The 72,089-nt window shown below is 37.3% G+C and overlaps 3 protein-coding genes across 6 annotated transcripts; 2 read left to right on the forward strand and 1 right to left on the reverse strand.

The window, feature by feature from the left end:
* The first annotated feature begins 23,526 nt into the window (after positions 1-23,526).
* On the forward strand, positions 23,527-27,172 carry LOC105059594 (WEB family protein At3g02930, chloroplastic). Its single transcript, XM_010942941.4, has 3 exons — positions 23,527-23,719; positions 24,311-24,500; positions 24,611-27,172. Exons 1-3 carry the CDS (start codon positions 23,700-23,702, stop codon positions 26,837-26,839), a joined length of 2,439 nt encoding a protein of 812 aa, XP_010941243.1. The 5' UTR covers positions 23,527-23,699; the 3' UTR covers positions 26,840-27,172.
* A 4,118-nt stretch (positions 27,173-31,290) lies between these two features.
* LOC105059595 (lon protease homolog 2, peroxisomal) lies at positions 31,291-52,501 on the reverse strand. 4 transcript variants are annotated; one of them, XM_010942946.4, is made up of 18 exons: positions 52,259-52,501; positions 51,792-51,901; positions 51,597-51,705; positions 50,492-50,661; positions 48,417-48,508; positions 47,501-47,680; positions 47,232-47,315; positions 44,821-44,948; positions 43,536-43,737; positions 43,233-43,439; positions 41,548-41,678; positions 40,746-40,959; positions 39,276-39,578; positions 38,967-39,161; positions 36,822-37,067; positions 36,553-36,654; positions 31,895-31,964; positions 31,590-31,754 (listed from the first exon to the last, which is right to left on the reverse strand). In XM_010942946.4, exons 1-17 carry the CDS (start codon positions 52,384-52,386, stop codon positions 31,923-31,925), a joined length of 2,643 nt encoding a protein of 880 aa, XP_010941248.1. In that variant the 5' UTR covers positions 52,387-52,501; the 3' UTR covers positions 31,590-31,754; positions 31,895-31,922. The 4 variants fall into 4 exon arrangements, with proteins under 4 accessions (XP_010941244.1, XP_010941248.1, XP_010941245.1 ...); XM_010942943.4 differs by having other exon boundaries at positions 31,895-31,997; XM_010942942.4 differs by lacking the exon at positions 31,895-31,964 and having other exon boundaries at positions 31,291-31,754; positions 52,259-52,467.
* Positions 52,502-68,753: 16,252 nt separating this feature from the next.
* Positions 68,754-69,857, forward strand: LOC105059596 (germin-like protein 5-1). Its single transcript, XM_010942947.4, has 2 exons — positions 68,754-68,990; positions 69,081-69,857. The coding sequence occupies exons 1-2, from the start codon at positions 68,867-68,869 to the stop codon at positions 69,620-69,622; spliced, it is 666 nt and encodes a 221-aa protein (XP_010941249.2). The 5' UTR covers positions 68,754-68,866; the 3' UTR covers positions 69,623-69,857.
* The last annotated feature ends 2,232 nt before the right edge of the window (positions 69,858-72,089 follow it).

Genomic DNA, 72,089 nt, shown 5'->3' on the forward strand with positions numbered 1-72,089 from the left:
ATGCACATGCTGAGATGAACTGTCTTAACTATACTCATTCTGATATGAGTTATCCTTAGCCATATGCATGCAGAGCTGAGGTATACTTAACCAACCCACATGATGCAAAAAAGTCCAAAAGCAATAATTGTCCCCACATGGAGAGCATATGAAGGCTAAAATCCCCCATACTCTTAGCTTCTGATTGACAGCCTATGCAATTAAGAGGTGAGATCCTTATGTACCATGAGATGACACCACTTATCCAATTTAAGAAGACCAACAGGTCAAGTATGATCCTCGAGGATATTTAAATCTCCCACTCAATATATTGCCAATAACGGCCTCCTCACTCCACAGAAGCGATTAAGGATTAGATTATCTCGTCCACAATAGCATGTGCAACAGCCCTACAATCTTGAGATCGTACGATCATACAACTGTTTGACCAGCTGTCTACCAGCATTCTATATAAACAACCAAAGCTCCGAGGATCAGTAAGTAATTCATCTCAGAGAACTCATTGCTGCTTCTTTATTCTCTGAATTTGACTTGAGCATCGGAAGATTCTCATCGGAGTAAAAATCTCTGGTTTGGACTTATTTTGCAGGTCATCCAGCTTCAGTATCCTTGCACGAGGCTCAATCACCCTCTCTCCGACCTGGACCGAATCGAGCAGCAACAGATAGAGAAAGAGTATACTTTTGCATCATGCCACTAAAGAAAACTATCATCAGGCAATCGGGATGATCTGCAGCCTTTCGAATCACCGCCGGTGCCGGAGAAAATCATGCGCTGGCATCACAATAACCAGCCCCTCCAATGGAGGAGGGCTCAAGTTCATTTTTCGGAAAGTCAAATGAACATGTGATGAGACCACGCAAAATTTCTTTATGGTGTTCCAACAATGCTTTTTTCAGAAACGAGGGAGTCTGTGCCGGTAGCAAGGCCTTCGTGTCGCCATCACCACCAGCACCGCCACCTCTGTCGGCCTCCAAGATAAGTGCGGATCAATTCAATGCTCCGATCAGACGAGTATACGCCTAACCATTATGATCCAAACAATGTGGCGGAACAACGATGTATGATAGGAGACACGTCTTGCTCCCATCCCCATGTCAATCCCGATCTCTATGACGCAGTGTCTGCCACCTATTTGCAATGAAAGCAGAGAAGTCAATAAGATGAGGAAGAAAATACAAAAAATTTTCGATCTTTAAATTATTTTATTTTTTATATATATTTTTAAAATTTTTGAGCAGGCTCAAATAAGAAATGAGATCATGATGTTCAAATAAAAGTGAGACAATAAAATTTTTTTAATTTTTAAATCTAAAAATTAAAATTTTGAAAACATTCAAATAAAAAAAAGATATTACAATATTTAGAATTACAGCAGATTGAAATTCAGATAAAAAAAAAAAAAAGAGACACCTTTAAATTTTCGTAACTTAAAACCCTCATGATAAGAGATTTTCGAATTGCCATTCGATTTTTTTTTTTTTTTTTTCTAGCTGGCAGGGCTACAGGAGCACGAGCATTCGAGCCAAGGATCACGTCCGAGCCAAAGAGAAGGGAAAAGAAAAAACAAAAAAAAGAAGGGGGAGGAGAGCTCAAAGCCTCTCTGACAGAGCTCGGCACGCAACAATGCTCGTCCCATCACTCTACAGTACGATATAACCCAAAAAAAAAAAAAAAAAAAGGTGAGAAAGAAAGCAAGGGGGGGCTGTCTTCCCCCCACGGGTTAGGAAAGCCACCGAAACGGGGGACTGCTGCCCGAGGCCAGCACCGCCTCCTCCTCCGTGTCCAACGTTCGGCAACACCGGCTCTGCCAAAAGCTACGGCTCCGTCAGAGAAGACGGCCACAAAGCCCCCCATGCCATCGCACGCATCGTCGGCGAGATTGGCGGTCCCGATTTCTCCCGCGCACCTCCGACGCCAAGCCCAACCAAGTCGGCGATGGCCTCTTCGGCCAGTGCCAAGGCCAGCATCGGTGGCCTCACGACTCTCCCACGCGTGCCTTGCCTTCATTGAGCAAGTTGGAGCCTTCATGCACGGTTGTAGTCTCCAGATCCACTGCCCTAAGATCTTCTCCACGTGCGTTGGGCTTTCGACGGCACCGAGCTCACCGGATCCATGCTCCGAGCTCACTGGATTCGAGCTCTCGAGGTGGTAAGAGGCGCTGAGCTCGTCGGATCCAAGCTCTCGAGGGGCCGCGCTCGTCGGATCCGAACTCCCGAGGTGCTCCCCTGCTCGTGTCTCCCCTATCGGCCTCGAGCTCGCCAGTGCCACGCCTCCAATCTCCCCTCTGTCGGTGCCCAGCTCACTGGTTCCATGGTTCCAACCTTTCCCCACTCATCTCACCCACGACGCCGGGGAGTTCGCCCACGAATGAGTCCGAGCTCACTCGGGTTGAGGTGAAGGCCCCTGCACTTAAGCAAGGGTGTTAACTTCATGCCAACCTGGTCTTTATCAGGTGAAGACCCTTGCTTTTAAGCACGGGTATCAACTGCATGCCGTCCTGCTTTTCATCGGGTGAAGGCTCCTATTCTTAAACACACGTGTCAGTTTCAAACCGAACCTCATTCTTAAATGAGGTTGAAACCCTCGTTCCTAAATGGGGGTGGCAAAGCTGAGCTCAATCTTGTTTTTAAATGAAGATGAAGATAAAGATCCTATTCCTAAACAGGGTGTTAGTCAACGCCGAGCTTAATCTCATCTAAAACGAGATTGATGTCCCACTGCTCCTAAGCATGGGGGACAATTATTAAGTTTCTTGTCCTTATGCAGGATCGGAGCTCCTTCCACAAGCAAAGATGCAACCGAACTACCCCATATTCTTAAACAATGGGAGATAGAGCTGCTCAAGATCGGCTGGAAGCAACGTTAAGAACACAGCAGACCAAAGAAGAAGATTTAAAAATGAGATATGTAAAGTGCATGAAAGCGATGGAACATGGCCAATTAGATCAAGGCCGATCCAACCCATCCGAGCTAAAAACATCCGAGCTAAAAACATGTAGATCCAAGATAAATCCAAGGTCAAAGCATGCAGATCCAAGATAAATCATACAAATCTGAGGTCAAAGCATGCAGATCCGAGGTCTTCAAGACCTCCAAGAAACTAGCCTCAAAAGATTATCGAAAGATCAATCTGAGCAAATTAATGACAAACCGAGGTGGAGAGTGTGCTGAACCAAGGCAAATAAAAAGCTAAGTAAAATCAGAGGACTCTCAAATGGAATCTCTTATGGTAAAAGGCTCTCAAATCTTTCATCTGTTATTTTGTTCTCCTCTTTTTACAGGACTTGTGGTCCTTAAGCCAAAATTGAACCAAAGCAAAGGTCGGATCAAGCAAGGGCTAACCTTCAGGACTCCCAAAGCCTGTCGATCCTTATTCGGGCCAAACCTCGGTGATGCACGAAAAGCGAAGGGAGACCTTAAGGGACCTCTGAAGGACTAACTTATAAGACCCTCGATCTACAATTTGGTGAGCAAATCTCGACGACTTAAAGATGGGACTAATTTACAAGATCCCATCATATTCTGTTCGTGCAGGAAGTGGAGGGAGATCCTAAGGGACCTCCGAAGGGCTAACTGATAAGGATCCTCAACCTATGATATGAGGATGAGAAGTACACACACTATCGCTCACAAGATGAGCTGAGCACACGCTGCCTCTCGCATTACAAAAAGTGCACATGTTGCCGCTCACAAGATGAGCTGAGCACATGCTGTCTCTCAAGTTACGAGAAGTACACTTACTGCCACTCACAAGATGAGGTGAGCACACGCTGCCTCTCACATTACAAAAAGTGTGCATGCTGTCTCTCGCATTATGAGAAGTGCACACGCTGCCACTCATAAGATGAGCTGAGCACATGCTGTCTCTTGCATTACGAGCCGCACAAAAATGCCGCTTGTATGAAGAGCAGAGCAAAGCTGCTTCCGCTAGCTACATTAAATGAGAAACAGATGCTTTAATAGGATACATGGATGAACGTCCATAGATCTGAGGCATCCTTTCAATAGTACTCTTTTCGTCTGATTCTCAGACTCAAGAGTAGGGGGTAGTATTACGGTGGTATTAGAGATGCCTCAGATTTATATCCAGGATGTAGATTCTGGAGTGGCTGAGCCATATATATGCTGAGAAGAGGTATCCACAGCCATACACATATTGAGATGAGCTATCTTAGCTATACTCATTCTCATATGAGTTACCCTTAGCCATATATATGCAGAGTTGAGATACTTGACCAACTCACATCACACAGAAAAGTCCAAAAGCAATAAATGTCCCTACATGGAGAGCATATGAAGGTGACACCACTCATCCAATTTAAAAAAACTAATAGATCAAATACGATCATCAAGGATATTCAAATTTTCCACTCAATATATTGCCAGTAACGACCTTCTCACTCCATGAAAGCGATTTAAGAGTTGGATTATCTCGCCCACAATAGCATGTGCAACGGTCCTCCAAACTCGGGATCACACGATCATACAACTGTTTGACCAACTATCTAATAGTATTCTATATAAATGATCAAAGCTCCAAGGATCAGATAAGTAATGCCTCTCAGAGAACTCGTTGCTGCTTCTTTGTTTTCTGAATCTGACTTTAACGTCGGAAGATTCTTGTCAGAACGAAAACCTTCAGTTTGGATTTGTTTTGCAGATCACTCCAGCATCAGCATTCTGCATGAGACTGAATCGTCCTTTCTTCGACCTCAACTGAATCGAGCAGCAACAACATAAATTCAGTTTTATTCAAGGAACTTCTTTCAACTTTTTCGAAACTTCTCCTTCATTATCCTATTTGAATATTTTTTTCAACTTCTTTGATCTTTTTCCTCCGTGACCCGTGTGTGTAGGATTGGCCTAAAATGTAACTAATCATGAGCCAGACCTTAAACCTAAATTATATTTATATTTGGTTGGACTTTAGATCGGGTCTATTTAAAATCCAATATCTTTTTGTGCTCGGGTCCGGCCCATGATCAGCTCTCATCTGAATGGATAAGATTTTGGATGCGAGATTATTTTCTACTTATCACTTGAAAAAAAAAAAAAAAAAAAAAGAGAGAGAGAGGAAGAAAAAAGCTAAGCTGGAGGGGTTCCAGATTCCTCTCTTAAAAAAATTTTATATTTTTCACATGTACATGGCTAAACATGGGGAGGGTAAGTGATGCTCCTACTCGCTCCCAGATAATTAGGCTGCTTTGTTGATAGGTGATTGGGGGCCATATAATCCTATATTAAATTTTATAAGTTTCTAGAATGATGAAGCAACACGTTAGGGCGGGGGGCGCAGTTGGCTAGCGCGTAGGTCTCATAGCTTTTTGAGTTGTCCTGGGGACGCTCGCGACCTCTCTCAACCCACAATAATTTTTATATTCTAAATATTATATATTTTATGAATCTCTGTGACGGTTTTAGTTCTGGAGCATGGAAATTTGTTAGCTTTTTGAGTTGTGCTCTTTTTTTTTTTTTTTGCTAAATCTCAAAACGGGTTTCTGTAATCTTTAAAACAATTCAAGTCATTTTTCAGAAAATAATATCTTTTCAAATGTTAGATATTTTATGAATTTATGATAACAAAAAGTTTAAGTTCTTCAAATATATAAATTATTTTCATGATTTTACTCTATCCTTTTCAAGTTTAAGTAATTTTTTCCGTTCCAGAAAAGTTTTAAGTATTCTGTTTAGAAACATATGTTTAGGACTTTATCGGGACATGTTTTATTTAGAGTTTAATTTTGAACCAAGATGAATATAAGCATTTTTTTCGAAGTTTAGAACATAGGCCTAACTGATTTGCTTGATAATTTTAAATCAATCTGAACAAATTTGTGTTTGATTTTAATCTTAATTCAAGCTTAATTTCAAATTTGACTCAAAACTTGTCCAACCATTTTAGTATTTAATTAATTCAAAAAATAAACTAATTAAAACTTTTTTTTTTTGACTCAATCCAATGTTCTTACAATATACATAGTATATTAAATAATATAAATAGATTCAAGCTTTATCAAGCTGAGCTTAGTTAGGCCCGATTAATATTTGGTTCCGCTTGATACTAATTTGGAGACTACTGTGTTGATTTGAGCTACTCAATTTATTCAATATCCATGTGTGTTCCTCCATCATAATTTATTAAAAAATAATTAAATGGAGGATAGAGGCTGTTGCTTCAAGTCTCCGATATGGGATGGATGCGGCCGAGATTAGACATCGATCTGGAGATGGAGCACCAGAAGAAAATCTATAAAAGAAGTCCATACTTGTCAGAGGTTTTTCGATAAGGGATCCTCCAATAGTTAAGTTAGCTGGAGCTTGAGAACAATAGAGGAAAGAAAAAAAAATAATAGGAGTGAGAGTGGGAGAGAGAGATATCATTTTTACCTTCGAAATTGGGCTTACCTCAGGATCCCCTTGGTATATCTTTTATATTGAGATGGAGCTATAGATCATTAGCCAAAATTAGTAGGTTGTTAGGTTGGATCCCGTAGGCTATTAGACCATATTTTGACGGTTTGTTAAGATAGAAAATCCTCCCACTAACTTGTGAATCAAAGTTATTAGATACTTGTGGATTTTGCCCATGTGGACAAATGATCTAGCAATTCGAAGTTGGTATTGAGCTGAGGCCTCATGCTAAAGACTGCATCCATGGTTATGGTGTGCTGTACTTATTAACTGTCGGGTTTTGGTCTTCGTCCTTGGTGAGGTCCGACCATAGGGTCGGTAATATTCCAACCATAAGCTCGGTTAGTGTCCAGGCCAAAGGTCAATTAGAGGTCGATAACAGGAGTTGGTCTATCTTGGTTTCTTGGCTCTCCTCGATGCACGAGATGGTCTTGTTGAGTCGTTAGTGAATGCTCTGTTACTTTTCGAGGAGCAGAAAGTTATCTCAAGCAACGGATTACTTCCATAATACTTTCTCTCCACTTCCAAGTTCAAAGGGGTTTCACCACTTCGAATGAAGGAAGTAGCCAATTTTCAAATCGGTCTTCATCTGTCGACCTAGTCTTTTTCTCGAGGCATTTATTTTGGCAATATTTGGTGGAGGAATCTCGAAGTCCCATTAATACGTCACTTCGTAATCCACTCCACAATTATGAGGGATGGGAGCTCGAGGTGCCGTAGAGTAATGATTTGGAGAAAAGGAGATCTGGAGATTATTCTTAGATGCATTGGGCCTTGCCACATGTCGGACGTGGGTAGGCCCTACAATATGGCTTGTGGATCACCTTACGTGGCTTTATCTGAGAGGGGTGCATCAAAAAATCATGAGTTCCATTGCTCCTGACGTTAGCCAAATGGCAAGATCTAGTGATTCAATGGTTAAATCCATGCTATTGATGATTTGTATAAATGGGCTATTGCATGTTAGCCTTCTCTTATTTTATTCTACTAGATTTCCTACCATTCTGCTGTCGATCATCCCTTTGCCATCGTGGTTGCTAGAGAAGGACCTTTTCCTTGCAACATCATCCACCAGTGGTTGCCCTATTGTCCGATTGGTTCTCCATTCCTCTCTATTTTTTTATTGCTTCTCACTTCTCTGGTTTGGCCGCCTCCAATGTTTTTCGAGTCTTGCTTGTATCTTCACCCCTCTTTCTCTTTTTTGATGCTCTGATTTTTCTTCCTTCATCTGCCCATGTCTTTTGACTGTGATAAGATTCAGGTTGAAACCCTATGATGGCCATAGCCACTAGCCCTCGCCTCCCCGAATCGGATCTGAGAGTGATTTTTGGGCCATTGTCATGGTAGGACCCCTTATTGCTATGTTGTGATGTAGAAGGGAGGGCATCATTAGTCTCACATTGGTTATGAGCCAAGAAAGACTCTGACTTATATAGAAAAGAACCATCCCTCCCATGTGAGGCACCTTTTGGATCGGAATCTAGATGGACAAAACCATGAGACCCATTGTTGCCCAGATATGGAGCTTAAGAGGGAGAGTAAATTAGATCTTTTTGAAATTTTAAAGATTGAACTACTTAAGCAATATGTCAAGGTGAAAAATGAAGTGTATCAACTAACAATAGAAACAAAATCAAATACAAATAAGAAATAAGCAAGTAATGAGCACAAAGAACAAGAAAAGAGAGGCAAGCACAATAAATACAAAGGATTTATAGTGGTTCGGTGCTAACCTTGCACCTACATCCACTCTCCAAGTTTTTACTTGAGAATTCAATCCACTAAATGGATAACAATAGATTACACCATGTCGGACACCTCCGACCCTTACCTTCCAAGCAAGAGCACTTATTTTTTGGGTACAAACCAACCCTCACACTCTGATTCAGAGTTCGGATCAACCCAAATGAGTTTTGGAACCTTCAAAAACTCAAACACCCAAAAACTATTTGAGAAAAATAGAGTATACAAATTTCGGCACACAAATCCCTTAAATACATATATTAAAAGCAATAGAAATACAATACTTAAGGGGTGGAAGTATTTATTGTACATTCTTAATAAATTTCACACTTGATTGCTGTTAGAGAGTGGTTGGTGAGATGCTTAAATGCTTCAATCTCTCTCTTAAGGCTGAAAATGATTTTTCTCGGATTTAATCTTTGAGCTTACAAAAATCTTATAATTTTTCACTTGAATAGAGCATTTATAGTTGCCATTCACCCTTGAGAATATTTTAGAGTTGATTTTGAGCCGTTGGAGTACGTTTAATGCACATTAAATGCATAAAAAATAGGCTAAAAATTAGCCGTTACGCGTGTTCACAGAAATGGGACATCCCACTGGCATTGGGACATCCCAATTGATCAGACAAAAAATTCTGCTTTCTGTTTTGATCTCAAGTCTCAGGGGGGTATCCCATAGGATGTTCCAATTACATAGGATGTCCTAGATGGATCATCCCACAGCGTGGCATGACCCAAAACACTATATGCCAGCTGCCTAACAGAAGAGGATGACCCAGATGGGTCATCCCGTCATGTTCTAACCTAATTTTTCATGTATTTAAGATTCAAAACTTATCAGAACTCATCCAAATGCTCTCAAATGAATTCAAATCAGTTTGGACACTCTCAAAAGCCTTCAAAACTTCATCAACTTGCTAAAACTTTAACTTTTGGCATATTTGATGAAACTTTTCAAACTCAATCTCTTGGACTATCTGAAACATCATAAAAATAATCTTCAAACATAGAAAATTCATTAGTAATCTCCTAAAATAGTTTGTGATCATCAAAATCAATTTTTGGAGCAACAATCTTTTTCTTTTTGATGATGATAAAATATTTGAGTGTTCATAAAAAATATCTTTAAAACTTAAGTAATTTAGGTTTGTGAAGCACTAGAAGAACTATGCCAAGAGTTCAATCATAGAGGGTCATGATATACAAACTTTAATGAATTAACTCATTTAACTCAAATAATTTATGAATGAATTAGAGAATTTCTAAAGATTGTCCTTATTCAATCAAAATCCTCTTCTTTCTTGTATGGATTAGATTATTTTGATTATTTGAAAATAAATCTCCTCCTTTCTTATATAAAGAATGTATATAAAAAAAATTGATTCTAGTATCAGAGTAATAGATATGAGTAGGTATATGTATTTTCTTTTTCTTATCTTGATGTTAAAGTAAGAGTGAGATAATTAGAGCAAGAATCAAAAATAAATGTATTGAATCAATTTGGTATCAGTGCAAAAGTAAAATTAGTAGAGCATTTAAAATAAATAGATTGATTAGAGTAATTTTTTAAATAGTATCAAAATGAATGTAAAAATAGATGCATCAGAATTTTTTTTAAAAAAAATTATAAATCAGTATCAGAGCTGTTTTTAAAAAAATGGATGAAATAGTATCAAAGCTTTTACTATTTAGTATAGAATACTGTATCAGAGTAAAAATTATTAAAAAATATAAAAAGAGTAAAAGATTTTTAAAAAATTTTAAGAACTACATCATTTTCACACTTTATCATTATTTCTCCCTTAAATGCATTATTTTCTCTATTTACCTTTATTTTTCTCTTTTTATTATTATTATTATATATTTTTATGTTCCATTATTTCTCTCCATTTTTGACATCATCAAAAAGAATAAACTAGAAGAGTAAGATGTTTATGGTGTTAAGTCAAGTATCAAGAAAATAGAGCATGATACCATATTCATCCATCCAACAAGAAATGATACTAAGCATTCATTCATCCAAAGAGACATAATAATAAACATTCATACAAACAAAGGGATATGATAATAAACATTCATCCAAAGAGACATGAGTAGAAAGGAAACAACCCCATTCATATAGACCAAAATAGAGGTTACAAGAGTCATAAAGAGCATAAAGCTCTCATACATCCAATCTATAAAATATAACTAAGTAATCTAATACAAAATAAAGTTAGAAAGTTAGGGCATCGAGCACAAGATCCAAATAGGTGAAGACATGATCAGCCTCATCCACGATCAAAGGGTCTGGTCTGAAAAGAGGATGCAGGAGGATGAAAAGCAATGGGCTATACGAACGCAGGCTCAGTAGATGTAGAGAACCTAGACTGAAGCTAAGTCCTAATACCATCTAACTAGGACAGGATACCCCTCACAGTAAGTCTAAGTCCATCCAGATCGACTGTCATAAAATTTCTGGAGTCTCTGATATCTGTCCTAATCACCTCGAGAAAAAAGCCAAGCTGTGAGTGAAGTCTGTCTATATCTCGAACCAGATCATCCATCTATAGTGCAGAAGAAGTCGATGTGCCCACTCCAGCAGAGAGAGAGACTACAATCCGTTTGACCTCCCTCTCTATATCAAAAATTCTGCCACTGAATCTAAGAAGGGAGCTCTCCACACTCTCCAATCTAGCACTCAAGTCAGACAAGAGCTCCATCAAAGAAAAAATATGTGGCACAATAGAAGAGTCTAAGGAAGGATCAGAGAAGGCACTCGATGGAGCTGGATGAAACTGCTGTGGCTGCTACTGTCCCTGCTACTGGAGAACCTACTGTAGAATCTACTGCTGAAACTGGTGAGACTGCTGAAGAAGCTGATCCTGAAATCACTGCAGCTGAACAGATAAAATTTCTGTCACTCTCTCAGCTAGCTATCCCATATCAACATCCCCCAAGCTGAAAGTAGGTATAGTACGACTCAATGGAGGTACTCTGATCGAGGATCCTGCCTCAGGCTCTGAAACATGGTGATCTGCTGGGCTCGACCTAGGCACAGGAGAAGAAGGACCCTCCCCCTCAGCATGCTCCTCATCCTCATTACTATCCTCTTCTGCAGCACGACTTTTGACCCACCAGCCATCCACTCTCACAAATCTCATCCTCCTAAGAGAGTGGTTGTTGTAGGTGTCAGTGTATGACAGCCTACAAACAGCCTCTCCATCAAAACTGACTCCATTCTCTCTAAAGATAACTGTGAGGGCCATACCATAGGGTAAGGGAGCCTTGGACCTATTTAAGGCTTCCCTCGTAGCATCAATCATCAAAAATGGAAGGTTCAGGGGAGACTCTGAAACAACATGGTGCATGAGACATATGTCTCTCTCCATCATCAGATCATATCTTTCCTCTCTATGGAAGAAAATTTTGAAAATCATATGGTGGAGCAGTCTCATCTCCACACTCAAATTCTTAGCGTCAATTTTTAGAAAACCTTCCACATCATCCTTTCCAAGTATGATCCTAAGTCCAACTTCTTTCTTAGGCAGTTCATCCAAGCAATTACCTTCACAGGGCATTTGAAGTAATCTACCTAGTCTTGGAGTATTTAAAATGATCTAAACACCCTTAACAGTAAATTTTAAGACTCCTTTAGAGAAAAACAGATCAAAATAAAATTTCTTCACCAAGTCTATGTAAACTGATTCGGACAAGCTCAAAAAGAATTTCCAACCTTGCCTCATCATTTTCTCCCCAATAGAAAATCCATCTTGCCTTAAAAACTTGAAATCTACATTCCTACCCAATACAACTTTTCTAGCAGACAAGGGGATCTTACTTGGTGTCACAGGAGGTGAAGCATGGGGCAGCTCTTGAGCAAACTTCTTCCTTCCCTCCTCAGCCTCCAAGGATCTCACAGATTTTCTCCTTTGTGGCATCCTCATCTTGGGGGCCATGATGCAAAAAGATGATGAAAAGTGGTCTAGAGAGTGGAGAAGGATTGGATTGAACCGAAATCAAAAAGGAGAAAAGGATTTTTAAGTGATTTCCCACAGATTTGATGGCTAGGGCTTGAAGATTTGGAGAAAACTGAAAATGACTCGTGAGAAAGATGGATTTGGGAAGAATGAGTTTTGGTTTGGAGGGATTTTGAGGTTTCTGGGAGAGCAAGGATGTGGATTCTTGATTGGGATGAGAGGGAAAGGAGAAGGCTTGGGATTTGAGGCACCTCAACTCCCTGTTCTATTGAAAAATAATCAGGTGGGCTCACTTATAAGTGACCTACCCACATGAATGGGATGTCCCATGGGACGCCCCATTCCGAGCTCTTTTAGGCGATGAAAAAAATGATTTAAATAGAAAAAAAATCAAAAAAATGATCACATCAAGTTAAGAAGGTCATGGAGGGTCTATGTAAATTTTGATATGATTTTTGACAAAAAATTTCAACAGATAAAAATTTAAGAAGGTACCTGAATAGTATTGAAGAATTTTAAATGATTTAAAAAATTTTTAAAAAATGATAGATGGCTCCCAAAATTAGGATAATGAAATTAAAAATTTTTAGAACAATTTTGGGAGTGAAATTATGATAGAAATTCAAATAGAAGAATCTAAGATGTCAAATTCTCTTCTAATTTCATAAAATTTATTTTCATTAAGGACTTTAGTAAAAATATCAGCTAATTAATTTTTAAAATTTATGTATTCAAATATTATATCATTATTTTGAATATATTCTCTTATAAAATGATGTCTAATTTCAATATATTTTGACCTAGAGTGTTGAATTAGATTTTTGGTTAAATTGATGGCACTAGTGTTATCACATTTTATGGAAATGTTTTTAAGTTCAATGCCAAAATTCATGAGCTGTTGCTTAATCCACAAGATTTAAGCATAGCAACTTTCAGCTGCAATGTATTCGACCTCGATCATAGACAAGATCACTGAATTTTGCTTCTTGCTAAACTAGGAGATTAAGTTTACTCCTACAAATTGGCAAGTTCTACTAGTACTTTTTCTATCAAGTTTACATCTAACAAAGTCAGCATCTGAAAAACCTATTAAGTCCATAGATGATTATTTTAAAAATCAAAGACTTAGATTTTGTATTCTTTTTAAGTATCTAAAAATTTTTTTAACAGCATTTAAGTGTGATTCTTTAGGATTTGATTGATATCTAGCACACATACATTCACTGAACATTATATCAGATCTACTTGCAGTCAGATATAATAAAGATTCTATCATACCTCTATAAAGTTTTATATCAATACTTTTACCATGCTCATCCTTTTCTAATTTACAGGAAGGGGTCATAGGGATACTTATAATTTTTGAGCTCTCCATTCTAAATTTCTTTAATAGCTCTCTTGTGTACTTACTTTGAGTGATGGAGATCCCTTCCTTCATTTGTTTGATCTGGAGTCCGAGGAAGAATGTGAGTTCTTCCATCATGCTCATCTCGAACACCCTCTGCATAAGCTTGGTAAATTCTTAGCACAAATTTTTATTAGTAGACCCAAATATAATGTCATCAACATATATTTGTATGACTAAAATTTTTTTATTTTTTTATAAAAAAGTAGTATCAATTTTTTTTAAAAAAATTTATTTTCTAATAAAAACTTACTTAATCTTTCATACAAACTCTAGGAGCTTTTTTTAATCCATATAATGCTTTATTTAATTTAAATACATGATCTAAAAATTTATGATTTTTAAAATCAGAGAGTTGTTCAATATAAACTTCTTCAGCAATATAACCATTTAGAAAAACACTCTTAATATCCATTTGAAACAAATTAAAATTCATAAAGCAAGCAAAAGCAAGTAGCATTCTTATAGCTTCTAGTCTAGGATTAAAAGTTTCATCAAAATCAATTTCTTCTTGTTGATTTTATCTTTTAGCAACTAATCTTGCTTTATGTCTTATAGCATTTTCATCTTCATCTAATTTATTTTTATATACCTATTTGGTTCCTATTATTGGGTGATTTTTAGGTCTTGTAACTAGTATTCATACATTATATCTTTCAAATTGATTTAATTCTTCTTGCATGGCAATTATCCAATTATTATATTTTTCAGTTTCATCTATTATTTTAGGTTCTAAGTAAGAAACAAAAGCTATATAATTGCACACATGTCTAAGTAAAGATTTAGTTCTTACACCTTGTGTCAGATCATCAATTATTAATTCTTTAGGATGATTGTGGACATACCTCCATTCCCTTGGAAGATTACCTATGTCTTTAGGTTGCTCTTGAATGTTCTGATTATTGATATTTTCATCCTCATATTTTTCATCCATCTGATCCTTGTTTTGTTGATCCAAGTCATTTAGGATGAGCTTCTTCATTCCATCTTCTATGATACCTGCATCATTAGCACCCTCTCTCTTCCTTGATGGAAGGTCATTTGTTTCATCAAAAATAATATGAATTGACTCTTCCACTACTAGTGATCATTTATTAAATACTCTAAAAATTTTACTAGAAGTAGAATAGCAAAGAAAGATAGCTTCATCAGATTTAGCATCAAATTTATCTAAGCTATTTTTGTCATTATTCAAAATAAAACACCGGCAACTAAAAACATAAAAATAACTTATATTAGGTTTTCTATCCTTCCATAGTTCATAAGGTATTTTTTTTTAAAATTGGTCTTATTAAGGCACGGTTTAAAATGTAATATGCTGTGTTAATTGCTTCTGTCCAAAAGTACTTCGGGAGCTTGCTTTCACATAGCATGGTACGACTCATTTTTTCTAGTGTTCTATTTTTTTTTTCAACTACTCCATTTTATTGTGGTATTATAGGTGCTGAAAAATTATGATCTATACCTTTTTCATCACAAAATTTTTCAAAGTCTTTATTTTCAAATTCAGTTCTATAATCACTTCGAATAGAAACAATTGGTAAGCTTTTTTTCATTTGAAACTTTTCGATAAAATCTAGAGAATGCAGAAAATGCTTCGTCCTTAGAAGCTAAAAATAAAACTCAAGTAAAACATGAAAAATTATCAATGATTACAAAATCATATCTTTTTTCTCCTAGACTAGTTGTCCTTATAGGACCAAATAAATCTATATGCAAGAGTTCTAGAGGTTTAAAAGTTGAAACAATATTTTTAGAATTAAAGAAAACTCTTATTTATTTACCTAATTGACATGCATCACATATTTTGTCTTTATCAAAACTAATTTTTGACAAACCAAAAATCAAATCCTTTTTAATGATTTTAGAAAGTGTGTGCATACTAATATATGCAAGTCTATGGTACCAAAGCCAACTAGTCTCATTAATTTTAGCATTCATGGCCATAAGACATTGCATGCTTTGTAAAGAGAGATTATCCAAATCAATAATGTAAACATTGCCATGTCTATATCCAATGAATCTAGTGCTAGCATCAGTGGGACTAGTTACAATGCACATAAATAATTCAAAAACTACTTTATAGCCTCTATCACATAATTGACTAATACTTAATAAGTTATGTTTAAGACCATCTACAAGTAAAATATTTTCAATAGAAGTGAAGGGAGTGATATCAATATTACCGATAGCGATGATTTTTCCTTTGTCATTGTCTCCAAAGATGACCATACATCCATTCTTGGCTTCCAATGTGATGAATTGTGATTCATCATCTGTCATGTGTCTTGAGCATCCACTATCAAGATACCATTTTTTTTTTCATTGCTTGGGATGCAAAACACACTTGCACACATGAGATCAAATTTTAACCTTAGGTACCCAAGCTAACTTGAGTCCTTTGGGGTTAGTCACAATGGTTCCTTTTGGAACCCATATTTTCTTAACCTTTCTATCATTAAATTTATTTGATGAACATGTATATGCTTTATGCCCTACCATACCACATTTAAAACAAGTAACATTTGGCAAATTTTTTGTGGATTCATTGACAAAAATATTTTTGAAGAACTTTTATTTTCTTAGAGTATTGTAGCCAAGTCCTGCTTTATCATATACAGCTTTTTGACTGTCAATAATCATCTGAAGTTTGTTTGAACTTAAAGTAAATTTGTCAACTATAGGTTTTAACTTTGATATCTTTTTCTTTAGTTTTTTATTTTCTTTTATAAGAGTTTCATTTTGACTAGAGAGTTCATCTTTTTTTTTTATTAGTGATTGATTCTTTAGATCTAATTCTTCATTTTTCTTATCAATTTTTTCTTTTTCCTTAATTCATAATTTTTTGATTTTAGATTTTTATTTTTAATTCTTAATTCTTTTAGGTCATTTAAGAGTTCATAAAAAACTTCTAATAATTCATCATAAATAAATTCAGATTGAGTTTCAGATGATACCTCATTTTCGTGTACCATAAGGCATAGGTTGGCTTCTTCCTGGATTTCTTCATTAGTGGTGGAGTAATCACTGTCACTCCACGTAGCCATCATGGCCTTCTTCTTCTTGAACTTCTTTTGGCTTTTCTTGAGCTAAGGGCATTCTAATCTAAAGTGGCTAGGTTTTTTGCACTCATAGCAAATTATGGGCTATTCCTTTTCTTTCTCTTTACTTGGCTCTCCTTTAGCTGGTGGCCTTCTCTTGGTCCCTTATCTTTTTCTTCTCATGAACCGTCTGAATTTTTTAGTGATCAGGGCCAAGTCCTCATCTTCTTCGCTGTTATCTGATTTTTCTGAGTCATCTTCTTCTTGAGCTGTTGACTTGAGGACTATGATCTTCTTTCTTCTAATTTTCTCCTCAGTGTGCTGCTTCATGGTCAGTTTATGGGTCATGAGGGATCCAAGCAGTTCCTCCAATTGTAGAACATTCAAGTCCTTAGCCTCTTGGATTGCAGTGATTTTTGCTTCCCATGATCTTGGTAATGACCTGAACACTTTTCTCACAAGATCACTGTTAGAGTAACATTTGTCAAGATTTTTTAAGCCATTTATGATATCAGTGAATCGAGTGAACATTTAAGTTATTGATTCTTCAAGTTTCATTTTAAACAGTTCATAGTTATGTACAAACATATTGATTTTAGATTCTTTTATTTGGTTTGTGCCTTCGTGTGTGACTTCTAGTCTATCCCAAATTTTTTTAGCATACATGTATGTGGAAATGCGATTAAATTTATTAGCATCCAAAGTACAATATAAAACATTCATCGCTTTAGCATTGAGCTGAGCTATTTTCTTATCAAAATTATCTCATTCACCTTCCGACTTAGGGATAAACATACCATCAATCAATTTGGTGGGTGTGTGTGATCCATTTACTATGACACTCTACATGTTATAGTAAAGTGCTTAAATGAATATTCTCATCCGAGCTTTCCAATATGTGTAGTTTAATCTATTGAAAAGTGGAGGTCGGTTTGTGAATTGCCCCTCGGATATGAATATGCCAAATTGGACTGTTATGGATCTTTAGCTCTTGATGGTTAAATCAAGCAAGAACTAGAGCATCGAGCTCTGATACCACTTGTTGCTCAGATATGAAGCTCAAGAGGAGGGGTGAATTAGGTCTTTTTAAAATTTTAAAGATTGAACTACTTAAGTAATATACCAAGGTGAAGAGTGAAGTATATCAACTTGCAATAGAAACAAAATCAAACACAAATAAAAAATAAGCAAGTAATGAGCACAAAGAATACGAAAAAAGAGGCAAGCACAACAAACATAAAGGATTTATAGTGGTTCGGTGCCAATCTTGCACCTACATTCACTCCCTAAGTCCCTACTTAAAAATTCAATCCACTAAATGGATAACAATGGATTACATCATGTCGGACACCTCCAATCCTTGCCTTCCAAGTAAGAACACTTATTTTTCGGATACAAGTCAATCCTCAACACTCTGATTCAGGGATCAGATCAATCCAAATGAGTTTTGGAACCTCCCAAAACTCAAACACGCAAAAACTATTTGAGAAAAATAGAGTATACAAATTTCAGCACACAAACCCCTTAAATACACACAATAAAAGCAATAGAAATACAATACTTAAGGGGTGGAAGTCTTTGCTGTACACTCTCAATGAATTCCACACTTGATTGCTGCTGGAGAGTGTTGGTGATGTACTTAAATGCTTCAATCTCTTTCTTAAGGCTGAAAATGGTTTTTCTCAGATTTAATCTTTGAGCTTACAAAAATCTTATGATTTTCCACTTGAATAGAGTATTTATAGTTGCCATTCACTCTTGAGAATATCTTAGAGTTGGTTTTGAGCCATTGGAGTGCATTTAATGCACATTAAATGCATCAAAAATAGATTGAAAACTAACCGTTACGCGTGCTCGCAGAAATGGAACGTCCCACTAGCATTGGGGCATCCCATAGAGCGTCCCAATTGGCCAAACAGAAAGTCCTGCTTTCTGTTTTGGTCTCAGATCTCAGAGGGGCGTCCTATGGGACGTCCTAAGTGGGTCGTCCCATAATGTACCATGACCCAAAACACCGCGTGCCGACTGCCTAACAGAAGGGGATGACCCAAGTGGGTCGTTCCATCATGTTTTAATCTATTTTTTCATGCATTTAAGGTTCAAAACTTACTAGAACTCATCTAAACGCTCTCAAATAAATTCAAATCAGTTTGGACACTCTCAAAAGCCTTCAAAACTTCACCAACTTACTAAAACTTCAATTTTTGGTATATTTGATGAAGCTTTTCAAATCCAATCTCTTAGACTACCTGAAACATCATAAAATAATCTTCAAACATAGAAAACTTATTAGTAGTCCCCTAAAATGGTTTGTGATCATCAAAATCAATTCTTGAAGCAACACCCATGGACCAAAATAAACAATATCTCATGTGCTGAGTTATAAGTCCTTAGCCACAATAGTGGTATGCTAGATAGGGAACTACCTCTGCAACTGTGGGACTCCTTCATTCGTACACTAGTCAGTGATAAAAATAAGGAGTGCATCTCCCATCCGTATACAGACTCTTCGTTGACTGAAAGACTATATTATGGTATAGAAAGAAAGACATTATTAGTCCCACATTAGTTGTGAGTCAAGAAAGACTGACTTATATACGAAGGGACAATCCTTTCCATATGAGGTACTTTTTGGATCGGAATTTAGAGGGATAAAATCGTGAGATCCATGAGTCAAGCGGATAATACCTCATGTGCCGAGCTACAAGTCCTTGGCTACAATAGAAGTCAATATTAGATTAGCACGAAAAAAATAATTTAGCTCCTGATGACTTCATCCCCTGCCCGATTCCAACCATTACCCTATCTCTAATTTGTTACAAATTTAGCTGCTATTCAGGGATTAAACATTAGATCAGAAATCTATCGGATAACAAGGCAGGTCGAGCATACAATTAGGTGGTCCATGCACCAAACAAAGCCAAGCGTACCGATGACAGCTATCCATCTATCACACTTGGCTGTTTGGTGGAGCCCAATAACATCAAGTTGGACAAATATTACTTGTTTATTGCCGTGGGAGACTCAGCAGGCTCTCCATTGTTTTAAGTGTTTATGCTAATGGCACGACTTGTCGAGGGTCGCATAGATGTCAGTGGGTTAAAAGTTATTGGCCAGCTCGTTCATTCTGTGCCCCTCGGTTATGTAAATGCCGAGTAGAGTAATAAGAACATTCCTACGAGGGCAAAACCATCCATCCCTATGAATGCATGAGGTCTAAAATATTTAGAAAAAATTATATAGATATATCTTCAACTTTTCTTGATTTGTATTTGTACATCAAATATTTCAAAATTTTCAATTAGACTCCGAAAATTATGAATTGATTGCAATATGACCTAGATATCCATCTGGGCTCTAACACCATTAATTGCCAATACAAAATGATTAATGTATCATTATTGTTTTTTTGATCTAGTTGACGAAGATATTGATGGGATACTATATCTAAAGTTATATCATGTGATAATCACATATTTTTAGATCCTCATGGATATGGACAATTGGGTCATATCACAGTTAAAACCTAAGTTTTGGGATTTAACTTAAAAAAATAAAAAACTTTAGGGTGTAACTATAAATCATGAAAAGTTAAAGAGATGCCACTATAATTTCTCCAAATATTTATGTGCATGATTTTTCATAGGATATTTGTTGGAAGATATTTGTTAATGTACGACATCTGGCCTTTGTTTTTATTTCCTATTTCATTGGTAATCAAAGGGCCGGGTCGAAACTACTGCAAAGTGTAATTATTATACTAAAAGTGGAGTCTGTTTAGGGGCTGCATTGGCACGATGAAATTTTTGTGGGTGATGTTTTTAGGTTTAAAATTATATTGTAGATGCTTCATGTTTAAAATTGAGGTGGGACAGAGATGTTTCAAAAAGTAATCTTAACTTTATAAAAAAAAATTTACGGGCTCATTTTTTTGTGGATAAAAATTTTATCCGATAATCTATATTTTTTTAGATAAATATTTTTCAAACAAAATTTAGATGAAAAAATAATTTATCTATATTTTTTTATATATTGAAAAGTAGCTTCAAAGTCTGTTATCCATATTTTTTTGTATTACTACTTTTCTGCATAAGTTACTAAAATTTATCCATATTTTTTATTATATTCTTTATGCTTTTCAAGTTTGAAGAAAGTGGATCACTGAATTATTAAGCATTAAATGACAAAAGTATAGAAAATCAGTAAGGAGTATTTTAGGAATAAAATTAAATATCTGCTTTACTGGCTGATGGAGAAATGATTTAGCCAATTCTTAAGTGGACATAATTTACCCCACATTTGATGGATAAGTGCTATTTATGGAAAGTAATTTATCTATTTTGAAAAATGTGAAAATATGGATAAGTTGGTTAATAGGAAAGTTGATCAATTTTTTTATAATATTTGTCCACAAAAAAAAGAGCCCTTATAGTTTGTAGAGTTGGTCTACCTCACCCCTATTTTTTTAGGTTAGCTGTTAGCACCCATGCATTTAGCTAGCATGACATTGGAACAGAAGCTTTGCTCATAAACTTGCTGGTAAAGCCTCATCGCACTGATAAGATATTCCAAACTTCAAAAAGAGCCTTCGATCAACTCGTCAGAACATAGAATTTGATCTTACTGAATATGATATCCTTATTGAATATGATGTTCTTATTGAATTCATAGTAATGCTTCTCTTTTGTGCAAATGATCAGACTCGGAGGATTTGTCCCTTTATTCAGTTAATCTGAGTCGAACAAATGGGACATGAAGTCTTCTGATGGTTGCAGCAGAGGCTTGGGATTGAAGTCACATTCATTTGAAGTTGGAACGGTAGAGGGAAAATGGGGAGAAGGCTTGTTCATAAAATGCTCATCTATTCCCAATCTACATGCATGCAAGAATCAAAAAAAAAAAAGAAGATAAGATAAGAAAAAGAAAAAGAAAAAGAAAACAAAAAGAGGTCTCATTCTTTAAATGATCAAGGTGAAACAAAAGATGAAGCAAATGACTTTCTTAAAATTTTTGGATGTTTGTGAAATGCATCCATAGGTAGTCTCTGATTCCATTTACTTGCTATTGATACATAAGTTTAGCTTAAAAATAACATTTTTTATGGAAAGCCCACAGCATGACCTTGCACTAGTACGAGTGCTACTTGAATAATTCAGTAGTCAGGAGACTTGACCACCAAACTACTAATGGCCATCAAGGAAACAAATGGGTCAGAAAGGTTGGTTTCTATGAATTGTATTTGAATTCTAAAGGTAACATGAATTAAAACTAATGAGCATCATCTTGTGTCCCAAGCAAGCTCACCAATCAGGTTCCTAGCTTTGTTAACAAGTTCAAAAGCAAACCTTTTGATGGATATAGCCATAGCTATCAACCCTTGTCCCAACTATTTAATATGAAGTTATGTTTGCTTACCATCCAATCCAAGTTTAGTAGGACCTGACATCAGGCACTAATTTGAGAAACCTAAAGTGATAGAAACATTTCAACTAATTTGAGAGATTTCTTTGGTTTAAAAAGACACATCTTCCTCTCAATTTTTAGTTGTTCACCTTTTTATCCTCCTTCAAACTCAAACCAATTGACTTGAAAGGTGGGTTCTGCATACTTGGAGAAGAGATGGGGTAATAGTTACAAAAGCTTGGTAACTGGCCAATTCCCTCTTAGAAACTAGTTCAAAGTGTATAATTATCAGTTGGCTTTTGTCTAATTAGCCTATTAGTCTTTACGTCTTTATTCTTCACCATGTGCTTGGAGATTCGAGTAGATTGTAATTTCAATTATTTAAATTATCCATCTTGAAACATAAATAATTTTTTATATATAGATAGTTCGGACATAATACATTGTAATATAAATCAAGTTACTTTAAAATAAAATTATACAATGAATTCGTCTGATACAAAGTCTTGATAATTTTTTATTTATAAGCAGTTCAAACTTGGTAGATTGTATCGGCGGTATAGGTTTTTGGTCTTATCTAATTGAATTTGAGATAAAAATTTATCGGCCCACCATAATCTAGTTATCCATGCCTGTTTACACATTATAATGTGAAACTCTTATTCTATCTCGGTGTTGTAGCTGTGTCTTTATCTTACTCTTAGGTTTGCACAAGACTTGATTTTGATCAATAAGATTTTGCCTAGCTACATATAGTGTAGCCTAAGAGATGCATGCATGATAGATTACTGCCAATAAAAGCTCTTCAAAGCATCCTATCATTTTATCTCAAAGCCTCAGTGTCTAAAACGTCCAAAAGGGCAGAAGGAGGTTTCCTCGTGCGGCTGCCGCCAATCATTTGGACTGCTGCACGTGAAGACAGGCGCACTACAATAATGCAGGCCGAGTTACTTGCTAAAAAATGATCACCATCCAAAAAGAAAGAAAGTTAAGCAATTTTCTGGTGATATTAATTATTTTATTATTACAAAAATTAGATAATAAATTAATTATTTTTAGTAAAATAGATAAATAAAATTATTTAAATATATATTTATTCATAAAATATTATAAAAATAAAATATTTAAAAATTTATTAAAGATGATATAGTTCTAGCTTAGTTTACCATGTATGGTGGTATTCAATTGGCTACGCTAATCTCAATAAAGAGCAATATACACATCATTCGCTATCAATTTTATGAAAGGAGGGTAGAGTTTAGCATTACTCAAAGCCAATAATATTATTGGTCCAACTTTGATATCAAAAATCTTTGTTACATCATTGGCATAACTCATTGCATGCGAGAATTGCTTCACGCTATAAGATTCGCACCATCATCAACATGTTTTCCCATGTAATAATTCTCAATTAAAAATTAGATACTGGTCGTGGGGGAGAAGGAAAACAAAGTTTTCTTCAACCATCCACCAGCCATTTTCTTCATAAAAATTTTAAAGAAAAAAAACCACCAGCAATATGGATTTGATGTATTGACTCCATTCATCCAAAGGTGAGTTCTTGGAACCAAATGGGGGTCCGATTTTACCCCTTTTGTCCAGACGCCAACTGAAACAATAATTCGCTTCTCTCTCTACTGTCGCGTGATAAACCCCAGCATTTCCATTCTCTTGTGGGCATTTCTCCTCTCTCTCTCTTTTTCTCTGATCTGCTCTTCTCTTTGTGGTGACAATGCTTCCATCCAAATCTAAGTGAGTAGCAGATCCACCCAAATAATCTTTATGTCCTTCTTCGGTTCTTGTTCAAGCTGCTACTTTTCTGGGTTTTTCGAAGTCTTTATGTTCTGTTAGCTTCTGGGTTTCGTCTCATCTTGGATATCTTCAAAGTTTGTTATTTTTTTTCCTTTTGTTTTTATGGATTGACCTGTTTGTGGGATTTGGGACGTTTTCTTGTAGATTTGGTTGTCAAGATGCTTCTTTCATCGTTCGAGTTTCGGGTTATGCGTCAATGGCGCATGGATTCATGCTCATTTGGATCTCCCTGGTTCATTGAGCTTGATCTGGTTGTGGAAATTCCAAACTGGGATCTTGGGTTTGCCGGAACATAGATTGATTCCCAATTTGAGCTCTTGGATTCAGTGGATCTCAAATTGAGTCATGTCTGTGATCCTAGCTTTTTCTTCTTCTCTCTCATGGATTTTGGTTGGGATTGGATGTTGTGATTTGCTTTTACTTGCTATGCAGTGGAATCTCTGTTTTGGGATCTCTTGTAGTATTGTTACATTATGTCATGGATTAGGAATCTGGATCTCTAAAATCTCCGATTTTGGGATTTTGTAACAGATCTGGCTTATCTGACACTCCAAATAACAAAACCAGACCAGCTACCCCAAGAGTGAGCAAACATGGCAGGGCCGGATCCACCAGGTCGGACTCTGCGTTGCCATCCCCTGTGCAGAAGCTGCGCTTATCAGTTGATCGGTCACCGAAATCGGTAGAGTCGAAGCCTGCCACTAAGACCAAAAGGACTGATGTAAGAAAATTGAAATCTTTTACATTTGCTTCCAGACCTTTTAATTGCCTAGCTTAGTTGCTTTACTCTATGCCTTTCCTAATTGTTGGCAATTTGGTTTTCGATCATAGAAACAACCGCGTACATTGAAGGGATCAGAGCTTCATGCACAGTTGGATGTTGCTCAGGAAGACCTGAAGAAGGCAAAGGAGCAGTTGGCTTCAGTAGAGCAAGAGAAGATCCGGGTTCTTGAGGAATTGAAGGATGCAAAGAGATTGGCTGATGATGCAAATGAGAAGCGCAAGGAAGCTATTGTTGCTCAGAAGAGAGCTGAGGAGAGCTTTGAGATTGAGAAGTTCCGGGCAGATGAATTGGAACAAGTGGGCATTCAAGCTGCACAGAGAAAGGAGGAAGAATGGAAGAAGGTGCTCGAGAACATCCGGAACCAACATGCTGTGGATGTCTCGGCATTGCTTTCCGTAACTCAGGAAATCCAGAGAGTGAAACAAGAACTAGAAATGGCCACCGAAGCAAAGAACAGTGCCCTCAGCCATGCTGATGATGCTATGAAAATTGCCGAAATCAATGCAGAGAAGGTGGAGCTTTTGTCTGGGGAAGTTAACCGTTTACAATCCTTGCTGGATTCCAAGCTGGAGGCTGTGAATAATGAAGCAGCAGAAATGGTGAAGAAGTTGGATTCTGAAGTTGATGCTTTAAAGCAAGAACTTGAAAGAACAAAGGCAGCCGAGGAGAAGTTGATTGAGATGGAATCATTTTCTGAAGGGCTTCGGATTGAGCTAGCTGATGCCAAGAAGGCTGAATCAGATTCAACTACGCTCGCTGAGGAGTGGAAGAAGAAGGCAGACTTGTTAGACGTTCGGGTAGAGGAATTGAAGCAGTCTGAAAAATCCTTATCAGATTCCTTGGCACCTGCAATGAAACAGCTAGAGGAAAGCAATGCCTTGTTGGAAGATGCCGAATCTGAGATCGCTACTCTTAAAGGAAAGATGGAATCCTTGGAGACTGAGGTTGCTAGGCACAAAACTGATCTCGATGAATCACATAGATGTCTCTATTTAGCCCAGCAAGAGGCATTGGACATAGTGAAGACAGTTGAAGCATTAAGATCCAAACTTCAGATGTTGGAGGAGGAAAAGTTGCAGGCACTGAACAATGAGAAGGATGCGGCATCAAACATTGAAAGCCTGACAGAGGAAAGGAACAAACTGATTGATGAGGTTAATATTGCTAGAGATGAAGGGGAAAAGGTCAAGAAAGCAATGGAAGGTTTAGCTTCAGCTTTGCATGAGGTGTCCACTGAAGCTAGGGAAACACAAGAAAGACTTCTAACAAAGCAAGCTGAAATTGAAGATGCCCATGCTCAGATAGAGCGACTGAAATCCGCTCTCAAGAACACCAAAGAGAGGTATGAGGTCATGCTTGATGAAGCAAGATATGAGATTGTTTGCCTCAAGAAAACTGTGGAAAGACTTGAAACAGAAGCCAAAAGCTTGACTGGTGAGTGGGAAGATAAAGAGCTTAATTTTATGACTGCTATTAAAAAGTCAGATGAAGAACTTGCTTCTCTCAAGGTTGAAATGGCAAAGATGGTGGATGCACTCACAGGAGCAGAGCGTGAAGCAAAAGCTGCAAAGGAGGATGCAGCCCGGATGATAACTAAGCTAAGAGAAGCTGAATCTACAGTAATTGCTGCCAATGAAGCAGCAGAAGAAGCAAAAGCTGAGAGCTTGCGGTTGAAGGAAAGTTTATTGGACAAGGAGAATGAGCTGCAGAGCATCACTCAGGAGAATGATGACCTTCGGATCCGGGAAGCAGCAGCCCTAGAGAAAGTCAAAGAGCTGTCTGCATTGCTCACAGAGGCCACTGCCAAGAAAACTGAGGAAAATGGTGAGCTATCAAACAGTGAAAAAGATTATGACCTACTGCCAAACACTTCTGAATCTTCCGACATAAATGCCAATGGGAGTGAAGCTGAAAAAATGAAGTCAGAAACACCCTCAGGCAAGCTCGAAGGTTGTTGGACACAAGAACCAAAACCCAAAGAAACTAATGGCAATGGAGATCAAAATGATGAAGAAGAACCTCTGGATGTGAAATTGTGGGAAAGTTGCAAGATTGTGGATAAGGTTCTTGCATCAGAGAAGGAGCATGGAGCAGAATCAATAGATGATGATCAAGACTTAAAGATAGATAGTGGTAGCTTTGATCAGATAAATGGATTAATTGAAAACATGGACAATGGAGCTACTTCACCTACCAAGCTGCAGCAGCAAAAGAAAAAGAGGGCTTTGCTCCACAAATTTGGGAGCCTACTGAAGAAAAAGGGAAACCATAAGTAGCAGAGAAGCTCCACCACAGGTATCTCAATATCTTGTTTCAACTTCTGCATTGTTGTGCTTTGAGGCTTTGGGTTTTACAGTTCTGATGCTTGTGTTGATCTTCCTAGGCATGTCTGAAAATTTGTAACAATATAGAAGGTCTATTTGAGATCGTCTACTGCTCCTTTGCCAGTTTTTTATGTGTAATGAGCATTGTAAAATTTTTACTATCACATGCATTGCTTGTAGATTGGAGAGGAAAGATAACTGTTATATTTGTATAATAGCTATGCACTCACTGTACTCATTGAAGGTATCATATTGATCTTTACATTTGAAGATGGGATCATTTTATATGTATTGCAAGGTTGTTTGCAATTAGCTTCAGTAATTCCTCATTGTTGTGTTTCATTTCTCTTAATACCCTAGCACTGCTAGCTTTTCCACCACCTATAGTAGCTAGTTTTTCAGCTGTTGTAAGTTAACCCTTTGGTACAAATCTGAGTTGTTGGCAAACTAGAATGTTTTTTCCTCGTTGGTTGACATTCTCAAATTTTGTAGAGAATTAGCTGGGCAATATCAACCAATTGAGGTATCATAGTGCATGATAATGTTGAGTTAAATATGAGAGTTAGAATTACTGTTGAAAATTTTTATTCATTTGTAAAGCCTAGTGGCATCCAAAATTTTCTTCATTCGGTGAATTGAAGTGTGTATTTGGCCAATCTGGTTTTGTTCTAGTTTGCAGAGAAGCTTTTCACATGTTTCCAACCAGTTCTAATCATTTTTCTTCATGATTCAAGCAATAGATGACCACTCTACAGAGTCAGCTATGGTCAGTATCATAGGTCTCTCCCAGTTTACTTCTTCCTGCACCAGAAAAGCTTGTGGTGAATGTTCTTTATTCTTTTGTACCAATTAAAAGATTGCCAGAGCATAAACAGGAAATTCCACTCCATAGCTTACATTTAAATTCTCTATTATTTTATTTATTCAGAGGAAGCCATGTTCATTTTCTCTCTCTTTCTCTGCGTGTGCGTGCGTCTCAATGCTTAACTGGGTTTGAGGAGCTTCAACTCTGGAGGCATGGTCCATGTGAGAGCCCCCCTTTCTGACATCCTCACAAATCTCTGGCATGGCATGCCTTGGCTTGACATGGTGCAGGAAAATCTTCTTCATCCCTATTGCTTCCTTTGAAGGACCAAATCTAACAGGATGAGTACAAGTCATGGACCTCTCACCCAGACTCTATACACTCTGCAGCCACTTCTTTGTAGTTTGTACTCTGGCTTTCTAGGGTATTCCAGGCCACCCTGCATGCTACTATAACTTGATTTTAGACTCCAGGAATCTTCCTAGTTCCTACTTTAGGCCCATGGAACCATGTAGTGGTGTTATCTTCAAAGTAATTCTCTTTCCCTCTTTGACCCTGGGAGTTTCCTATTTGAACCCCTTTCTCCATTAACCAGCTTGCCGCACTGCAACAGACTTGTGATATTCAGAGGCCATCTCACCTGAACCATGATTCATTATGTCGATCAATGAGTGATTTTTTTAACATATCTGCACTCACTAATGATCTAGGATGCAATGTATAGATGAACTAAAATTTGGGTGCCTGTCAAAAGATTTGGATGAAATGGAATGGTCATTAGAGAGGGTCGGTATTGTTATCTGTTGTAGGTTTCCATGATTTTTGTTGGCCATGGAGCAGGTGGCAGGATAATCTTTCCTTCTAAACTCATTAAATTAACCTTAATCATTCCCCCAAAACAAAATCATGAGAATCCAATCAATTAATGTTGGAACCAACCCAATCCAATCAAGATTGGGTTGGTTTTGCTTGGTTTTCCAGTTACTCTATTTTTCAAAAAAAATAAATCAGTGAATAAATAATTGATTTACTCAAGAAATAAATCAATAATGGAAGCTGGAATGGATTAAAAACACTATCTAACATATTCAAAGGCATCTACACTAAAATTAGAAATATCTATAAACCTAGAATATAATATGTTACCCATTACAATCGCAATAAACCAATATTTCATTCAAAAAAGCAATAGTCAACCAAAATCATGAATGAAAAATCTATTAAGTTTAAATGAATGCATATATGTGTATGTATAGGGAGTAGGCTGGTTCAATTTGTCCGAACCGAATCAATCTGATCATGTTTCTGAAACCTGAAACCTGAAACAAAGCAAGCCAACAGGATTGGTTCCATTCGGTTCTCAAGTCGAACCACACCCATGTGCAGGAGATGCTCCCCTCTCTTCAAGCACAGCATCTGGCCACTAACAAATTGACGGGGGAACCTGTCACCATGGTCATCGTCATCGAGGAGGAGCAAAGGTTGAGGTTGCTGGATGGAGCACAGGAGGGGCAACAACTCTGCAAAACGCTGAAATTGGTCACAAAAGCTCGACTATATACTTGGATTTATTTTTGGTTGGGGGCCAAACACACAGGAACTTTCTTGCAGCTTCTGTCACTAAAGCCAGTAAAATAAGGTTCATTCAATTCCATTCAACTCATTCCACAAGAACCATTATGTAGGACACGTAGGGACTCATGACCCTCATTCCTTCTCAGAAAAAAAAAAAGGTATGTCGTATCATCTCATGTCCTCCATGGTTCATGAGATCATTATGAAAGTGGTAAGAAAATCTCCAACATAGAAAAGGATAATGTTTTTCTTGATGTTTTATGTTTGAGTTCAGATCCGTTATACTTTGCAGTTAAGCTGGAGTGATCCAGTTCAATATGGCAAGTTGTCCATCTATTACCAAATGGCTAGTGTTTTTTTTTTTGGTGGGGGGAGTGGGGGGTGGTGGGCGGGGTTGGTGTAACAGAGAGTGAAAACTCACTACAATATTATGAAGGAAACACCACCTGCGTTTGCCCTTATTAGGGCAGCAAGATGAGTAGGAAACCTCTGGGTCCAAGCCACTTTGGAACGCTCTATGGTTGAATGATTGGCCAGGAGATCTGTTTTCTGATTAGCTTCCTACATGAACGAGGCTGACACAGTAGCGGACATGTATTATTTAATCATAATTAACTGTTCCTTTTTCTTTAATGAATTTCATGTTGATATGGTCATAATACCAGCAACAACTCGGCAAAAAATAGGTGTTTTGTCGGGGCATGTTGCAATCGTACCAGAGATAAAACCTATGTTGCTGTGCATATTATTTTGGACAAGAGTTCGATCCGTCACGTGAGGAATTGTATTTTGATCCATGAACCTCACAGTTTTATCTTTTAAAAGGCACTTTACATATTTTTTTTTCTTTATAAGCATGAGTTCTTCTTGGCTCACAATCAATATGGAACTAATGATGTTCTACACATTATTAAAACCACAACAGAGCACCCTAATCAAGAGAGACTCCGATTATGTATAGTCCGAAAAGCTTCACAGTCAATCGATGCGGACCTCAACCTCAGAGAACCAAGATGAATCTCGATCTCTTTCTGACGCGTCATTGTTGTGGACAAAGACTCGATCCGTCACATGAAATATTATCTGTTTTGATTCATGGACCTCACGATTTTGTCATTTAAAAAATATCTCGTATGAGAAAGATTTTTTTTTCTTATAAACATGAATCTCTCTTGATTTATAATTAATGTGGAATTAATGATGCCCTCCGAATCACAAAAACCTGTATTGCTACTGTGCATGAAGGGAGCCAAGTGACCAAGTAGTTTGTCGGCAATGTGTTTGCATTTATTCATGCAAACACTACTCATGCAGATATTGTGGCCATTGAGGCTGCTCCTGTGGACCGCATTGATCCACGCTTGACGCTTGGTTCAGAAGATTAGTTAAGCCACAACGAACTCGGAAAAGGCTGAAGCAGAGATTAGGGTGGACGTTCATCATGTTCTAAATGCTGCACTCTCATGATGATTTTTTTTTTTTTTCTTGTTTCAAAAGAAGGCCTCCATACAGAAAGCCTCAATGTCAGGATGGTCACCAAAATCGCAGGCAGCTCAAAGGTGAAAAAATGGTGGAAGGGAAACATAATAAATTTGAATATTTGAGTTGGAAGATTTATTTTGACATTGCTGATACCTTAATTTCCTCCTTGTTTTATGGTTTTTTGGTCGGCAGCATGCGGAATTGCGAAATTGGAGGCAATGAACAAAATGGAAGCAACTGGATATGACATTGAAGAAGGGTCAGAGAGGTGATTGGATCAGAATTAGAGGATCATTATGTCAAAGTCCTAAGAGTGGGAACAAAACACTCAAAGCCACTAGGTAGTCGAGGCTCCTCGATTCAAGTGATTAGTGGGGCCCTCTGATTAATGATTAAGAAAAAGAACAAATAATACTAAAAAGTTGAAGTGTACGTTATGACCTTCAGGGGGCTTTTTGACTGACCCACTGCTGCTCTTACTCCCAGAGCTAATTTTGACCTGCTTACGCTTGCCATCAAAAAAAAAAAATACAGTCCATGATATTCCAAATTACCTTGCAAATTTGATCAGTGTGCATTCGGTTGTTAAATCATATAATGTACATAAGCTTGTTTTACCATTTTAATTAAATAGAAAAACTGGAAAAGCCACTTCTTTCATGCTCCCCTTTCGAGATATGCACTTTAGAAGTCGCATCGACTTGCCTTCATTTATACCGAGCTTGGATATAGATAAGACGGCAGCACCCAACTGATACGGATTGGGTGGCAGATCATGGACAACAGTTTCCTCAAAATCTTGCTCAATACAACAGAGGGAACTTGAGTAATGTTCAATCACCATTCTCCACAATGAGATTCTGCAAACCTAATGCAGCTTTGAGTCCAATATCGTGTTTTCTTTCGAAGAAGTGGAGAATGCTATAACTTAGAGTGTTGTCTCCAAGGGCATCCGCCTTCAAAAGCTTGTTCCAGTACATCTTCAATGCGCTTCACAAGCAAAATCTGTTAAAGGAAAATTCAGAACAAATGATGCTGGCAATGAGCCCATTCTATGCAAACCAGCTATTCTAGAACAAAAGCATGATTTAATCAATCAATTCAATGCTTGAAACTGGAGGGAAAAAAAAAAAAAAAAAACCTACATATTAAACGGGGCCTTGTAATGTTGCCCTAGGCAATATGATGATCCAGGTTCGACAGTGCAATAACCATCTCCAGGTCAGATCCAATATGCGCAACATGCACCTATAATTAGCTTAGTTCACGGCACTAAAGGATAGAATATCTTATGACCTCAAGTACTAAACAAACCAATAGACATGATGATTTTGATGTACAACTGCATGGTAGACATCAAATGGGCATAAATTATATCTAACATGTGATTCCTACATAGCCAGTTATATCAAATAAATGATTTAAAGCCACATTGACTGCCTCGGTACCGGGGCCCGTACCAGTGCCAACATGTTACTACATTGGTACAGAGAAGGTTCAGCATACCGAGTGTTTGTACGCCCCTTGTACCACCCATCAATATCAAATCGATATGGTACAGTACACCATATACCATCCAGTTTAGTACGGTATAGCAAATCTTGATTTAAAGTTGTTGATTGCACATGGCATATTTCTCAGCCATACAAACACCAAAGGCAGTTTATGAATTAAGTCATAAAAAATTGGGGCAATAGAGGGAAAACGGGAAGTATTAGAAAATGGAATGTCACTGGAGGAATATGATCCAAGTTTAAACAACAGCTCCTGTGGATTACCAAGTGTCCAGAGATTGTGATCCAGATTTCAGCACACCACCTTGCACCAGCATGATGCAAATAAGTTTTGCAGGACCAGTCTATGATTGACAAAGAGCCATAACTAGGTCACAACAACTCCACCAACCAACTGCAAGTGATCAATTATGTCTCTACTAAAATAAGATAAAGGTGAAGAAAGGCCTTTTGCTAACAACCCCCTCAGTCACTTGCCAAAGCAGGAAGCAACCGTACTTCAGCTCCTCTCAGGTTGAGGGATCTCTGACCTTCAAAAGATTCAACACCAAGATAGAAGAGAGGTGTTCGAACTATAGCATCAGCATGGAACAGGAGAACTTCTGATAGCACAAAAACTAGCAAATTTTCACTACTGAAATTGGTTCAAATCAGAAGTGAATTTGTATCATTTAATGTTGCCCATGTCTCGCATCCGCTAAGCTCCCAAATGGCTGTGTCCCATAAAAACTAGTTCACCACACTCTCCAAGATAACCACTCTCTCCTAAAACCATTGAAATTCTCATTTAATTATTCTTAGGGTTGAAGGGACATCTTCAATGTACTTAAACATTCCGGCAGTATTCTAATACATGACTACTCTATTTACCACCACTCTTCGTAATAAAGTCATCTCACGTAACAAAACTTGTAAAATTACTCTTGATTTTATTTTGATTAGCTTGTTCCTGATAATTTATCCAGACTGAATGGAAAATTTTATGAAATTTCCTTAATTTCAATGGAATAGTTCATGTTTTGTTGTATGTTTTTCATGAACTATTCTAGAAGTATCCTAAACTTAATTGGATTTACTTTTCCTATGCTCTTTAATTTTCTAATTTCAATATTTCCCAAAATCTCTCTTTTAAGTTTGGCATAATTGCAAATTTTTGCTCCCGACATATTAATCTTCAATCCCACATTTGTGATCATGATTTCAAATGTCATGTCAATATAAGTTCAAAAGCCTAGAGATAGTGCGCCTCACAATTCAGCATAGATATATGCGGCACATAATATGCAAAACAAATTTCCCTTATAAGTGATAGAGAATTCTTCAAGGATTATTTTGGAGAACCACAATCTTGATGAAGATGCAAGTATTTCAAATCGGAGTTGTGCTATAGGCAGCAGCAAAAGCAACCATATGATGGAGTGGGGTTAGCCTTACTATATAGGAGCAAACAGGTTGCAGATGTAGGAGAGAGTAGAGGATGGGAGGACAAAGTTGAAGATTTCAACAGCATAAGAAGAGGCTGCAGGCAGAAAGAATGAGCGGATCAAATTTGGGTTGACCAGTAAAGCTGGAGTACGATAATGAAGATGACTGATTAGATACAACATTCCATAGTTATGACCCCCATTTGTCTCTCACTCTTTCATTGAACATAAATGATAATAGCCAAAGCTAGCAAAAAGTAAAATCTGCAAACCAGTCTAGCCATTAAAAGACAGAAAATCTATTGAAACAAAATCCAACATAATGCCACATTCTAAATATTAAATGGTGCATTGTCCCTTCCAAGGTATTCTATTTGCATAAGGCTGGGCTTCTTTTGAGAGAATTAACCCTCACCCCCACCACCACCAACTCAGCATCACTACTCCCCAACCCAAACCATTACCAGCCACAAAGGATGTGGATGCATACAGAGCAGCACTAGGCAAACGACGAGAGCACAAAGAGGTCAGAATCACCGAGGGCCGGGTGCTAGGTGGTGGTAGCAGTCTAGTGCAAGGAGAGCAAACGGCAAAAGAAGGGCCACGACTGATGTGCAACTGGGGTGGGCGGCAGTCAAATACCATGGTTTGCGGGTGGGGTGAATAGGTATCACTGAAATTTAAGAAAAGAAAAAGGTTTTTTCCTCTTTATCTTCTTCATTGTCCATATGCAGGAAGAATTGTCCAGAATTGAAATTGGTAGGCAGAAAATGGTTAGTATCTAGACTGAACACTCTTGAGCCTCGCCCCTTTCAACTCTCAATCTCTGTATCACCGTATGTGTGACTAAAAAAGACTAACGACAGCAAAGAAGAAACTTAAAAAGCATTTTTAGCTGACTGCATGGCCATAGAAAGGACCACATATATATGATGGCTGACGAATCAAATCTTCTAGACAAGGCATCTTAGTCAAGTTATAGTCATCTCTTCTTCTATTATAATTTTTTTTGTTTGCTTCTCTTCTGTTCTCTGGTGAAACTAGGCCAGCCTCGCCCTGTAGGTGATATCAGTTTTGTCAGGTAGATTAAGTGGGGACCAATTGAGATGAACTAATAAATTTTTCACAAAGAATCCATCCTTTTTCTGATGGTTATTGTTGTGTCTATGCTGATGTTTGCTTGTCCAGAAGAGCACATGGAAGAATAATGGCATTGGCCATAAGGTGCAATTGTATGTATGGTAAGAATAACACTAGCTAAATGGTATTATTGCATCATAGAATGGAAGTGATGAAAAAATTAATTGGAATGTTATTCAATATGATAACAAAAGGACCTAATGGAAAGAGAGGCACGGATGTTTTGAAGGGCCAGGGGACGTAGGAGGGATGGGGGCATGCAACAGCACTTGCTTGGGCTAAAGTTGTTAGAAATAAATTAATAAATATTAATATAGAAAAGAATGTTAACATTAAAAAGCTGAACAAATATATAACATAAGATATGTTGGGATTAGTTATAAAGAAGTCAGTATTTCGGAAGGAACTTAGACCTCTGCTTGGTCCATATCTAAGAATAACACTAGTCAGAAACTCAATCCATACCTTAAGACTAAACAATTGTTAGAAACTCTACTACTACCACAGAGATATTTCCTAATCTTGAATATCATTATCTGCAACAAGTCAGCATTTGGATTCCTTAACTCCAGAATATGATAGCTGGTAAGATCAGCCTGTAGTCATTCTGAATTTTTTCTTTTTCTTTTTTCTTCCTTTTTTTTTTTCCAGGTACCCTGTGGGCAATTATGTAACAGAGGCATACATGAGGCATCGAATCATGGACACCTCATGCACATGGAGGCCCTCCTAACAATTGAAATATGCTCCGCATTAGTCTTTTTAGGATTGGAAAAAAAAGCTAGGGATCACATGCTCTAAAGATATAACCAACATCATGGTGATAGCATGGAACATTAGTTTTAGCAAGTGGAGACTTGCAGAAGAAAATTCCACGGACTAATTTGTTAAGGGTGTCTACTTAATTATCAGAAAGTGAATATTCGTACGTATATCAATGACAGGTAGGGGGTTATATGTAAAAATTCTTTTAACTAGTCTGTTCAATCACCTGTTACTTTGTCATCCACCTGATAATACATCTATCTTCATACATTAACATGTTCTTTCATAATGCAAACCGTGTTCAACACTTCAATTTCTCTTGCAACACAAGCCCAATGCAGGATCTTCCATTATCACTTCTTTCCACCAACACCGCTTATAGGTAGGTCCTACACTTCTCATTTTTCCTCGGACTCAAGAATGATAAGCACATAATAGTTTATGGAATTCCCCCATAATATGCCACTTTAATCAGAACTCCCTGATAAAAACAGGAAATTAAGAGAAGATAATCTAAGATTCTGATGAAGTACTTACATGATAATATGCAACAACCAAGATGAGAAAATTATCGCTATGAAAACCATCTCTAGTACCACCCCACACAGCCCCCCCCCGCAACCCCACTCCTTCCTAACATTTTCAAATAATAAGCTTCTAACTTCTGCCATGAGAAAAAGAATCCTGTGTGATTGCACCTTCATCCATCCTTTTTCCAGTGCATCCCCTTCCAAGTCACCGTTCTATTATGAATTTCTACCTCTTCTCCTGACCCTTTTCTTAAATAAGTCTTTTGATGAGCTCATCAACAACCTTAATAAACATCATGCTGATGTACCACTTCAAGATATTTATACATGCAATTGTGCCACTTTGTGAATAATTTGTGATGGGACATAACACAATAAAATGAGAAAGTAACTTCAAGCCAAAGATAAACCTTCAAGGTTCAATAACTACCTCCATGCCAGCAAGAATGGCTGATGGCACCTCAGCTAAGTCTTTCAAATTGCGTTCAGGCAAAATTACTCTCTTGATTCCATACCGATGTGCTGCCAAGACCTTAACATTCAAATAAATAACAATTAGATGACTCATTTCTATACAAAATGCCATCAAATCCAATATATAGTCCATCAGAAACAAATGTTTGGAGACTCTTTAGATACAATTATATTAGTTTTAATAGAAAAATAACAACGCAGACAGATAAAAGGCCTAGCAGATACCTTGTCTTTGATACCACCAACAGGTAACACAAGGCCCCTCAGAGTCATCTCTCCAGTCATTGCAGTATCTGCTCTGACTTTTCTTTGACTGAACAATGATACCAGTGATGTTACCAAAGTAACTCCTGCTGATGGTCCATCCTTCGGGACTGCACCAGCAGGAAAATGTATATGAATATCTCGATTTTCCAGCAAACTGATTTCACCAGCAGCTGACAGCTTCAGATCTGCTGCTCTTGCTCTTACCTGAGGAAATCAAGAACGAGCTATAAATCTTAAGATGAAAAGTTGGCATATCAATCACAACTCTTAAAGAATCAAGGGGTTTATTTTCAAAAGAAATTGATGCATGACACAAGAAATTAATAGAAATGATGTCCTGATTTGAAAGGAAAAGGTTAAGTTAGTCCGCTTCCATCCTTCGCAAGTACAATGTCCAAAATGTCACGTGTAAAAATATAATCCCAATGCGCTGATCAACAGACATGTACACGACAATTACTAACAATGCTGCTGGATGATATCAAAACTCTTTAGTTTTTTTTTTTTCCTCGCATGCAAAAGCTTTCATGTTTGATTTGCCTTATTACCAAATGAAAAAAGGAGAAGTAGGGATAGGAAGAAAAATCTACAACATATATCCCCTGCTGTGGAGCTGGCTGAAAATAGAATTGGTGTTTATTAGCTGCCTAGGCAGAATGGATAAATACAATAATCAAAATTAGATTTCATTGACTTTCTAGTATGAAAATAAAATTTTTGAAGGCTTACCAGTGATATACAATGTGCCCATGTAGTCTCTCTCTTCACACGCTTCCCCACTAGATAATTAAAGAATAATAATTTACTTAACCTAGCTTCTCTATTCTAATATAAGACAAAAGGCCCTTGAAGGTTACTTAACCTAGCTTCTCTATTCTAATATAAGACAAAAGATCCTTAAAAGTTCACTAATCACATATGGTGCAACCAATTACACGATGCTCCCCTAGACAGTTAAAATAAAGATGTTTTAGCAGAACCTTGCCCCCCTAACAAATGATAGACAAGATCGTAACTGTTATTTACTTGATTTTCAGTAAAAACCCTTTCACCAAAAACAAGTTGCAGATACACGTTTTTGGTAGGCCTGTACCTAATACATTACCCCTGTTATACATGTACTTTAAATTCTTTTCAGGGTTCCCCCCGAAACCAGCCATTCCACTACTTGGTGTGGTTGATGTGCAAAAGTGATGGATTATTATAATAATAGTAAAATCTATTGAGACCAAGCTAGGACTCTCTTATCTCTCAAACTTCAACTTATAGCCCACAAGTATCATGTCTGACAATTAATTTTGATGGAAGAAAGGGAGAGACCTTATATTAGAGGCATCAATCATACAGTACATGAGTAGAATGAACTAAAAACTGATTTTTAAATATGTATAATTTTGTAAGAGAAGTAGAATTTCGAAAGTTCAAGAATCTACTAGAAGACATTCGGCAAGGGAAACAAGAAACGATGGGAAACAAGAAAGGATGTTACAAATCTGATCATTTCTTTTCAGGTGTGCAATCCAGATGAGAAAACCAAACATGTACTATTAAATCATGTGCTGATATTCTAATATAACGTAAGGCAGCAAAATGGGCATGCTTTGCTCAGGAAATTATTTTTGTTTATTCATTCTACGATAATACATCTGATCTGACTATTGGTTTTAGCGGGAGAAAAGGTACATTAATTAACCATCAATCATGCAGTTAATAATGTAGATCTCAAGTTAACTAAGTTTTCTCCTTTTTTTTTTTTTTGTAGAATTTCGCAAACGTGCAAGAACTTGCTTGAAGATACTCAGCTAGAAACAAGAAAAGATGTTTACAAAACTATCAACATTTTTTGTGTGTTTGGTTAAGTATTTCTAGTATAACTTACGATCAGCATGATGAGGATGCTGTTTTCATGGCATCCTTTTAGTTCATACATGTTACGAAGCAGCACCTTAATCTGTTTGCCATGTATTCGTGGGAACTTGGTCTTTTTGATGTTAAGCTAATCATAACAGACCGGATACACGACAAACAAAATTGCCACATCGAACAAGGCATTATCATACGTCTTTGAAAGGTACTGCTAAAGGAATAAGATGCAAAAAGTACCCATGTGAGAGCTATTTGTGCTGATTCTTTGATAACATCTCCTAGTTGTCCGGTAAGATGCAAATCTCCCTTCCCCACCATTGCTGTGGCTTCAACAAATTGAACCTCTCCACCGAAGGATGTCCAGACAAGCCCAACTGATATGCCAGGAGTTGCTACACGTTCTGCGGCTTCTCTATCATCAAACCTAGGAGGCTGAAATTCCCAGATCAACAATGCACATAAATACCTATTTGACAAAATTGAAAACTTCAGATGCAGAAAGATAAAATTCCAAATAGTGGCCTCAAATTTTAGAAATATAAATACCCCAAGCACTTTTTCCAGCATAGCCTCATCTACAACCAGGACAGAGGCACTTGAGAAAGCATCTGATATCTCCTGGCCGTTGACAGCCATAGGAATAACTTCCATCTCAACTTCAGCACCACCAGCAAGTCTTGCATCCAGTAGTGAACTTGTCACTTGGTGCACATCTTTGCTAAGTTGAACTGTGCAGTCTTGCTCGGCAACCTTGACAGCTGCTGCACGAGCTAGGGCAGCTAATTTTCTTTCAAGATTCCGCACACCAGCTTCTCTAGTGTATCTCTGAATTATAATTTTCACAATCGCCTACTCACAGAGGTTGTTAAGACAAGCGAATCATGAAAATGCTACAAATGAAAGAAAGGATAATAAAACAGCCACAACAGAAATTGAAATTATTTACCTATATACATATAAAGGATGACATGATTGCAGAACAATCAAGCACAACAGACTATCTTAGGAAAATCAAAACAAAGTGGAATAAGAAAAAAAAATGCTTAAACATTCCAGCATTGGTTATGCTAACGCTAAGATATTAGTTATATAGAGGACATCTCTGTATTAAGGAATTAGCAGACAAGAAATGATTCTTAAAACCTGTCTCCAGTAACAGGATATAGATAGGATATTTGTTGTTGGTTAACAGTGATCTAGGATATGCCTGATTTCAGCCATCATGGATGTTCAGAAGCAATTTATCCACAAATCTAATTGTGAGTCAAGCATGTAAGATCTAACTAGCCGACAACACAAAGAAACAAGCAGTCTATTCGACAGCATAAAGTGTTTTACAAAGTCAAAGCATACAGCCCCTTGAATTCCAAAGAATCAGTTTCAGTTTCCTTTTAAATAATTTAACTTACCCATTCACAAGATAAATATTTCTTACTATGCCCTAGTGTCTCATTTACCAAGTTAAGAAATAAGCTGTATATTCTAAAAACCATATCACCGTAGAAGAAAGACTACAGCCGACTAAATCTATCCTCCAAACTTCCCAACCTTTTTCTTTCAGCTGTTTTCCACATTCCAAAACATATAGAAAAATTTATCCATAACTTCCTTTGAAAAGTCTTTGCAGCCTGGGTGAAGCTTGAAGGGGTTCACAAGCATAAGGCAGAAGTAGATCTCAGAGCACACATAGACTGGCAGATTATTACCTTCTGCATGCTATGAACTTGTACGACATTTGGCATGGGAAAAACCACAACCTTTTTTTATCTTCTGTCCTTTATCAACAGCTCTTCTGAATTAACTAATTATTACTAATTTAAGTTCTATGAAAACTAAGAAAATGATATTAGGCAGGAGTTCTGCTTAAAAATCTTGTTAACAGCATAATATAAAAAAATTATTATATTAGAAAAGAACCAGCAAAACAAATTTGAAAAAGATTCATAATGTAATATCTTAATGACAAAAAGATTCTGCATATGCAATAAGAAAGTTTATTTAGTCACAAGATCATACCTCAGGGATCTGAAGAAATTCAGAGCTCAATCCATGCTGATCTAGAACTCGCGGTATAAGATGCTTGATTGCTATTTTTAGCTTTTCTTCAGGTGTATAACCAGGAAGCTCAATGACCTCCATTCTATCTAATAGTGCTGGAGGAATAGGCTGAACCCTATTTGCAGTTGCAACAAAAATTACCTTTGACAGGTCGAATGGAACATTCAAATAGCTGGTGATCATAATTTAAGGAAAACTTGCATAATAAGATGAGATTCTTATCATTTTTGCTGACTACATACAGAAATTTCAATTTCTTCAAGCAATACTGTTACTTCTCATAAACCCTAATCCTATACAAATATAAACAATTTCCTAAAACAATAGTGACATTTGATGGAAAATCCATCTACAAGATGAAAACAAGTAACGGATATAATATCTTCCAACAACCACTGAGATCACACTATACAGAGTTGCAGCATCCATACATGAAACTTGTAAAAAACTATTGAGTTTAGGACATGAGCCTAAACACAAAACAGCAGAACAAAAATGTTCAAGCATTTGTGCATGCTTGATGCACCCTATAGTTATTGCTTGGTACCCAGAGGGCAATTTTTTGCATTTGGCGTTTTGAATAGTTAGGTGCAAAACAAGTCATGACCACAATTTCTGTGCACAATAAGAACCATACAATCTTGAATAACAAATAAATGTGTTTGGATAGAAACATTAACTAGGAGAATTAACAAGTATATTTTAGTCATATAAGCATAAAGATCATGATAAGAAGAAATCCCCATATCAGAAAGGATACTGATCATTGAACGTTTTGTTCTGTTCTGGGTCAAGAACTTCCAATAATGCTGATGCTGGATCTCCACGAACATCAGAACCTGTCTTGTCAATTTCATCAAGCAGCATAACTGGATTGTTAACAGCCACCCTCTACAATTAAAGGAAGACAAAAAACATGCACATGTCAATGGAAGAAGCCAGCAAATGTTTTCAAAACAAAAGAGGCGGTGATAATAAAGAATGCAAAAGAATACCATGATTATCAAACTGATACTATTATATCTATGCACAAGAAATTTCCCGGCAAAATAAAATTAAACCATGACTGTTCGACTTTGTGAAATGAAGCAGGAGTTTGCTTTAGATGGAAGCTTGAATGCCAATCAATCACATGTCCAGTGTGAGGTGTCAGCCTCAGGCTTTCTGTGGCAGGACCAAGTAATTCAGCTCCCTTTAATTTTTGGACAGAATTAGTTTTGGGAGTCTTTATGTTCAGTATTTCCCTGACAGAATATGTTTTAAAGGGTCAAGAATATGTCTATAACTCAGAATCCAACTCATAGACTTGATTATCCTTGGAAATAATCTGAAGTTACATATTGTCTGTTCATGTTTTTATTATGTCTATATACATCTATTCTACCATATAACCCAAATACAAGAGAAGTGCATTCATAACGCTCTGTGCTCCACATCTCCATTTTTCCCAGACCATGTGCCTATGCCAAAGTTTCTGTTCTATTTCAGTAATAGAGGTAGATTAAATGTCAATATGTTTCTGTATATAGTAATAGTCAAGATATAAAATGTATGAAATGTCTACCATCAATAATGCCAAAACACATGCATCAATAATCCATAGGAAAAGCATACCTCATAGACATTATTGGTCCACTGATTTATAAATCTGTATGGACCTTAAGCTAACACGATGTCTCATAACAATATTCCTAGCAACTCTCTGTTATATATCTATCTCTGTTGAACATGTAGCTCAGAGGCAGGAAAACTATACAAGGAATCAGATTCTTTGACCCTTGTACGGTTCAATGATCCAATTTGTAAGAATAGGATTCATTCAGAGAAATCCTTCAAGTATTCATAGTCACATAATGTCCATAGGTGTGCAACACCAAAACCAATACTAGCTGTGCCTTTTGTTGTTGTTGTCATCCTCATTCTTTTCTCCTTTATCCCCACCATCAAAATCACTATCATCATTATAATTATGATTACAATATCATCAAAATACACGAATGAGAATGCAAGTTCAAACAAAATAAAATAGTTTTCAATTATAATCTTAAAAAAATGGTGCTATGCTCCGCAAGAAAGGCAAGCAGCATGGTATGGCACTTCAACCAACTTAATTGGCTGGAAATTTTATCATGAATGTAATTATATCGAAATAGCCAAGTAATAGGCCATTATTATAAAGCCCCACATTCACAAATTTGAGATTGCACTATCATTCAATAATGCAACACAATATTTTTAAGACTACATCTATGACAAATTCCAAGGAATTTTTAAACATATCTTGAAACAACTAACTGAATGGAAATACCGATGTCATTTATCCTTAGCAAGTAATGCATTTGGAATGTTTTAAAAAAAAACACTACAACAAGGTGGAAGTTGATGTAATTAGTTAGTATGATGATTTTTAATAAACTAATGACTTGGCAGTGTTTCAGGGTGAACCTTTAATCCATCAATAAGGCGTCCTGGCATGCTTCCCACATATGTCCTTCGATGACCTCTGATATCAGCCTCATCCTTGACACCACCAAGAGATATCCGAACAAACTTTCTGTTCAAAGCAGTTGCAATTGATGATGCCAATGATGTCTTTCCAACACCAGGAGGGCCAACAAAACAAAGCACTGGGCCTCGGGCATCAGGTTTAAGCTGCAGCACATTTGATTAAAATCAGTTACAATAACAGACACAATAACTACTGAAAACATGAAAACATGATGCCATAGAAAAGGTTAGGGAATCAACCTTCCGAACAGCTAGATATTCAATAATCCGCTGCTTAACTTTGACCAGACCATAATGATCACAGTCAAGACGCTCCTTGGCAGTTCTGAGATCAAGTTCATGTTCTTCACTGCCCTTCTGCCAAGGAAGATTGGCAAGAAGTTCGAGGTACACACGTGAACTACTATATCCAGGTTGCTGAGGCTGCATTTTTCTCAGTCGCCTACAAGCAGAAACTTAAGGTTAGAACCTCACAAGATCAGTAATGCAATTAGTGTGTCCTTTTGTTATTATGATAGAATACATTATGCATTCAGTTCAGGAAATCCAAGATTCAAATTGTAAAAATAACCGCTACAAAATTTTCTAGAGTAAAGAATTAAGTTCAAGAGAAATGCAAATCCAGAGAATTTGTTTACGTACAAACCACAGCAATATAACTGACGATATGCGCCTATCACTCTGTATTATAAAATTTTAAATCTTATCTTAAAATTGTAACAAGTTTGGCTTAGGTGAAACATTGGAGCAGATCACTAATCATAGCAATTATGAGAACCTTTTTAGAAGCTACAAAACAAATAAACTTATGGCTGCCAATGGTTTTGAGACTCCAGAAATCAAATCCAAACCCTGACCAGAGATAAGAACCAATCAGCTCAGCAATTTGACCTAGTGATTAAATCTTTGAGTTTAGAACCAAGAAAGTCCCAAAAACTGTGTGATAAACTATACAATTTTCATTTAAGTTAGAAAGAATAACAGATTTTAGATTGTTTCTTCTACTGTACTTTTTATCTGTTTTCATAGTAACAAAAAGATTAAGGTGCTCTTTGCCCAGCATTCTAACATGTCAGGCTATCAGTGTATAGACGTAAAATAGATGAAATGGAGTGATATGAGATCGGGAAGATAACAAGATTATAAATAATGGAGCTCACAAAAGCCCTAATATTTGGGATACCTTATATTACAAAGTTACAATATCCTATACCCTCATCAACCAATTCCTGCATCACATGAAAAACTCCAGTAAAGCTCGCCCCTGATAGCATAGTATGACATCCGAAACATCCATAAGAGAAAAAGGAGGAGAGGTTTACAAAGAATTCTATTCATCAAATAAAGTCTTTAATGTTGGTTATGGAATTGCATAAGAGAGTTTTCTAGTTATCAGAAATTGAAGCAATTTAGGACTCCCAGTGTGTTGTTTTTCCCCCAAGTTGAACAGGAAGTCAGATGCGACAAAATATGATTGTTTAAACATGATAAGAAAAGCATTTTACTAGCAATCTACTTAGCTTACCGCAATTCTCTTTGAGCATGCTTCCAGATATTAGGAGGCATCCCTGCACTCTGCATTTTCCTTTCCAAAGCAGCCATATCATCGTCATCGTCATCATTATCACCAAGTTCCTCTTTTATAGCCCTCATCTGGAAGAGTGCCAAGATTGAGCAAATAAATCAAAGGAATGAGAAATCTGAACAATAACAGCTAAAGAGAACATAAAATAGTGTACAAAGTTTCCGATATGTTGTGAGCCTAAAAGATATGTTGGAGGTCAGTCTAAAGTTTAACAATTATATCTAGTACAAGTCAAGAGTGCACTTCTGAAAAATAGTTTCTTTTGTTTTGCATAGTTGCCAGTTGACACCTTCAACATATCCTGAAAAAGGTCAGAAAGGGTTACATCTAGAATGTTTTTTTTAATATTATTTTTTATGACTAAATGAAATTAATTAGAGTTATCTGATAACATAATGAGCCACCTTCTGTTGCCTTCTTCAATTCTGAGTATCAGCTGCTCAATTCTTTGCTCTCTATTTGGTATGCTTATGACAAATGTGTTCAAGTAGTCTGCAATCATAATGAAGTACCCTCTGTCTTGATCTCCATCCTTGACTCTAAGTTGGTTGCTTATTTGTTCACCATTTAGAATATTCATTTAAAACCGTTGATGCAAGCAGTATTTATTATCCTTTCCAACAAAAAAGCTGAGGTAAAGTGATGGTGGTAGTTTCTGTTTCTACAGATTTACTTAAGTACAATAAGGAATTGCAATGGAAATTAATAAGAGATCACTAAAAATAACTCATGTAACTCTCACTCAAGGAAGCTGGAACTAGAACCGGTACCCGCGCCCACCGGCCGGCTGGTGGTATGAGCCGATACGGGTCCGTATCAGACCGGACTAGCATGAACCGACACAGAGGAGAAGAAGGGAACCAAGGAGGAGGAAAAGAGAGAGAGAGATAGAGAAAGAAGGGAGGAAGAAAGAAAAAGTAGGAGGGGAAGCCGCCGGAGAGGCCGCCGAAGGGCCACCGACTGGCCACCATGACCGCCCGATAGCATAATCGACGCCTGCTGCGCTGCGGGCATGAAACAGAGGCGCATCCCTGTATCACAAGTTTCTTTTTTGAAAACGAGGATTACGTTGAAGCTGGCAATGGATTTGCCCGCTTCACCAAAAGATTTTTTTTAAAAAAAAAAATCAAAACTACGTTAAAACTGGTAACGGGTTTGCCGACTTCAACGTAATCCCAATCTTCAAAAAAAATCATAAAACAGGGGCACGCCCCCGTTTCACGTCCATGGCACCGCAGACATCGATTACACCATCCAGTGGCTACGGCGGCCACCCGATGTCCTCCAGCGGCCTCTCTGTCGACTGCACGTCCCTCCGATACCGTCGCTCCCCTCTTTCTCTTGCTCTCTCGTTTAAACATGTATCGGGCGATACCGAGCCACAGAGGCCTCCGAGGCCCTTCGGGGGCCTCGGTGGGCCACCACCGGCCCCGGCAGCATCATCCCATCTTCCTCTCCCCTCCTCCTTGTCTCTCCCTTCTTCTCTTTTCCTCTTCCTCATTGGGCATTTCAATTTACCCGTTCAAACCATCCTGGTTTGCTACCAGTACAACTCAGAATGCCGGCGAACGATGCTCTTGGTTTTGCATTATCTCGCATACAGACTTACTCCTTGGTAACATCACACTTTCAAAGCTTTCACACATTTAGTTCACTCTAGTAGATGCCTCTCTTTGCTTGTGAATGCTCGTTATTATTCAGCTCCTGTTTTCGTTTCATCGGCCCGGCCACATTTGTCCAAATATTCTCATGCATTATCTATGATAATATCTTTCCAACACACTGCTTTTCATGCAATATTTTTCCAATCCAAATTGTGGGTCATAAGATCCTACCCACCATGGCACCATTCGTATATGTTTCTAAAATTGGAGGGAAACAGGAAAAAAAAAACTTCACGATTTTTTTGTACATTGAATCATCTTAGTAACCAATATCTGCCAAAATTCTTTACTATATCATTTACAATACTATTTTCCTTGACCATCTTAACCAACATGTCATTCTGTATTCTACCCCTATAAAAAATAAAAAAATTAAAAAAAAATACAAATGGTCTCATTTGCATGAATGAGCTTCACTAAAGGTATGATAATTGATAAGTTGGAAAGAGAAGTAAAACAGTAGTAACTGTTTTTTGCACAGACATACTAGTTTAATCTATGATATAATGCTGGGCAGAATTCCTCCAGGCAGTGCACTAGTGTTGAATGTGTTAAAAGTCCGATCCACTATGGTAAATGTCTACAAACTTCCCATTTAAATAATTGTTTCATGCTCCATTGATGACAAAGCCCAAAATCTGAAAAGAATGCACTATGAAACTATCATAAGCTATTGTATAGACAAACCTGTTGACGCAGGAGAAATTCTTTCTGTGATTTTGACAATTGTCCCTCAACCTTCTGAGTTATTTTTTCTGCTACACGAATCGACTGTTCCGCAAATAAACATATGTTAAATGCATAATGTACATATTTGAGAAACAAAGAGTAATAAATTAAAAAAGATCCCATATTGTATAATCTAGAAAGACAAGAATATACCAGCCAATAATTAAAACTCAAAAGGTATTATGATAAGAAATCATATACAAGAAAGATAGTTTAACCATCTTCACCTGCAAATGTCTATCCACTAATTCAGTTGCCTTTGAGAGCCTAACTTTTAAGTCAACTGAATCCAACATGGATAATTGTTCCTCAAAGCTTATTTCAAAACTAGCAACAAATATATCTGCCAGCCTATGCACAGGAACTGTCTCAAGAAGAACTTTTGTCCGACCAACAGTTTTTTGCTTCTGCAACCAGTCATTAGAAAGCACATGTCACAACACATAAATGATAATGCATAAAATAATAGAAAAGTATTATCAATTGTATTTTCACAAGGCAGACTGCAACCTTTGAACACTTGAAAAGGTAGAAACATCTAATGACTCAAATATATTGTTATTATATTTCGATAACTCAAATAGGAGACAGTATCAAAACTGAGAGCATTGTATATACTACTAGTACACCAAACTGTAAACGATCTTAAATGAGATGCAGGACATACTGTTAACTTACAACTGGACAATCACACCCCAGCCCACCCCAATATGCGCAAGCCCGGACAATGCACGCGAAGGCATAAACGAGTCAAGAATGACTGAACGAGTCAAGCGAGGAAAAGAATCAAGAAAATAAAATGATAAAATTGGCCTGAATAGGGATTTGAACTCATGACCTTCGGCTTTGATACCATATTAACCTGCCATTTAACCCCAAAAGCTCCATGTCATGTCAACAATTTATATCAGGACTTTACAAACACTGCACACAACTACAACTCTAGTTTTCCAAAATTATTAACGAGCTAATTTTAGCAACCAAACAATGTGTTCAAATTAGGTCCTTGTTAATCATCCAAATAACTTAATTATTAACCTCAATTTTCCCCACTCTGACAATGTTTTAACATTTAGCATCCAAAGCTGTTAAAGAAAACTGCATGACATTGAAAAAATATATATTTAAAATTCAAACTTCTACCTGCTCCAGAACGGAAATTAGTTCCATAGCTGTAGCTTTAAATTGGCGAGACAACAAAATAAGATCTGGGTCCCGTTCTGCTTGCTCCAACTCTAATCAAAGAAGAAAACATGAAATGTTTCATTCAGAACTTGATTTGTGAAAGAGGTTAAGAGCAGATAGCAAAGAAATACCAACAGCAAAATTACAACATGGCTCAAGTTTTTCAAAGTTTGCATCCAGTTTTCGTATCTCCAGATTATATGAACTAGCTCAATTAATACACCAATGAATTAAAAACATCAACTAGGAACTACATTCGTATAAGAAAGATAACAGGACACTTCACTAAGTTTAAAAAGTACACAAATTCCAAGATAGATCCCAAAATCAGTATGGCCTAATTGAGATATTTGGAATACACAAAGCTATGGAAGGCCCAAAGTTTTACTAGTAATTATGTATGAACATACCCATCCATGGAGGTTTGGAATCAAACTTAAGTTTTTAAATCCTATGGAACGAAGGTATCCTGGTTTCTTCATGGAGCGAGACGCCCCATTGTCCCGGCAATAGTCTCGATCATGCAACCCAGTAGATATCCTCCATCTCTCTCCTCTTCTTCTTTCCTTTCGTTCTTTCTTTTTTATTTTCTTTCCTTCTTTTCTTTTTTTTCTTCTACCTTCTTTTCTTTCCTTTTTCTTTCTTCTTCTTCTCCCTCCCTTTCTTTGTTTCACTTTTCTTCTTCTTTGCTTTCTTTTTTTTCCTTTTCTTCACCTTTCCTTCTTTCCTCTTTCTTCTCTCCCCCCATGGATGGTTTCAAAGTCCCAAACCCGTCCCAATCCCGTTTTCTCGTAGGAATGACATAGGATGACCAAGATGCCCTCCATCACCGGGATGTAAAACCTTAATCAACTCTACTTTGGATATTACAAAATTACTTACCATTGCCAAGCAAGTGCACCAAAATCATTGCAAAGATCAAAACCATCCTTCAACATCCACCAGAAAAATTCGATTCCCAGATTTTTCACTAATTATATTGTGCAAGGACTATAGATTGAATTATGGTGAGGATTTATCAAATCGGAAAAAAAAAAGGGGGACTCTACCTATGTTGCAGTAAGCACCCGCCGCCCCCAACAGACACATGCAAGAAGAAGATAAATTGTTTTGGAAACAAAACTTGGTAAGATATATAATTCTATAAGCAACAACACTTCCATCCATGAATTCTTTGATATCAAATCTTTTCTTGCAGATCTAACATATTATTTTCTAGATCTTATTTTATTTATGAAATCATCTAGATTGTGCTACTATAGCATGAATATATGTTTGTGTGTAACCCCATATTCATGAGGAACAGGAGATATTACCCATTAACCTAGCATAGAAAACAATAATGTGATGTTCATTGCTTGATCTGAAATTTCTTTCTCCAGAACCTTCTCAATAGAAGGTAATAAACTCAAAAAGAGTAAAGGGAATTAGACAATCCCACATCCTTTACGATCTCTTAACATGAATAATTCTGTGCACATCTTCTTTTAGGTGTACATTAAATGAATAGCTCTGCAGTACGTAATTTCCACAACATTTATAGAAAACAAAACTTAAATCCACTCTGGTGGAGTTATAACATTAATCTCCATCTGTCTAATAGCAAGTCCTTCAATACAAAACTAGGTTTCCATATGACAACCAATAGCAATAATCTTAGTAGCTATTAATCCATATACTATTATAACAACCAAAACAAGTATGTATTTGTCAATATTTACAACTTTATTTTCTTTCTCTTACTGCAACTGATGATACATTATTCCAAGAGTGCTTTATATCTTTAAGCTGTAATTACTTGAACATATAAGTTTAAAAAGCAAAGTTCTTATTTAGTTGTATTTAAAAATTCATGTGTGGCAAGAGTTGACTGCTTATTCTATGCCACTGAAAACAATTTAAATTATTTAACAAATGGCTATAAAAAATCTGTAAAATTCTGTACCCTTCAGTTTATGAATTAAGAGAACCTGAATGAAATATAATTAAGAAAAGAGACATGGTATATCTAAAGGTACCAAAGAAAATCTTACCAGCTTTTGTCATGTCAAGACGTGAGACACGTGCTGTATAATAGGTTCCTCTTGCACTGAGTTCTTGAACATTAAACCTACATAAGCCTTCAAGAACAACTATGTATGTAACCCTTCCACTTGGTTTTTCCACTCCTCTAGAAAGATGTAAAGCTCTTGCAGCAACTCCCCTGGAAATGAAAAGCAAGATATTTGAGTGTGATAAGTATAACATGTGTTTAAGTAAAGGTACTTTCCTGAGAAGATAAAAGGTTGAATACATATTATTATTGCAGTGCCAATTAGGTTTCCTTCTGAACTTTCTTATGAAAATAGACATTTATCAAACCACCTGCAGTGTAGATCAAACGAAAGCCTCCTCTATAGGAAAATGGGACCTCTGGGAGTAGGCTGACAAGCTAAAGATAAAAGTAATTTCTCTTTTCTTGTGCGATGCTGGTTTTCATGCTTTTGTTTCTCTACCTTCTTTGCATGGTTTAATGTTTCACATAACCAAACAAAGCACCTAACTGCACATCTAAGATACAGACAATTAATCATGTGCATCCATGGAGACTTAGAAGGTAGCATTTTCATGGATGACTTCTTATATTGTCCCACTCTATGCTGCAGGGAAAGGAAAAAAAAAAAAAGAATGTCATTCCTTCTCAAATTCCCCCAGATTACCTCTTGTGATACCTTTCTGTCAATTACCGGTACCAGAAAATCACTCTATTGGTCATACCTGTTGGCATGCAGATGAATCTGTTTGCAGTACCACTGGTCATAAACTTGGTTCAACCTCTCTAACCCCTCAATAATATGGCTCATCAATATACTTCCAAAAACTTAATTTAGCCTATCCACCACCTTTATGCTTGCAAATTACTTTTCTTATACTTTCCGAATCTTTTGATATTCCTTGTCTTGATGAACAACAAGAGCCAAAAGATTGAACCACTGAGATTCAGCCTTCCAGAATGATAAAGGTATTTTTTTGTCACCATGCTAATGGCTCAATTGGTCTTTATTGGCCTCGTATAAAAATTATAGTAATCAACAAAAATCACTCATAGTAAAAGACACCGTCAGCAGACCCTAAAAAGACATCATTAGCAGACCCTACCTGTTGTGCCAGTGAATCAACTCTTGCGGGTTCTTTCCGTCCTGCTTCTGCGAATCCAATACATCAGCCGGACCCTTCAGTCTCCGCTCTCCAGAATCATTACCCACACCTTAATCAACATAAAAATTTCTATACATTATTTTCCTTTTCGACCCACATTTTCCAGAAAAGGGAAAGAAAACAAGTCAAACTCACCTGGAGATAACATCGAACCAACCGCTGCTGTCTCGGTGTCCCTGACAGGAAGCACACCGATCAAACCCTTCTCCTCCTTCTGCCACAGTTCTTGCTCCACCAGCATCACACTGCAGTCAATACACTTTCAGCACCACAATGTTCCGGAAGCAATAAAACACACCCAAAATTTTCCGAGCTTTCAATCAGCATCGCATCCATAGACGAATTTACAAACCAGAATGGCAGTCATAGAACCTCAAAGCATCAATTACTCGTATCAAAACAGACCCCGGATATCAAAAATCCAGACTCCGCAGTTTTCTCGGCAAGAATCACAAGTTGAAAAGTCTCATTCCAAAAAGCGATCTTTTCAAAGAAATTGATTTAAAAAACAGTGGAATTGCAAGAAGATTAGGGTTTGAGAGCAAACAACGGAATCTAAAAGAACGATTCGGTCAAAATCATAGAATTGACTGATTGATCACCTGCTCGGAGAAGTGCACCGGATTCGGATGATGGCACCGGGCAAAAGGACCTTGTTCCTGAAGGGGAGAATCCCCAGGCGACTCGGGAGATCCACCGGTTCCGCCATCCCCTCAACTCGGAAGGACATGAGAACGAAGGCACAAAGGCGGGTTCAAGAGAAGTGAGGAGAGGGAGGGAGAGAGAGAAGGTCAGCGCTCGAGGGGGCGGGCGGCGCGTAGTGGACAGCATGGGATCGATCTGGTCTTTGCATTAAGTAAGGTGGCGTCGTAATCCCTTTCGAGTAACCTAACCTTTACCGTATCAAATACGCTGTATTCCAATGATTTAGATATCTATAAAAAATTTATTTAATAATTTAATAAAAATCTAAAATTACTGATAATATAATATCAAAATTATTTTTAATATTTTTATAAAAATAAATTTAATAATTATATAAATTATATTATAATAAAATATTAATAAAATTATTAATATATTTTATAAAAATATTTATTAGTCTTATAAATTATGAATATATTTATCGTCAAATTTGAACTCAAGATTACTGCCATATGAACATCTTATATGAACATCTTAGACGTTTGACTTGAAAGCTGGATATATCATCATTGAATTAGATAGTGATTTGAAAAGTAAAGGTGATTTAAATTCACTGTCATGAGATGATCTTATCACCTCTATCCACATCATTTTTAATCTTGAGATAATTATCTCATATCAAATTTCTTCTTAAAAAAATTATTAAGATCACCTCAGTACAAGATGCACTTTAAAAAAAATTGAATTAGATCCTTTAAATTTAGTAAATTGTGTAATATGATCCTACATGATTGTATAATAAAATTCACTACTAAATAACTTGAATACTAAAATTATCATATCTCAATTAGTTTTCATTAATCCTATTATCATCATTTACAGAGGAAGTATGAACTTTAGTCCTACATCGACTGTTTAATCAGACCACCTCGTCTTATAAGGCTTACGATATCTTCCAACCCCTTGTGAAGCCCCCTACAACACGATGGTCTGCCACTGAGCTAATAGGGACAAAATTCTGAGGAATCCACACCACATGAAGTACGTCCCGATGGGCTCCCAGAGGGGACAATACCCATTGAGGTCTCATGCGAGTCCAGCAGTACGCCCCTACCCCATGTTGACCTGGTGAAGTGCCTTTTGCCCAACACGGGTTATGGATGTATCCCGGGAACCAATCCTTCCTTATGAATCTGGCTAACCGGACCGCAATACTGATGGCCCATGTAGGTCATCCCCCAACAGGCTCGGTCTCCTAACTGGGGGGCCACTATTGTGGAAGGAGTGTGGACTTTAATTTCACATCGGCTATTCAGTCAGGCCATCTTGCCTTATAAGACTTGCGATATCCTCAAGCTTCTTGTGAGGTGCCCTACAGTACGATGGCCTACCACTGAGCTAATAGGGATAAAATCTTGAGGATCCACGCCGCACGAGGTATGTTCTGGTGAGCTTTTAGAGGGAACAATATCCATCGAGATCTCATATGGGTCCAACGGTACGCCCCTGTCCTATACTGAATTAGTGAGGCACTTTTTGACCCGCAAAGCGGCCCATACTGGGACTCTACGGAAACGTCCAAAATGGACAATATCTCACAGACGGATGAAGCTGTCTTACACCCGATATAGACTATGGGCGCATTCTAAGGGCTGATTTTTTTTTATGAGTCTGATGGATCGGACCGTAATATTGCCGACTATAGTTTATTCTGACGATTTAACGTAAGAGTCCCCGGTAGAGGGGTCTAATTTGATGAGTTATGCCTGGCAGGACAGTGGGATGGAGCTTCCACAACCCTTGGTTGCTGCCTTCTGTAAGATGGGAGGAGATTTTGCCAACGGTGAAGGGAGAAGTAGATTATGCTGCTTCTTTGCATGCTAAGCCAATGAGTTCCGGATGGCACACATTGGGATGTTTACTGTTGGCGGATGCGGGGCTATTGTAAAAACTATTCCATATAAAAAGGCCGAGTAGTCTTGGGTTGAGGGTTTTAAAGTTTCAGAAGTTGATAAAGAATGTGTTAAGTATCCTAATATGGCTTACTTCCCAATCAATGATTATATTTGCATCTTTATAGATGTTCTGAAATTGTATACTTCACCAATCTTCTAAAATCAAGTTCCAGATTGTTGCGATCTGCGTCCAGCTTCATCCACACCAAATTAAAATATGACTCATCCCTAAGATAACCCTGTGAGTTTTAATTGGTATAGATCATATATATATATATATATATATATATGTGTGTGTGTACGAACGAGATATCCAGCAATAAGAAGAGAAAAAAAGATTGAATAGAAGAACTCTCGAGTATTTATTGATTTCAGATGTGTTCATATCAATGGAATGGATGATTCGTTATTTTGATGAATCATTTTTTTTAGATAAAAAAAATTTTTATAAATATTTATTCGAAATCTCATTTATCAGAGTCTATTATGAAAAAATTTTTATATATATATATATCATGAATTTCATTCATCTACATATGTTCGACCCTAATCACATATTATTTCTGACACACGTATAAGATGTTTAGCATGTTTTATTGCAGGACACCATAACATGCACAAGATTCCATTGCTTTTTAAGTGTCATGAAGCGCGTCCAGGTCAAAGGTAATCAAATACTTTAAGCTGGCGAGAAAGGCCACTCTTGCACCTTTTTTACTTTTTCAATTTTGACTTATAGCAATTCTTGCCGTCCGATATACTTTGTCACGGAACAGTAAAAGGTTGCGACGTGATTCGTATGAAGCGCATTTGGCGGATTCTTTTCCCACGTAAACTAGACTAAAGCAAGCTCCTACCATCCAACGTTCGCGCCTTTTATGTTTTCCCTCTATTTTTTAAGAAGTCGGTACTTGTAAAGGCGAAGACCAGTGGAGAGGGCCCAAGGTGGACATTTGTCCGTGACTGCCACGAAGAGATTTGCAGACGGACTTCAATTTCTTGGTTTCAAACCCAGTCAACAACGCTACTTCTGAAGTCCTCGCACCACATCATGGCTAGCTTTTTCCGCCAAACTCCTTCACATGCCTCATTTTTTAGTTTTTTTTTTTTAGATATCACTGTGTGAAAGATATCATTAATCCCATCGTAGGTCAAAATAAATTTTAATTTATATAAAAAGAGACAACCATTCATTTCTATATCTATATGAAACATCTTTTGAAAAATAAAATCATGCAATCCATAGATTAAAGTGGATAATATTTCACATATCGAGTTATGAGTCTTTTGCTGCAACAGTAATACATTAAGAAGAGAACCACTCCACAATTGTAGGACAATGTATCAGTCACAATATTAAAAGCATCAAAAATTATTATATGCAAAAGTTCTAACAAAATGAGCTTCCGATAGATACTATATTGGCAGCCATCCAATCTGCAGCCTAATTTTTTTCATGTGATGTACATGAGTCATCTGATTTCTTAGTTTTAATCAATGAATTAACCTTGCTTGGAGTTAATCTCTCATGACGAAGCATAATTTTATGTTAGGAGATCAACAGCAAACTCACATGCACAACTTTTCTTTCCATTGCGATATAATAATTAATTGCCCCCTTACATTGCTTAGCCATGGCTATTTATTTATGGTACGAAGTTATTTTGCAAAAAGAAATATGAATTATTGTTTGATTGGGAAAAGATTTTATGGGGTGAAAATTAGTAAAAATTGTGTTGGAAACCTAGGTGGGCGCCCATGATGGGCTGACCCAGCCTGGTTCAAAATGGCAGTTTTGTAAACTACCGAACTGCATGACTTAGTGGCATGTGTGGCAGTTTCTTTTGAGTGGGACTGGGCCACGGTGGTTTGTGCTGGTGAATGAATCTAAAAAGGGATTGCACAGAGACAAAAGAGGAGGGGTGAGTGAGCAAAAGTACTTCGTTCTTTTGTAAGAAAAAAAAAACACAGTGAAGTTCTTTTGTCTCCTTGATTTTTCAGTGGAAAGATTAAGATTTGTGATCAATTATTTTGTTTGTGCAATTTAGCCCAGTATAATTTTTTCTCTCGTGTAGCATTTAGATGGTGAAAAACGAATCCATCCCATCTGTGATCGAGTTTCGACCGGATCGATGATCCAATCAACAAATTTGATTCGAAGATTTGCAAATGCACCGGTAGAAACCTATAAATTTTGCTTTCGAATTTAATTCCTTACATTGGTATCTATGTGCATGATTAAATTTGTCCCGAATTGCCATACTTTTATTTGATAGAATTTCGATACCAGTAATGTCATGTCATCGTGTACATTGCATTAGGTTATGAAATTTTACGTGAAAGAGGCCGATGACATGTTGATTAAATTTGATATAATTGATATGAAATGGAAGTAAATGGCATGAGATATAAGTAGTTTAACGTTCTAGAAGAGAAATTTTTTGATGCAATTTGGTTATGTATATTACTTTTCTGTAATTAAATCTGGTAACATCCATGTTACTAGATTTATTTTGAAATATGGCTCCTTGTTTTATCATTTAATTTATCTGACGTGATATTTGAATATCCGAATGCGTTCTACCCCTACAACCAATGGAACATATAAAGTATTAAAACAATCTGAGGACTGTGATTTGTACCATATCTCATAACCCAAATTTTTACTGTGAATGTATGGAATGGTACATCGGAACCAACACATGATATCTCCTTGTATTTGTTCTGAGACTTTAAAATTTGCTCACAGGGAATGCATACAGAGGTGGTGTGATGAAAGGAGCAGTATTTATGAGTTTTGTCTTTGCGTAGTGTAACCAGGTTCCTGTTACCATCGGAGGAAGCTTGGAGGTCCTTGGGCTAAATTATGTCCTGAAAACCTAGAGAGAGACTTAGGCATTTGAAAACGAATAGTTTTTTCGGGCTTAAAAATAAGTTCATGTCTCATTTAAAAATAAAAAAAAAGAGTTAGATTTTTAAACGCATGATTCCAACAACTCTTGAAAACTGTGCATTGATGACCGTAGAAGTGATTTTGTTTCATTATGGTGTATGCTCTACGTTTTGTTCATGAGACGCATTGCCATCCCCGATTGAAATATTTTTTTTTATGTGTTGTAGGAAAAATGGTAAGATGACCGCTTGTAATTAGGATGCCGAGAGTCATTAGAACTATGGCTCAAAGAGAATAAATCAGGAAGATGGTATTTAAACTGCATCATTATCGTATAAGACTTGGGCATGATGTGATCACTCACGTCAAAATCGTGAACAACATGATCGAGGAGCTCATTCATACTGGCTATTTCACGAGTGAATTATTAAGGATCATCACTTTGTGTACCATAATGAATGAGCCTTGGTCCTCTCTTCTCATAGATATATATCTTAGGGAAGATATCACTACATACACTTAATTTGTCAGAGCATTTATTAGAGAGTTCATAACTTGGAGGGCTACGAGGACTACTTTATATTCGATGAGCTCTAGTTTCCGAGTCCACCAAGGCACAAACTTAGAAACGCCGTAGGTCCAAGGAGCAATCATGAGAGTGCTCAACGGTGTGGAGATGATCCCGAGTAGGCTTAGAGTTATTAGGTGGCAGCACTTATATTTTGTTTAGAGATTAAGTCTTTGGAATCATATGTGTTAAGTAGCTTATGTAGCTATGTATGTAAGACTCTTTGTTTCTATTTTTAATTCATTCTAATTATTATGTATTATTATATATGTACATTTAATTTTTTTATGAATGCAATGTTTATAAATATTATTTTTATTGCATATTTATTGATTGTTAGAGAACATTACAATGAGTGGAAATTCTCGTGCAAATGATTGTGATATTTAGAATACTAAATGCACAGGAACCAAAATTTTGCATCATGAAACCAAATTAATGATGATTGGATATTTGGATCATGGACAATGCTTGGGAACTTAGTGAACTTTCGACTCTATGCCTTATATTAGATTATTATCAATTTTGTTTGCATTTTGGCAACATAAATGTATGTTATACTGGGCACTAAGTAGTACATTGTCTCTTTGTATAATTTGGACTTACAGATGGCATCAAAAAATATTATCGTTGACCTTAACAAAAGTGAGAAACTGAATGGCGAGAACTATAATATATGGAGCTTCAAGATCAGATATGTTCTTGAAAAGCAAGAGGTTTTCGAAGCCGTTAATCATGTATTGGCTGACCTCGGTGAGGATACTTCGACTCAGCACAGACGTTCCACAGAAGCTTACCAAGCTTGAAAGAAGGCCGATGCTACTGTTTGAGGAGGCATTTTGGTAAGCTCAATGAATGATGATCTTGCTTTTAAATATAAGGATTATGGCACGATTAATGAACTGTAGGTAGCCTTAAAAGAGAAATATGGGGGCACCACTGTGTCAAAGCTGAGACAGCTGACCATCAAGTTTGATAGTTATAAGATACGCTCCAATCATACAGTGAAGCAACATCTGAAAGAGATGTCAAATATGGTTATGAAGCTGAAGCTAGCTGGTCACATCCTCACTGATGAACAGCAAGTGCAAGCTATTATTTGTTTCCTACCAGAATCGTAGGAGTATATGAAGGTAAACTTGACTTACAATGAAAGTATCAGAACTTTTGCTGATGCTGTCCGACATATTGAGTTAGAAGATGAACAGTTTGGTGCTGCAAAGCTTCTTGAGCAGGATAATGTAGCCGAGTCAAGCTCTCATAAAGCTCCTAGTTCAAAGCGAAAAAGGTTCTGAATCAAAAAAGATAAAGAGAAGGATACCAGCCCTAGACCTAAGAGAAACAAATCCAATCACAATAAGAAAAAGTGGTTTGAAAAGAAGAGGGACAAGAGTAAGCAAAAATATTACAACTATAGCAATTTGGACTACTATGCTCATGAATGCTCTGAGCCGAAGAAGATAATATTATTTTTCACTTCTTTGAATATGGTTTATGTTTCTAGTACTATATTACTCACTAAATCTTATCTTTTGTGGATTGTAGATTCGAGATCAATCGATCATGTTGCAAGAGATCGAGGAGCATTTGTGGAGTGTCGTCGGATTTTTGCTGGTTCTAAATAGATATATGTGAAAAATAATTTTAGAGTTGAAGTCAAAGGTATTGGCATGTACAAATTAGACTTGCATGGTGGCCGTACCTTACTCCTGCATGATATCCTATATGCTCCTGAAATTCGATGAAACTTGATTTCTGTTATCTCTCTTATGGGTCTAGGATATATTTTGTATTTTTCTAGCACTAGTCTTGTAATTAATCGTAGTACTACTTATTATGATTGTGGATACATTATGGATGGTTTTCTTGTATTAGATGTTGAACAATGTAGTTATGTTTATTTTTATTTAACTTCATCTTCTAGGGCTACTTGTGAAGATGTGAATGTTTGGTATGCTAAATTAGGACATATTAGACAAGATCAAATGAATAGGTTGGCTCGAGAGGGCTTATTGGGTTCTCTCATCAAAGTGGATTTGCCAATATGTGAACTTTGTTTAGCTGGAAAAGCAACAAGAAAACCTTTTAGGAAGGGTATGAGAGGCGAATATCCATTGCAATTAGTGTATTACGACATATATAGACCAATGAATATGAGGGCAAGGCATGGTGCCTCATATTTTATTACATTCATAGATGACTTTACCCGTAGTAGTCATATTTACTTGATTTCTCATAAGTTCGAGGCACTAAAGTACTTTAGGCTTTACCATAATGAGGTCGAGAATCAATTGGAAAAGAAAGTGAAAACTTTGAGAACAGACTAAGGAAAAAAATATCTATTTGAGCAGTTCAAGGAACTGTATAATGATCAGGGGATAATTAGATAATTAACTATTCCTGAAAATCCGTAACAAAATAGAGTTGCTGAGAGAAAAAATAGAACCCTTTTAGAAATGGTGAGGTCTATGATAGCACAAGCAAATCTTTCAATTTCGTATTGGGGGGATGCTTTACTAGCTGCTACCTATATACTTAACCATGTGACCTCTAAATCCATCTCTTCCACCCCTTATGAACTATGGACTGGTAGGAGGCCCAACCTAAGTTCATTAAAATCTTGGGGGTGTGTAGCTTATGTTCATGACTTTTTTAATAAGTTTGAAAAATTGGGTCCAAGAGGAAAGAAAAGTATCTTTATAAGATACTGACAATACTCGAAAAGGTATGTTTTCTTAGGTGAACAAATAGATGGATGTGTGACTGAGTTTGAGTCACGAGATGTCATATTTTTGAAAGATATTTTTCCTACTTGAGGTGAAATATGCAAGGAGGATATACTCTATGAGTTGGAGGATCCCGACTTCACCGGTCTATGATCTATTACGGGACAACTAGGTTTGTCTCAAACTCCTAAATTGAGTGGGAGGAATTTACCCCTTGAGGCCGTCAAAGAAATACCCCAACCTCCAAAATCGAGTGAGAGGAATTTACCTCTCAAGGCTATAAGAGAAACACCTCAACCTCTTGAGCCTAGTGGGAGAAGTAAATGAAAAATTATTCCCCGCTGATGTTTTGAAATCGAAGGGGAAGCTTTGATCATATTTCCTTCGGATGATGAGGAATCTCAGACAGTTTTCAAGGCTCTTTCCTGTCCTGCAAGGAAAAAATGGAAGAAAGCAATGGAAGAAGAAATGGATTCCATGAAGATCAATCAAGTCTGAAAATTTATCAATCTTCCATCTAGCCACAAGACAATTGAGAATAAGTAGGTTCTCAAAATCAAACGAAAGACGGATAGATCCATAGAGAGATATAAGGCTCACCTAGTGGTAAAAGGCTACACCCAACAAGAAGATATAGATTTTGAAGAAACCTTCTCATCAGTGGTAAGATTTACATTAATTCATCTTATTCTAGCCATAGTAGCCCAGTAGGACTTAGAATTACACCAAATGGACGTTAAGATGGCATTTTTGAATGATGAGCTAGATGAAGAAATCTACATGGAGCAATCCATAGGTTTCATTATTAAAAGTCAAGAGCATAAGGTATGCAAATTATAGAGATCTATATATGGTCTTAAACAATCATCTAGACAGTGGTATTTGAGATTTCATCGGGCTATAACTTCTGATGATTTTAAAATGATCAAGGAAGACCACTGTGTTTATGTGAAGCAGTTCAAGAATAAATTCATAATTTTGTCACTTTATGTGGATGATATATTATTAGAGTCTCTCCAGTCTGTAAAAGAGTGGTTAGCATCAAATTTTGAGATAAAAGATATGGAGGAAGTAGATTTTATATTTGGTGTTAAAATCTATAGAGATCGTTCGAAGAAGCTTTCAGCTCTGTCACAAGAGCCGTATATTAAAAAAATTCTTGAACGATTTAATATATCAAATTGTAACCCCATAGACACTCCAATCAGAAAAGATGATAATTTAAAACTTGCTATGTATCCAAAAACTTCAAAAGAGTGAGAAGTCATGTCCAAGGTACCATATTTCAGTGTAGTGGGGAGCTTAATGTATGCAATGATATGTATACGGCTAGACATATGTTATACCATTGGTCTTGTAAGTCGGTACCAATCAAACCTTGGAATGGACACTGGAATGCTGTTAAGAGAGTGCTGAGATATCTGAAAGGAACTGTAGACTATTGCTTTTATTATCAAGGATCCGATCTATGCTTGATAGATTACACTGATGCTTATTATGGAGGGGATCTAGACGAGTGCAAATCGACATTAGGATATGTATTCTTGCTCGATAATGGCACCATATCTTAGAGTAGCAAGAAACAAACCCATATAACTCTATCCACGATGGAAGCAGAATTTGTAGCATGTTATGCTGAGTGCAAGAAGTTGTTTGGTTACGAAGAATTCTTAAAAATTTAGGAATGCGAAATAACAATGATGGTCCAGTGATTATAAATTATGATAGCCAAACAGCTATTGCCTTCACTAAAGATCCTAAATATTATAGTCATACCAAACACATCGATACCTAATATAATTTTGTTAGAGACATCATTGCACAAAAAAAAGTTAGTGTGCAATATATTTTTATGCATGAGATAATAGCTGACCCCTTGACGAAGCCTATATCTAGAGATGTATTTTTGAGACATGTGAGATCCCTAGGCTTGCGTAGAATATAATGTTGATGTGTTGTATAATACTTTATGTATTATTTACAATCATTAAATGAATGAATGTTGATGTTTATTTTTCATTCAATTTGTGCCTATGAGTTCTCTATGTGAGAATTATGATCCACGTGCCCACGAGCTATCTACGTGAGATTGTTAGATTAAACACACACATTGCAGATTGTGTACACATGAGAAAAATATATCTAATAGGTGTAAGACTGGTCTTCTCACACGGACAGTCGCCTCTGACATTATGAAAAATATACAGAGATGAGACTTCAATTCTCAAAAGAATGAAAAGTTGCCTTGATAGTAATTCAAGATGAGATCATATTAGTAAATTTATTTACGATTGAGATGGATGCGCCTACTATCTATCTTAGCCTATTAGTCACCAGACATGGATTTTCAATTGAAAGAAATTATGTTGGATAATTGGAGAATTTAGGTTAGATACCAAGGTATATCTGAACTTAAGTCTGTACGGTGTTATTATTGAAAAATTAATAACATACGCTCTCTTTAAAAGAGAAAGAACACCATAGCATGTGATTCATACCACATGTGATAGTCGACCAATAAGGGAAGTGAGTGAATGGATCTCTGATTCCTCACTCTGTGAGACCCTTGAGGTTTATAAAACCTCAGTACTCTTTTGACTTTTGACTATTTCTTCAGGTCTTAATTTCAATGATCGCTACTTTAGCATGTTGCCGACGGTCATGAGAGATTCGACTTTATGGAGCATATCTAGGAAAGCAGTTATGTTGAGATCAATAGACTCAAGTCAGAAAGGAAGACTAATTTTTGTTTACATCTGGAGATATATTCACTGACCGATCAATTATGTTGTCTATGCGAGACATAATTGTGAATATATTATATAAGAAAGGTCAAGTATGCTCTTTGCGATAGTATGTCGTCTGTGAAAATGAGGGATCAGAGATACTTGGATGGGTGTAACAAAATAAGTCTGAGATATGGCAAGATGCGAATAAATTTTTGAGGATTGGATCATAAGTAGTTATGTATCCCTAACATGTGCATGACATTATTGCTCTAATGTGCTTGTTAGTCGCATGATCTATTTATCACATATGAATGTGTATGAGAGAGAATTTTTATCATGTCAATCTCATCATGTGCGAGTGGGAGATATTAAAAACTTGGGTGGGTGCCCATGATGGGTCAACCCAGCCTAATTCAAAATGGTAGTTTTCTAAACTGCCGAACTACATGACTTAGTGGCATGTGTGGTAGTTTCTTTTGAGTGGGACGTGGGCTGCGGTAGTTTGTGCTAGTGAATGAATGTAGAAGGGGATTGCACAGAGAGAAAAGATGAGGGGTGCGTGAGCAAAAATGCTTCATCCCTTTGAGAGAAAAGAAAAACATAGTGAAGGTCTTTTGTCTCCTTGATGTTCTAATGGGAAGATTAAAGTTTGTGATCAATTATTTTGTTTGTGCAATTTAGTCCAACATAATTTTTTCTCTCATGTGGTATTTAGACGGTGAAAAGCGAAACTATTCCATCTGTGATCGAGTTCCGATCAGATCGATGATCCAATCAACAAATTTGATCCGAGAATTTATAAACGCACTGATAGAAATCTGTAAGTTTCGCTTTCGAATTTAATTTCTTACAAATTGTTTTAGAGACCCATGGGCCATGACTGCCAACTGTTGCCAATCATGTGCCCGAAGGTCCAACTTCCAACGGATGATCAAGCGTTCACATCCACCAGACCTGAATTGGCAGCTCTGTCGCAATAAACTTGGTATCATATGATCATATTAAGCAATATTATCCAAAAAAAAATATTTACAATAATATATAGTCTAGCTCTTCTAAATTCTAACAATATGAGACATAAGGATGAACTAACTGCATCTGCCACGTGGTAAAAAAAAAAAGGGATTTGTGACAAGTTGGAGTTTACTTTATAATTTTCTCCAAAACTAAAAGGTAAACCTTGGTGGATAAATAGACTTAAGCTCGTGTTAACTACACAAGAGTTCATCTTACTTCTCTTTCATTACCTTCCAGGCTGCTTAGGGTTGTTCTCACAAAGGCTTCTTAAGCCCCAGGCCCATCCCATGAGAAAAATTACATTCTTTTTATTGTTCTATTTTTTTTAAAAGAAGTTGGTGAGTCAGCCATCTATTCTGGTGACTTATCTTTTTGAAAGATAGAAAGAGAAGGAGATCCTCCCACATTTTAATTACTTGATTTCCTGGTTCATGAAATTGTATTAGTCTAGCCAAGAATCAAACCTAGAATCTCTAATTGCTAAGCAAAGAGGTTAAATCACTAGGTCGAGGAAGAGTACCGAGGGGTTATCCCTATTTTGGAGGATGTTTGTTGGAAGACCTCGGTTTTGTGAAATTATGTGACTTTTAAGGCAAGGAATGGGTCGTCTATTCGATTACGAGAGGATGTTTGGATTGATGTGGTTCTACTTTGCTCGAGGTACAAAGATCTCTATGAGTAGAATCATAAAGCCCAATTTGCTAATGTCTTCATTTTGAAACTAGAGTAACCTATCTCGGTGTATTTGATTGCGAGGACCTTTGATTTGTATCAAAGCAAGGCAACTTGATTCCTTAATGAACCAACTTGCTCCGATTGCTCCTTCTCATGTTACTTATGTGCTAGTTTGAAAAATGACACAATTCAAGTTATTCACGGCTGAATTTTTTTTATAAGTTTTTTAATTTAGCTAAACTTAAGAGGGTGTTTGGTTCGTAACCGAAATCAAATTGAAAATGAAAATTGAAATGGCTTGGAATCAGAATGGCTTAGAATCGGAATGGCCAAATCCTTCAAAGCATTTAGTTCATGATCGAAATCGAAATCGGAATGGAAAATTGAATCCATAGAGGAGAGTAGGGATTGAGTTCTATATAGATTGAGTCATTCCCATTCTACTTTGAAATCGGAATCAGAATGGGACTCCTCCCAATCAAACGGTTAGAATAGAAGTCATCCATTCTGATTCCGATTCTAGATCTCTGCTCCCCCCAATCAAACACTTTCTTAAATGTCTATTCTCGAATATTCTATGGAATACATCAGCTCCAGAAAAAATGAAGGTTTTTTTGTGGTTGGCTTTTAGGAATAAGCTGCATAACGAGGAAATACTCGCCAAGAAAGATTGGAATGCGAGCCCGGGTTGTGTTTTTTGTGGCTCTAACTTAATTTGGAGAATTGGTCAATCATCTCCTCGTCAGATGTTCAGTCACTCGAAGTGTGTGATGGTGGATTGGCCGTCCACCTTCCTTGGCCTTTGGACCACTTGGAGAAGGAAGAACAAAGCCAAAGTGGAAAGGGAAGGTGGTGATCCATCAATTGTGGAGACTTGCTGGTAGATTTGGAGAAAAAGAAATGCTTGGCTGTTTTCGAACGAGTCAATATATTCTTTGCTCAACACCATTCTGATCCGGAGGGAAAGAAATGCTCGGCTGTTTTTTGAACACGTCAATTTGTTCTTTGCTCTATAAGATTCTACTCTCTTTTAGGAGTAGGGCCTGTCAGTGTTTGGTGAAATCTGAAGCGGGGTATCATAATATGAGGAAGAGATTGGAGTCGTTAGTTTCTCCTGATGGTATTTGATTGTTTCGGACCATTCCCTGTCTGCGTTGGTGTTGTTTCCTTTTGCTCTTGTGATTTGTACGAGATTTTGGGAGTTGGGATCAGAAAACAAGCTTCTGTCTGAAGGGAAGCATCTACTTCCTCCTATTCCATTCAGAGAGAGAGAGAGAGAGAGAGAGAGAGAGAGAGATTTATAAGTAGATGTTACTGGTTGTGATATGTCCGGATAATGGACTCTCCAAAACCACTACATCATTTGCCTATCTCCAGGTAATGGATTCTCCAAAACCATTACATTATTTGCCTTGTGAACTAAAGAGGTTATGTGCCAAGAGCGACGGACCTACTCCCTTCACCGTACGTGAGGTATTGTCCGCTCTGGAATAGCGTGTGCCCGCTATAGGGAACCACAAGTACCGCGCCTCACAGTTTTGTCCCGCAAAAAACACCTCACATGGGTAAGAGGAAGTCCGTATTTTTAAGCAGTAGTCATTCTTGTCTGTATCTGGTATGGGACTTTCGAGGGCTCAGCCTCCCGATGCCCGACCCACAACATAGCCCCTCCAGTCAAGAAGGACTGCGGCAGGTACGGGGATGGGTTCCTACAGATGGCGCCAATGAAGAGGTTACGTGCCAAGAGCGACGGACCTATCCCCCTCCACTGCACGTGAGGTATTGTCCGCTCTGGGACGGCGTGTACTCGCTACAGGGAACCACAAGCACCGCGCTTCACGGTTTTGCCCCACAAAAGGCACCTCACGTGGATAAGAGGGAATCCGTACTTTTAAACAATAGTCACTTTTGACTGTATCTGGTATGAAATTTTCAAAGGCTCAGCCTCTCGATGCCCGACCCACAACATGAACTATTAACTAATTTTTTAGCAATGAAAGAATGGCGGTTATAAATATCATTATTAGCTATTGCAAGGAATAACAAACACCACTAAAAATGTTGGTGGCTCTATATATATATATATATATATATATATTTTTTTTTTTTTTTTTTTTTTTGAAAAAATTTTATATTCTTACGCTGCATGCACCATATGGTCACATATTGCGCCAACACCTTACCTCTTTCTTATGGATCCCATTCAAGATGTACTCATCGTCGTGACTGGAGGCATGCTCATTGGCCTCCTAAAGGTGCACACTGTGCAAAGTATAAAATTTTCTTTCTAGGCGGGGGGGGGGGACTATAATGAATACATAATTTGACCCAGTAATCAAACACTTGATCACCTTGGTCATTAGGGATTTAAATTTAAAAATATTATTGATCCAATCTAATAAACAACAAATGAGTTGGATAACCATCTTTATAAACATTATCTCAACCATTATTTTAAATCTTGCTCTAAAGATCTGAAGACCATCGCTTAATAGGCATTACTATCTTAAGGAAATTTTGTAAGGACAAATCATGTATTTGTAATTATTTAGCATGATTATACTCATGAATGTGGGGTAACGGTGGTGGAACATGCAACCTTCCTCAAAACGATGGGACTTCAAAACGCAAGTCAATGGCCGAAATGGACTGCTACCAAACTCCGTTGGCGGTGGGGCTGAGAGCCGGAGAGAATGTCGTAAATGGCCGCAAGACCACGACTAAGCCCGTGTTAAGGGGGGAAGGAGGCATCCATCGCTGGAAGCTTTCGGGCCGTGCACGCGTAGACTCAGTCTTCACGTTTAATTCACTCCTAAACTCCGACGTAGTCTGGCAGGCTTGGTTGACCGCACCGTACGCCAATAACCCTCATCCGAAATGATGCTTTTACCCCGCGTGACAGATCGCCAGAGAACCACCAACCTGGTAATTTCGTGTACTTGGTGAGGGTAGATCCGTCAACATATTTAGAAGACCAAGTCGTCCGAAACTGGACCCCGGAGTCTGGCACGCTGACGGAGACCCCCGTCCAGCTTATTGTGTGGTGGCAACGGATACGGATGGTATCTTTTGCACCAAATAATGGTTGATCAAAAGCACTATAGAATTCTTCAATCACCCATATTTTAAAGCAATTATTGTACGATCTAATGATAAATTTGCATGAAGAAAGATAATTTTTGTTTTTTTTTTTGCACCAAAAAGATACAATCTTTCACTGTCGAAAAAGTTAATGCAAACACCATGGAGGTCCCCCCAATATTAATGTTATTGTTTATAATACATTAATTTATGATACTTCTAAGATTAACATTTATAATAAAATGATCAGCACTAAAACCATATCTGACGGACTTACATGGAAATAGGATGAAGATGAAATGTAAACGATTAATGTTGGGTTAATGTCTTGATTGCCTATTCTGCCATTAATATTTTCATTTATCCACCTATCCATCCTAGTTGTTCTCGTGAATCTCTAAGCCGTAATTCATTAACAAGATCAGGTTGATATGGTATTTTCTTCTCTCTCCCAGAAAAATCTTTAAAAAATTTCATCTTCTTTTAAATACTCCCTCTCTCGAGCTTTCCTCTCCTGCCTTTTTTTTTTTTTCTATTTTCTCCGTTAATGACGTTCATATGACGTGCAAAATATTACAAAGAGAGACAAATAGACAACCCAACGGTCAAAATTCTAAGCTAATACCTACTCTCCTCTCCTTAATATTCCAACTGTACTTATCTTTGTTAACTGGAACCCTCTATTTTTTATTTTTTTTTTCACATTTCTTGGTTTGTAAGGATTTTTCCATGCCTTCGCTCTCACATCACACCATCCTCCACTCCATCCCCAACTCCACCACCCCTTATAAGTACCATCCTCCTCCCCTGTTCCCATGCAAGGTTCAAGTGCATCAAACCATCTCTCCAGTACGCCTCAAAAAAGTCCAGTCTCCCAACCAAGCCCAAGGGCAGCAAACAGACAAGCAAGCAAGCTCCACCATGAACACCAAGTCTTCCATCCTCACCCTCTTCTCCCTCCTTCTGCTCCTCCTCCTCGCCGCCTCCTCCTTCGCCGCCGATCCCGACTTGCTCCAAGACCTCTGCGTCGCCGACCTCAGCTCCAGTAATCCCCTCCCCCTTCTCTCCCTCTCAAGCTAATTAATCACTCCATTTCTCTCTTCCTAATTGCTTCTGTTGATCGAGTTTTCTGCAGGCGTGAAGGTGAACGGATTCGCATGCAAAGCGAACGCAACGGGGGATGACTTCTTCTTCCAAGGCCTGGCCTCCCCCGGCGACACCAACAACACCATGGGCTCCCTGGTGACGGCGGCCAACGTGGAGAAGATCCCGGGGCTCAACACCCTCGGCATCTCCATGTCCCGCATCGACTTCGCCCCCGGCGGGCTGAACCCTCCCCACACCCACCCCCGCGCCACCGAGATGGTCTTCGTCCTCTACGGCAGCTTCGACGTCGGCTTCATCACCACCGCCAACAAGCTCGTCAGCAAGACCATCAACAAGGGGGAGATCTTCGTCTTCCCTCGCGCCCTCGTCCACTTCCAGAAGAACAACGGCGATGCCCCCGCCGCTCTCCTCTCCGGCTTCAGCAGCCAGCTCCCGGGCACCCAGTCCATTCCCACCACCTTGTTCGCCTCCTCGCCGACGGTGCCTGACCACGTCCTCACCAGGGCCTTCCAGATTGGCACCAAGGAGGTGGAGAAGATCAAGTCCCGCCTCGCACCCAAGAAGAAGTGAAAGAGGGAAAGATTGGTCCATTCGTTATTGGTTTGTACGTGTTTGAGAGGAAAGCGGGGGAGAGAGAGAGGAGCGTTGGAGGTGTATGCATGATAATTAATATAATAATGGGATAGCGGGAGGCAATATATATACCATTTCTTCGTTGTTCGTTCAATCATTTGGTGATAATTGTTTCTTCATGTGATTTGGTTTCTTTTCTCCTTCCGACATAAAATGATTGCGACGTGGAGTCCGATTGTTCCCCACAGATTTTTAAGCATTCCCGGCTTCTTTGGTCTGCTTATCTGCCTATATATCTCAAGAAAGATTTGATCCGTAATCGAAATCAGAATGGAAATAAAAATTAATATGATCAAATTTTTTGAAGCGTTTGAAAGTGTTTAGTTCGTGATCGAAATCAAAATCAAAATTTAAATTGAAATAAAAAATTGAATTCATAGAAAAGAATAGAGATTAAGTTCTATATAGGTAGATTCATTCTCATTCTACTTCGGAATCAAAATCAAAATAGGACTCCTTCAAACCAAACAGTTAGAATGGAAGTCATCCATTCCGTTCACTCTTCTCAACCAAACATCTTCTCAATTAAAATATTTATTACGCAATTCAATGATGGATTCGAGGAAAGAAAGATGAATCTTTTGCATCAAAGACATACTCCTATCCATCCAACATTTGAGACATTCTCTGTGACATGGGGTTCCGATTGTATCTTTGGTGCGAAAAAAATAATCGTCATTCGTTGGATTGCACTCTGCACAACCCTCCAAGCACTCCAAATCTTTCCATTCATGCATCTACGTAGATCTCGAAGCTATTATTTCATGCTTCAATGAGGATTCGCACGACGGAAGGTGAACCCTCCTTTTGTGGGAAAGATATATACAACCTGGTCCCCGGACGCGCATGCAAGTCTAGCACTCCTTGTCCGGAGAATATTCTATTTTGGTCATGAGTGGTGGAGGAATTGGTCAGCAAGCACTTTTCAACAGAGACCCATCCAGTTTACGTCAGGGCCTGTGGCAGGCTCTAAACCATGATTTGAAACTTGAGTCAAGAACATGCATGATGTTTCTGAGTTGTGTGCAGTTTCAAAACAAATAAGGGATTATTGATATGCCATTCAAGTCTATGGAGCCTCCTTGAAGAGTTCAGCTAATTTTCAAGGAAGCCCAAATCAGACTAACCATCTTTGCTCTAATTGTGAAAAGCTAATTCTTTTCCAATGAAGTTATTTAACATGCATTAGGGTACATGGTGGACTTTGGCCACCTTTAAATCTTACTTTCTTTTTTGAGAGAGAGAGAATTTAAATCATTTTTTTTTTTTTGCATTCGTTTTAATGTCAAATTGAGTTTTGTAACTCGATCAAGGGCTCATATCAAATAGATTATATGACATGCAAGACTCAATATACACCCAACTGACAGAGGTACACTACCATATAGGCTAAGCGGCCAATTAACTCATCCAATCAGTAAACAAAAGTGACTCAATATCCAATCAATAAACAAAAGTGATAGACCATATTGTCCTGGAAAAAAAAAAAATCCATCTACTTAAAGATTGTTTTCTAAATCAACCTAAAGGAGACTAAAAATACCAAAACCTTTACCTTCCTCCCTCTTGCTTTATCTTCCTAGTCATAAGTAAAACTGTAAAAGGTACAGGAACAAAAAAAAATTGTAATCCCCTTTTCTATCCTCTGCATTTTTTTCCTCTTCCTTTTGGATAAGAAAAGCTTTTTCATTTTCTAAAAATATTTAAGATTCAAAAATAAGCAAGAACAATAATATATTAATGAGAAGATAAAGATATCTTGGCCTCATATTTTTCATCTCTTTATCTCTTTATTATAAGTACTCACCTCTCTCTCTTGTAGCTAAAAAGTCAATTTAGCATCCTTGCCCTAAAATTCTAATCAATTGATAAAAACTTGTAGCCTATTTCGTTGTTGGATGACTTTACTCTTTTGTTGTTACAAAGAAATTTGAGATAAAGGCACTTATATATTATGTTAGTTGTTGCCACCCAACACCTAATCTGATAGACTAAGTGAAAGAAATCTAGATGATCCGCATGCAAAATTTTTATCTCATGAAAATAGGACAGTGGAAGTATAAATTAAAATAATTTTAATTTATGGCATACAAAGGATCTAATCTTAATATCACCTAAGGATCTAGTTTAGACATATATGAAAAGCATTCAGATCTGAAAAACAGAAATAAAGAATAAGAGAAAATCGATTACCTTAATCACTTTTTTATTTTTCTGTCGGATTGAATCCTGCGGATGTCCAAGATTTCTGAAGTAGTCGCATAAGTATCCGACCTCTGCTGGTATCCACACGGAGATGATCTAATCTGAGTGCCGAGGCCACCGGAGTGCTAGCATGTTACAAGCCTCACTCCTTTTGCATAGATCTGGACTCCTTTAACACTTTGAAGAAAAGGATGGCTGC

The sequence above is a fragment of the Elaeis guineensis genome, chromosome 16 (assembly GCF_000442705.2).
Source record: "Elaeis guineensis isolate ETL-2024a chromosome 16, EG11, whole genome shotgun sequence".
Taxonomy (NCBI): domain Eukaryota; kingdom Viridiplantae; phylum Streptophyta; class Magnoliopsida; order Arecales; family Arecaceae; genus Elaeis; species Elaeis guineensis.

Bases quoted from the DNA above. Each gene is read 5' to 3' on its own strand.
- LOC105059594 (XM_010942941.4), top strand. From the start codon at position 23,700: ATGCTTCCATCCAAATCTAA. The intron at 23,720-24,310 runs GTGAGTAGCAGA...ATTTTGTAACAG, and splicing joins ATGCTTCCATCCAAATCTAA to ATCTGGCTTATCTGACACTC. The intron at 24,501-24,610 runs GTAAGAAAATTG...TTTCGATCATAG, and splicing joins CTAAGACCAAAAGGACTGAT to AAACAACCGCGTACATTGAA.
- LOC105059595 (XM_073249913.1), bottom strand. From the start codon at position 52,386: ATGTCCTTCCGAGTTGAGGGGATGGCGGAACCGGTGGATCTCCCGAGT. The intron at 44,949-47,231 runs GTTTGTCTATAC...GCACTCTTCCAG, and splicing joins AATTTCTCCTGCGTCAACAG to ATGAGGGCTATAAAAGAGGA. The intron at 43,738-44,820 runs GTAAGCTAAGTA...TTCTGCTTGTAG, and splicing joins CATGCTCAAAGAGAATTGCG to GCGACTGAGAAAAATGCAGC.
- LOC105059596 (XM_010942947.4), top strand. From the start codon at position 68,867: ATGAACACCAAGTCTTCCATCCTCACCCTCTTCTCCCTCCTTCTGCTC. The intron at 68,991-69,080 runs GTAATCCCCTCC...AGTTTTCTGCAG, and splicing joins CGTCGCCGACCTCAGCTCCA to GCGTGAAGGTGAACGGATTC.